The sequence below is a fragment of the Nicotiana sylvestris genome, chromosome 7 (genome assembly GCF_000393655.2).
Source record: "Nicotiana sylvestris chromosome 7, ASM39365v2, whole genome shotgun sequence".
NCBI classification, from domain to species: domain Eukaryota; kingdom Viridiplantae; phylum Streptophyta; class Magnoliopsida; order Solanales; family Solanaceae; genus Nicotiana; species Nicotiana sylvestris.
In genome coordinates, this window is record NC_091063.1 from 125,780,797 (window position 1) to 125,852,885 (window position 72,089).

General features: G+C 35.4%; 3 protein-coding genes, 1 long non-coding RNA gene and 1 other non-coding gene across 7 annotated transcripts; all 5 read right to left on the reverse strand.

Moving 5' to 3' along the window:
- Window positions 1–9,228: 9,228 nt before the first annotated feature.
- Window positions 9,229–17,472, reverse strand: LOC104210935 (uncharacterized). Its single transcript, XM_009759910.2, has 3 exons — window positions 16,926–17,472; window positions 11,069–11,405; window positions 9,229–9,673 (listed from the first exon to the last, which is right to left on the reverse strand). Exons 1-3 carry the CDS (start codon window positions 17,357–17,359, stop codon window positions 9,446–9,448), a joined length of 999 nt encoding a protein of 332 aa, XP_009758212.1. The 5' UTR covers window positions 17,360–17,472; the 3' UTR covers window positions 9,229–9,445.
- Window positions 17,473–20,513: 3,041 nt separating this feature from the next.
- Window positions 20,514–26,861, reverse strand: LOC104210937 (uncharacterized). The gene is made up of 3 exons (XR_707007.2): window positions 26,440–26,861; window positions 21,618–21,685; window positions 20,514–20,757 (listed from the first exon to the last, which is right to left on the reverse strand). It is a non-coding gene; the product is annotated as an uncharacterized lncRNA (long non-coding RNA).
- Window positions 26,862–28,719: 1,858 nt separating this feature from the next.
- LOC104210938 (probable serine/threonine-protein kinase WNK5) lies at window positions 28,720–35,856 on the reverse strand. Of its 2 annotated transcripts, XM_009759911.2 has the most exons (7): window positions 34,990–35,856; window positions 33,152–33,417; window positions 32,436–32,659; window positions 32,174–32,331; window positions 31,720–32,041; window positions 29,786–30,127; window positions 28,720–29,417 (listed from the first exon to the last, which is right to left on the reverse strand). In XM_009759911.2, the coding sequence occupies exons 1-7, from the start codon at window positions 35,065–35,067 to the stop codon at window positions 29,026–29,028; spliced, it is 1,782 nt and encodes a 593-aa protein (XP_009758213.1). In that variant the 5' UTR covers window positions 35,068–35,856; the 3' UTR covers window positions 28,720–29,025. The 2 variants fall into 2 exon arrangements, with proteins under 2 accessions (XP_009758213.1, XP_070008798.1); XM_070152697.1 differs by lacking the exon at window positions 29,786–30,127.
- A 17,262-nt stretch (window positions 35,857–53,118) lies between these two features.
- LOC104215769 (uncharacterized) lies at window positions 53,119–63,812 on the reverse strand. Of its 2 annotated transcripts, XM_009765661.2 has the most exons (9): window positions 63,185–63,811; window positions 58,790–58,975; window positions 57,513–57,605; window positions 56,093–56,275; window positions 55,905–56,007; window positions 55,636–55,821; window positions 54,129–55,159; window positions 53,568–53,971; window positions 53,119–53,493 (listed from the first exon to the last, which is right to left on the reverse strand). In XM_009765661.2, exons 1-9 carry the CDS (start codon window positions 63,455–63,457, stop codon window positions 53,427–53,429), a joined length of 2,526 nt encoding a protein of 841 aa, XP_009763963.1. In that variant the 5' UTR covers window positions 63,458–63,811; the 3' UTR covers window positions 53,119–53,426. The 2 variants fall into 2 exon arrangements, with proteins under 2 accessions (XP_009763963.1, XP_009763966.1); XM_009765664.2 differs by lacking the exon at window positions 53,119–53,493 and having other exon boundaries at window positions 53,816–53,971; window positions 54,257–55,159; window positions 63,185–63,812.
- On the reverse strand, window positions 59,866–59,966 carry LOC138874303 (U6 spliceosomal RNA). The gene has a single exon (XR_011401342.1). It is a non-coding gene; the product is annotated as a U6 spliceosomal RNA (small nuclear RNA).
- Window positions 63,813–72,089: the final 8,277 nt, after the last annotated feature.

The window sequence follows — 72,089 nt, forward strand, 5'->3', positions numbered from 1 at the left end:
ATTATCAAAGTGAGAGAGGGAAAGATGATTTTGAGGGTAGATGACGAGGAAGCAGTTTTTAATGTCTATAGAGCAATCCAACTTCCCCGCCACTACGAGGAGCTCGTTATGATATCTGTTGTTGAGGCCGATGAGGAGATTCATTATTCGAGTTTATATCTAGACGATTCTCTAGAGAAAGCACTTATGTTACTTGATAGCCTGGGGGCTGATGAGGAGGTTGAGGAGATGATGCACATCCTTGATACATCTTGTGCGTACCTGCAAGGGACGCACCCTTTCGAGCCTTTGAATAGACCAGAGGGGCCTCCTCCAAAGCCGTCAATTGAGGAAGCCCTAAAATTGGAACTTAAACCCCTTCCACCTCACCTACAATATGCTTATTTGGGTGACTCTGACACTTTACCTGTTATCGTCTCGTCTGACTTGTCTAAATTGCTGGAAGAAAAGCTGTTGAGAGTGTTACGTGAGCACAAACGAGCACTTGGGTGGACTATGTCTGACATTAAAGGCATTAGTCCAGCCTTCTGCATGCACAAAATCCTCATGAAGGTGTACACAAGCCCAGTGTAGAGCAACAACGCCGACTCAATCCAATTATGAAAGAGGTGGTAAGAAAAGAAGTGATTAAGTGGCTCGACGCAGGTATTGTATTCCATATCTCAGACAGCAAATGGGTAAGCTCCATCCAATGTGTACCCAAGAAAGGGGGGATGACTGTAGTAGTTAATGAGAATAATGATTTAATACCTACAAGAACTGTCACCGGGTGGAGAATTTGCATTGATTATAGAAAATTGAACAATGCCACCCGGAAGGGCCACTTTCCCCTCCCCTTTATTGACCAAATGCTTGATAGATTAGCTGGCCAGGAGTACTACTGCTTCTTAGATGGTTACTCGGGGTATAATCAGATTGCTATATCCCCAGAGGACCAAGAGAAGACCACTTTTACGTGTCCTTGTGGCACGTATGCGTTCAAGCGAATGCCTTTTGGTCTTTGTAATGCACCTGCGACTTTTCAAAGGTGTATGATAGCCATTTTTACTGACATGGTTGAGAGGTTTGTGGAAGTGTTCATGGACGATTTTTCTGTGTTTGGATGTTCTTTTGATAACTGCTTGATGAACCTTGATAAAGTACTTGCTAGGTGTGAAGAGACTAACTTGGTGCTAAACTGGGAAAAGTGCCATTTCATTGTACGTGAAGGTATACTCCTGGGGCACAAGGTGTCCAAAGATGGTTTGCAGGTGGACAAGGCAAAGGTGGAAGCGATTGAAAAATTGCCTCCACCGATATTTGTCAAAGGCATTCGCAATTTCTTGGTCCATGCAGGTTTTTATCGTCGTTTCATTAAAGATTTCTCGAAAATTTCCTCTCCCTTGTGCCGGTTGCTTGAGAAAGATGTCGCTTTCAAATTTGATGATGCCTTTCTGAAGGCATTCGAGGAGCTGAAAGGAAGGTTGGTTACTGCACCAATCATAATTGCTCTGGACTGGGAGCAGCCGTTCGAGTTGATGTGCGATGCTAGCGACTTGGATGTTGGTGTTGTCTTGGGGCAAAGGAGAAATAATATATTCCACTCCATCTACTATGCAAGCAAAACTCTGATTCCAGCTCGGATGAACTACACCGTCACTAAAAAAGTGTTGCTTGCAGTGGTGTGGGCGTTTGACAAGTTCAGGTCATATCTTGTGGGGACCAAAGTCATCGTTTACACAGATCATTCAGCCATCAGGTACTTGTTTGAGAAAAAGGATGCCAAGCCGAGACTGATTCGGTGGGTCCTACTGCTGCAAGAGTTTGATTTAGAGATCCGAGACCGCAAAGGAATAGAGAACCAAGTGGCTAATCACTTGTCCAGGTTAGAAAATCGGAACCATGTGGCTGAAGGGGGTGCAATCAAAGAAACATTCCCTGATGAGCAGTTATTGGCAGTCACCTCAAGCACAGCCCCGTGGTATGCAGATTATGTGAATTTATTGCACGTGGGGTGACACCACCAGAATTGACACCAGATAATAGACGAAGGTTCTTGCATGATGTGAGGCTCTACATGTGGGATGAGCCATTTTTATACAGGCTATTTGCAGATCAGTTGGTGCGGAGATGTGTTCCTGAGGAGGAGACGAGTGTCATACTCCATAGTTGTCATGCCTCGTCATACGGAGGTCATCACGGTAGAGACAGGACCGCCCAAAAAGTGCTACAATCAGGTTTCTATTGGTCGAAATTGTTTAGGGATGCACACGCCTTTGTTAAAATGTGTGACAGGTGCCAAAGAACTGGGACGATCACTAAGAAACACGAGATGCCGCTGCAAAACATCCTGGTAGTGGAGCTTTTCGATGTTTGGAGAATTGACTTCATGGGACCTTTTCCATACTCGAACGGCCATAGATACATCTTGGTGGCAGTTGATTATGTGTCCAAGTGGGTGGAGGCCATTTCTCTTCCCTCTAATGATGCAAAGGTGGTGGTAAGCTTTGTCAAGAAGCATATCTTCACACGTTTTGGAACTCCCAGAGTGTTGATCAGTGATGGAGGTACGCATTTCTGCAACAAACTGTTAAACAATGTCCTTGCAAAGTACGGGGTCAAGAATAAGGTCTCCACTGCCTATCACCCACAGACTAGTGGTCAAGTGGAGGTTTCAAACAGAGAGGTAAAGCAAATTCTTGAGAAAACAGTGAGTGCGAATAGAAAAGATTGGGCCGGAAAGTTAGACAACGCATTGTGGGTGTATCGAATAGCATACAAAACTCCCATAGGTGCTTCTCCTTATAGATTGGTGTATGGGAAGGCATGTCACTTGCCCATCGAACTTGAGCACAAGGCCTATTGGGCAATAAAGAAGCTGAACATGGATGGGAACTTAGCTGGAGAGAATAGGTTGCTGCAACTCGATGAGCTCGAGGAGTTTCGATTACATGCATATGAGAATGCCAAATTGTATAAAGAAAAGACTAATATGTGGCATGACAAGCACATTCAACATCGAGAGTTCGAGCCAGGGCAAGAAGTTCTGTTGTTCAATTCGAGGTTGAAGCTTTTTCCCGGAAAGCTTAAATCTCGTTGGTCAGGCCCTTTTGTTGTGGTAAGCGTGAAGCCTCATGGAGCCGTGGAGTTGAGAGATATGAGTTCTACTGGCACTTTCTTGGTGAACGGTCAACGGATAAAACATTACTAGGGTGGTGACTTTGCACGTCACAAGACCTCATTGGACTTGAAGGATGCTTGAGAACATGTTGAGTCGTGCTGCGACGTTAAATCAGGCGCTGGATGGGAGGCAACCCATTGAAATATTGTAACCGTCGTGCCACGACGTTAAATAAGGAGCGGGTTGGGAGGCAATCCAACGATAGTAGTAGTGTTTGATTTTGAGCTTTAACTTACTAACAAATGCAGGCGACGAAGGGCGGGTGAAAGGACCATCAACCAGGAGCAAAACAGGTGACAATAAATGCAAAAAAAAATGCCTAGGAGCGCGACTTCGCGCCCACTTCGCGCGTATGTTCGCGCACCTGGGCGAATCTTTCTGCCTGGAACTCAACGGAACCGTGCGAAGAAACGCGCGAGCTCCAAAACTTCGCGCGTATGTTCGCGCGCCTGGGCGAATCTTTCTGCCTGGAACTCAACGGAACCATGCGAAGAAACGCGCGAGCTCCAAAACTTCGCGCACAAATTCGCGAACCTTTCTTCCTGGAGCTCAACAGAACCGCGCGAAGAAACGCGCGAGCTCCAAACTTTGCGCATATGTTCACGCGCCTGGGCAGAACATTCTGCCTGGAACTTTTCAGGCGTTTTGTTTTTCTTTTTAGTTCTAGTTTTTCTTTTTATTTTTTTTATTTTTGTAGTTTAATAGGTTATTTGTTTAGACACATTTACCCCCCCCCCCTTCTATTAAACAAAACCCATATCCCCTCTTCCAAAATCTCCCAACTCCTTCAAAAACACCAAATTCCAGCACCCCTTCCCCCATCGCCCTCTCTCACGATTCTCTTCCCAAAAATCACTAGCATTATCCCCCTCTCTCACGATTTTCAACAAGGTATGAGCCATTAACGTAGATGTGTTTTGTGATTTGGTGTTCAAACTTGGTGAAATATGTTGTGGGGTTAGTTTGTTGTAAGTGTGGTGTGGGTAGTACTTGATTTGGGTTATGGATGAGATTTTGTGGGATGCCCTTGTTCCAAGACCCTTAGAAAAGAGTTGTGAGAGCCTAATGCCCACAAGGTGTTTGTGGAAAGGCCTCAATGAGCATGATTATGTAGTTGTCACCAATTTTGCGTGTGAAGTCTGAGTAACCGCATTAAGTCACACTATTTTTGTTGGGCTGAGCTAATGTGTCCACGTTTTGCAGGTATTATGGCACCATCGAAAAAGCATCAAGCCACGGGTCCATCCTCAAGCCGCCAAAGGGCAGCTCCTGCACGTCCCTATGATAGCAACAAATTTGTCTCCCCTGAGGCTCAGACCCGTTTTACAGAGAAGGCTGCCAAGAAGCCATTTCCGGAGAGGGGCATCTACATCAAAAAGGTCAAGGAACGATGCCCCTACATGTACAATGAGTTGATGGAGCGGGGTTTGCAGGCCTTCATTGACGAGCCAGGGGAGGCTAATGTAATGGTTGTACGCGAATTCTATGCTAATCTACCAAGAGCATGTCAACCATGTGGTCACAGTGCGCCGTAAGGCGGTGGATGCCTCCATTGAGGCGATACGCATAGCTTATCAATTGCTCGACCCTCTGCCTGAGAATACTGACTTTTATGAATATGGGCGAAATCCAACCGATGCCAAGTGGGAGTGCTTCTTTGATGAAATTTGCGCACCAAGAAAAATGGTGGAGTGGCTGGAACATGGAGAGAAGTTCCACTCATCCGTCTAAACTCCAGAGGCGAAGAGTTGGTTGTATGTGATTAACAGTCGCCTTATTCCCTCCACAAATACTACGGAGGTGAATGGACCCTGGCTGCATTGATTTGGTGTTTCATCAAGGGTCTTCCCTTCGACATGGCCAAAGTGATCCACGACGAGATGTTTATCCGATGCCCCCAACGCCAGTATGGCTTCTTTTTCCCATCTTTGGTAACTAAGCCTTGTAGGAATGTGCAGGTGCCTGAAAATACTCGTGTGGACGGGCTGGTAAGAAAAAGCCACAAGATCCGACCTGGCACGAACACCACGGGGGCAGCCTTAGCAGCAGCGGTAGGTGGAGAGGATGAGAGTGGTTCTGATGCATCGGAGGAGGAAGAGCAAATGGATGTGGAGGGCGAAGCGCAGTCCCATGCGCCTAGCGCAATAGCTGCAGCACTGTCACGAGCAGCGTCCTCTTCAGGAACTGCCAGAGTGTCCCGGCACACCACATTGGAGCAGGAGGTGGCTGGTCTACGCACCTCCATGAATGATTTGGGCACTCGTGTGGACGCAATAGCTGACCGAAAAGTCAAGTCGGAAAAGAAGTTCATGGGTTGGCTGCGAGCTTTGGGGCGTGCGTGCAACGTGAACCCCGAAACCGTTTTCGATCAAGAGTGAAGCTTCAGGGAAGTCTCTTCACCTCACTGCTCTTTTAAATTTTAAGCAATGGGGACATGTCTTCTTTCTTAAGTGTGGGGTGGGGGATTCCTTCATTGTATGTTGTATGTAGTTGTACAAATTGTCGGGTTGTTTTGTTTGTTTCATGTTGACTTGATAGTTTTTGTTAAGCAGGAGCAGGTTTTTTTTGTTAATTTAGATAAATGGCTCGGCCCGACGACGGATCCCTTTCGACGGGGTTCTTGAGGGACTGAGTCGAGAAAAAAAAATTAACTTTTTTTGTAGGCTCTTCCTGATGACGGATTTTTTAGACGATTTTCTTGAGGGAAGTGAGTCTAGAGAAAACAACAAAAAGATTTTTTATTTTTTCTTAGGTAGTGTAGCAATTCCCCCTTAGTTTTTCTTTAATCCGCGGTTCTTTTCCAAGGGTTTAGCTTGAACCGGGCATAGGTAGTTTTTATTTTTGTTTTCTTTTTGATTTGTATATTAGGGTAATGGGCTACGAGCTATAAAAATTGAAAGAGAACCCATAGCGTTGACGCACCTGAACACAATAGACCCTAGAGTGTAACGCTTAGTCCTAATTGTTGAATCTCACTGAAAGTGCTTTAATTTGTATGTTTGTTACTGAATTGAATGCTCGTAATGGAGCGTCTTGATGAGCTGATCTGAATGAGTCATATGCCATATGTGGTGAGTATTTGTGTAGTCCATGTAGTGTACTTATGTCTAGAACTTGCCCGGTATGTGAGTTGAAGCGAAATTTTAGGTGATGCTCGGTTTAAAAATGATGTTAGGCTTTCTTTGACCTTTTTTGAGCTTAATTGCTTATCACAAATAAAATTTGTCCCTAGTTAACCCTTTTGAGCCTGTAGAATTTTGTTTGGCACCCTCATTACAAGCCTATACCCGTTTGTTCTTAATTGACATTGTTTTGTTCCTTTTACCTCTTAAAGCACTTTAATTGTGAGAGGAGCGCTAAAAGAAGTAAGAAGGAAATAAGTGTGGGGTGGCTTTTGAGTGAAACCAATAAAAGGGTGAAAGGTGCACTTATGTTGTAAACAAATACACCACTAGCAGAAATTGAGTGACAAGAAGAATAAACTTATCAAAAAAAAAAAAAGATGATTACATTGTGTCTTGTTCCAGCTAGTGGGAATGAATTAATAGAGTGCTTTAAAGAAGAAGGGAGTATTTGTGGGATGATACTATGTGTGAATAAGAAGTGGGTTGAAGAATTTGCGTTAAAAATTGCTCATGTGATGTGTTGAAGTGCTTAGGGGTTGAGTCACTATTCCTAAATACATCCTACCCGTCCCTTAGCCCACATTACAACCATGAAAAGTCCTAATTGATTTTGGATCGAGCTAGCCTACATTAGTAAGAGATTTACATTAAGGGCAAGCTTATGGTACCAATTGCATGCATGTGACCTCTTTTGTGAGAGTGAGTGATTTCCTTGATATATGTGAGTATATGAATTGAATGTGGTGGATTGAACTCAGTTTTTGTTGATGTAATTGTGAGGGCATATGATTCGTGACGGAAAAACAAGTCTTGACTTCTGTGTAGAGTACTTTGAGGAAGTGTGAATATTGCATGGCACTTGAGAGTCGACTTTGAGGCTAGAATTGTTCACTGCTAGGCGTAATACATGTACATTATTCAAGGTGTAATGCGTTAAGGGAAATGGTTGAGTGAAGGATTCTCTAGAGAGTATAGTTGATTGCTCGAGGACTAGCAATGAATTAAGTGTGGGGTGTTGATAATAGGCGAAATCTAGGTGATTTAGCTATTGTTTATGCTTCCGCTTGATTATATTCCAATGACATATTATGGTTAATTGATTAAAAATAGGCTTTAATTGTGATATGTATACATTGCAGGATGAGGAGCCTATATGATGCTTTCAAGAGGATATTGGAATGATTTATGAGCAAGAACAACCCCTCGGAGTCGAGTGCACGCAAGGACGAGATGAAAAAATGGACGAAATCAATCTCCAGGTGCGCGAAGTCGCACAGTAGTTCGCGCATAAGAAAGGCCGAGGCAGAATCATGCGCGAAGAAATGCACGAAGTTATGCGCGAGCTCGTGCGTGTCCGGTCCAGAAAAATATTATTTAGGGGTAAAATTGGAAATCTGGAGGGAAACCCACTTAACCTATATAAAGTCAAGCTCGCCCAAGGTTAAAGTATCAAGTTTTTCATAGATTAGTGGAAGAAATAGAGAGGCAAGAGGCAAGGAGGAGTTTTGACCATCAAGTTCTTCTTTTCTTCTCTTGTTTTTTACTGTTTTGTGATGAAATTGAACTTATTTATGATGAACACTAGTATGAGTGGCTAAAACCCATTGTTCTAGGGTCATGGGTGAAACATGAATGTTGTTGTTTGAAGTTTAATTCTACAAAGTTGGTTTATCATATTTGGTTATTTATTTAATTCTGCGTTTAATTATTTTGCTGAGTAGCTAACAATGAAATACTATCTACGAATCTTTAGTTGAATTCGAAAGTGGGAATTTTAGATTGCATATAGAATTAAATAGAGCAAGTTCTTGAACCCGGGCCTTGGGGAACAGATTTGCAATTGGGATAGACATATACCCAATTGCCTTGCTTGGTTGAAATACAGGAATTGTAAATGGGTTCTTGTTAATTTTAATACCATAGACATATAGGCATTGAGTTGACTTGAATAGGCGAGTAAGAACTCGACAGATTCTTATGAGTAATATCAACCCTGTCAATCAATAACCCAGATAAATTGATTAGTCATTTTGAGCCAAGAACACAACACGATTGTTGACTATGCCCGTGACCCTGGAATATCTTCTCCTACTGTTTGTTACTCGTAATTGCTATTCGTTTGGGTACTTGCGTTAGTTAGATTAATTCTTTATAGTTTAAGTAATAAAACAATTATCTCTCTTTAGTGAACAATCTCTTGGGTAGATAAAGAAATTGGGTTTGAATCAGTCAACAGTTAATCATAAGTCTTCGTGGGAACGATACTCTACTCACTACTCTATTACTTGACGATCACATGCACTTGCGTGAGTGCTTTGGTCGCAACATGGTACAAATGCATTAATTACAAAGATATGGAGATGGTACATCTAGTAAATGCCTTGATTCGTTTTTTGGACTAGTCCACTAAACTTTGTCAGCCATATTTATGCGCCTTGGGAACTTCCCACTTTCTCTCCGTAACCGTCAGCATGTATTGCCCCGAGGCCGAGCGTCGATGGCCCTCGAGGGATGGAACTTGATCGTGGTCTCGAGTCTTCGAGACATGCTTACGAGGTATCGTAACGACGAAAAATTGGACCCTCCGATTTTATCGTATACGAAATCATTCTATTTTAAAAAGATCTAGGACCAGGCTATACCTCCCTCAAAGTCACAAAGTCTCACCGTTCTTAATCGAAAAACTATTGATATTTCCTGAATGACAGATTCAATTGTATCGATTTTGAGCTCCAGAAACTAATCTTTCATTTTCACCGTCAAGAAACTTTAATAACTATGGCATATTAGGAATAGAGAGTTAAGATAGTTAGACCTATACCTTGAAAAGCTCCCGGCATTTAAGCTTATGGTTCCATTCTTAGTGTTGTTGGACATACGCATCCCTCTCCTCCATGAGGAACGATATATGCTCAAAACTAAGCGTAAATAATGAATCAAAACTAGAAGCAAAATAACCACACGCCACAACATTTAGCACTTAATGTCTTACAAATCCCAGTTTTAAGGTACATCATTTCCTTTACAAAACCAAACACTATATACATGACATAACAGCAAAATATTAAGGAATAATATTAACCAGCCGGAAGAAGAAAGAAAAAATGAAACGTAATTTTTTAAGGTACATCATTTGCTTTACTTAATATTTTTAAATTATTTAATTATTTGTGTACATAAACAGAAACATTCTGTATACTAAGATTAATATAACTAAAATTAAAACCTGATCAGATAGGGTAATTCTCTTTTCTGTTTTATAGACGTCATCATTCAAATTAGTGAATGACCACTTGAGCTCCAAGGATAATAATGCTTGATCTATGTGAAGATTTGGTTTCAATGCTACTTCTCCATCCGCTGACCTGAATTTCCCATCACTCCATTCCTATTACAAGGAAATATTTTAGTTTAATCGTATCACCATTTCCACATAACATTGCATTCTTTCTTTTACAAATTTATTTTCAGAAATTGCTTTTCAATCATTGTTTGATCTTAGTTCATGCTAAGCTTCATTTAACTGAGTAACACCAAACGATGCTTGTACTGACGTTTAAGGTCTTTGCCCTTTAACGTAACAAAGATATTTAATTGCTTTAATCATTTGAATCGTTGTCTATACAATTCTTCATTTATTTTTAGATAATCGTACTTAGCTAACAATACACTAATTAAATAATAATAATAAGTAATATACATATTTTCTAAAACATCTAATATTTTACAACAAATTCAGTTTGCCAAGTGACTATAATTGAGACTGAATTTGGTAGTAAATTTCTAAATTTTCTTTAAGAAAAAGGTTCTGTAAAAATAATTCATTATGCTTGATGATTAAGGGCAAAAATCAATCATTCAAAATTAGGAGTGTTCAAACCGAACCGGAAAACCGCACCAAACCGAAAAATCAAACCAAACCGATTAAAAAACCCGACTAGACTTGGTTTGATATTGAGTAAAATAATCCGAACCAAACCGACATATAAATATATAAATTTTAATTATATTTTTAAGACTTACAGTGAATTTTCTTTAGAAAATGTAGAAATATTTGGGTATCCTCTCATGTATTGACCTTGAAAGCGTAAATTAACGAAACATTATTGTTAGACGACTAAGAAAATAACTATCATGTGTTACTAAAAAAATTCTCCCCTTAGAATATTTTAATAGATCATATGTTTGTCAATTTTTTCCATATTTATTAAACATATATTCATTTATTAAAGCTTTATCTATAATTTTAACAAAGTAAGATTGAAATAATATTCATGTAACAAAAAAACCCGAAAAACCCGACAAAACCGAACCAATCCAAACCGATATATTTGGTTTGGTTTGGTTTTGATAAAAACCGAACCAACCCGTTCCATGTACACCCCTACTCAAAATTAAACCACAATGTCACTGAGTTTGAATTTTAGTGTGCTCCTAATTAGTTAATATTAAAGAAGAATTAACCTGAATAGTCGCTCACCCAACCAATTAAATTAAAAATAGCCAGTATAATATAAGTATATATATATACTTATATATACACTTATATATATATATATATATATGTATATGTATATGTGTGTGTGTAAAATTGATTATAATTAATGCATAATCTATGTATACCAGTCAAAAAAAGTAAATAATGAATTTGTCCTACTATCTGTGTAAAGATCCTGAATTGCAATCAAGCGAGAGCTGCGATATTCCTAATTTAATGGCATCAAGAGTGTATTAATGTTTGTCTATAAATATATATTGTTATACGAGGAAATATTATAAATACCTCAAGTTGATGTCCAAGAGTGACAATGATTGTGTGTGGGCTGGTCTTAAACGGCAATCGACCACGTTTTGAATGCACAGAGAATTCAAGTGGTTCTAGTGGGAGATAAAGGTTCAAAGCATACTTAAATGAATCTTCAAGTGTTGCATTGTGGGGCGGAAGCCATGTTTGGTCCATGCTACTCGATTGGTTCTTTGTGCATCTGTATATGTACATCTTTACTTCTTCTGCTTCAATTTTCTTCCAAGATTCATCACTAGTGTTACTCATTCTGATTATTTCATCCACTTCTTTTGCTATTCCTTTTAGTTTCTTCAATACCTCTTCCAACTGTTGCCTGCACCAAAATTAAATATATCATTATCAATCTTCTTCATTTTTTAAATCAAATAAAGAAAAAGAAAAACAGAATATAAAATTGTTAAGTATAACAAGAATAAAAAATACTTTTTTTAAAACTTTACTTCTTTTTAGTTATTCATCCGGAATTCAAAACTTATTAGCTGATTAATACGGATTCATGTCGGGTAAGCTATGTATGAGGATAAGTTGTTATGTATTACAAGAAGTTCTTCATTCTTAGGGCTCGAACTCGAGACCAGGGGTTAAGAGTGAAAGGATTCCAATTAAAATTGTAAATTTTATCAGGGGGTTCTTTGGGAAATATCCGGGCGGCAGAAACTTAAGTTTTCCCCCTACCCATTTCTTTTTTAATATCCAGTCAAAGACAACCAAATAAAGTCAAACAAAGCTACTAAACCAAGCTAAGCCAAGCCAAGTCAAATCAAGTCAAGCCAAGTCAATTCAATCCAAATCAAGGTAAGCTAAGCTAAATGGGTAAAAAAAGTTGGGATGGGTGTGGGTAGGTAGGGGTAATTAATTTTAATTGGGTAGGTATATATTACAAATAATTTTCAAATGTATAGAAAAGGGTAATTATTTTAAGCTCAATTGGTATTTTGCATAATTTGCCCTTTTATCAGTTAGGCTACGGCCCAAAAAAAGTTCCATAGTTTGGAGGGAGAAATTCAAGAATAGCCAGATTCACTACGAGGACTGCTTATTCAGTTCAAACTAATTACCCCTTTTTATCCATATTCAAAAGAGTTAACAAAAATACATATCCCACTAAAATTATTTACTCTCTCTCACCCATCTCTTCCTAAAAGATATTTGCACCAAAATTCTTCACGTTTATTCGCTAGCTGAAAACTTCTAAGCTTCTCATCCTTCAACAAGATATCTGCATTTGAATCCATGTGGGTGTTTGTGGAGAAGATCGCGGAGCTATGGTTGTTTAATTAAGGGAATAGTGATACATTTTTAGGGTTTGTTGAGTGTATAGTTATTTCAGTTTGATTTTGACTAGAGTATGTTTAAAATATTGATCGGAGGTTGTGGCTAAATTTTGAGCCAATTTGGTGGAGATTTTAGAGTAAATTTTTGAATTTTAGATTAAAATTGAGTTAACTAACAACGAAAATAAACTTTTACTACATACCAAATATTATATACTATTATGGTATATAATAATTAATTTAATAATATATAATTAATTAAAATAATATATTATTATAATGTACAGTATAATGTAACCGTATACTATTGAACAAAAAATACAAGATACCATTTTGATATACTATATGCCATTTTGGTATACAATATGTAATTCAACAACATGCACTTTACTACGTACAATAGTATATTGTTGCATTATACAATACAGTATAATATAACATTATACTATTATAGTATACAATATAATGTAACAGTATACTGTATTAAGCACTAATATGCGACTTTATTATACTGGTATACCATTTTATTATAATGATATATAATTTTAGATCATATCTAGAAATATTTCTAGTAATACACATTTAAAAAAAAAAGAGGAAAAAAATATACTATATAGGTTAATTTTTTGATAACTAATATGGAAAAAATGAAACATATGAAAAAAGAAGAAAAAAATACTCTATCAATTATATAAAAGTAAAAAAATAAAAAGTAAATGAAATGTTACAATATTAGTTATTTTTTATTGTATAAAAAAGGAGAAAAAATTAAAGAAAATGAGCAAAAAAAGTGCTTAAAACAGATTATGGAGATAAAAATATGAATGAAATTAGAAAATCAAACATGGGATCCACCACTGCACTTTGCACTGAAAAAATAATACTAACTAAAAAATACAAAGCAAAAGAAGAATCAATAAAGGTGGCTGATCTTTAAAGGGCATGCTATGGTCTATGAAATGGGTAGAGCCATAAATAATTTAGGTTGAGTAGGTATTTGTGAATTTATTTCTTATTGTTTTTTTTTTCTAATTTCCTATTGTAATAGATCAAATAGTATTTTATTGGGCACAACGTTTACGTGATATTTTACCGAAGCACTCCATAAAAGAATTGGAAATTGGAATCACATGTTCGTTCCTTTTATTTCGTTGCAATATAAAAGGGACTTTTCATATAGAAGCTCCTACTTGACCACAAGGTTACAAGTACTGTAGCGTAACATAACCCCTTTTCGTTTAAGAAAACAAAATAAAGATTTTGTTTTACGACATAATGACGAAATATAAGTCAAGGCTCGATGGAAAATAAAAACTATAAACTGTCGTTCCTAGCTGGGAAGAAAATGACCTATACTAGTACTAGCAGGGGAAAACATATCAATAGTTAAAAGGAAGTTCTACCTTGAAATAGTGACTTTAATGAAGTCTGACTGACAACTAAGAGTTTGAAATTGAACTTACTCCTAAGTGGGGAAGAATCGGAATAAGCAAAGTCACCTTAAGGTGATGGTTCATGAAAAAAGAAGATTATTATAGTTACCAGAAACAAGACGGATGATGTATCTATCATTAGTAACCTTCATGAAGAGGTGGGTACTACCATGGAGTGCTTATATGGAATTTACAAGCTCATAATTGGTATGTGTTTGTCCTAATTTTCTTACCATGTTTGTTTTACCTATCTTTTAAAGGAAGGACAACATATTTAACATAATTATTTTTTCCTTTCACGAAAAAGGAAAATATAATTCTTTCATATTTGGCTAGTTTTTTTTCTTGGAGGAAAATGTTTTAGACTTCTATAAATTGAAGATCCTTCCTTCTCGTTCAGGAGCACCCACAATATATAAGGCGTTAAGTGATGTTGTCAATCAAATTTAAGGTCTTTGAATCCAGTTTTCAATAGTTCAAATTATTTATCGTTTGGACATTCCTACAATAAGTTATGACTTTTTTACCAAATGTGAAAGAGAGTCCCAGACATGCGATGACCATGCACGCACAACCATTGCATGGGACATCCAGTGTTGTTTAAAGAGCAGTTTTGGAGCCATTATCTTTAAAGTGGCTAGGTTTGGGACTTCCAAGAGGCGATTTTGAGCTCCAAATCAAGTCTACTATCCAAGGTATGTTCTAAATGATGGTTTGAGTTGATTTTACTCAACGTACATGAATTTTATCATCATCTTAGCATACAAATGTATTTCAGCATCAAATCTTCAAGAATTAAAAAATCATTAAAGTTGTGATTTTTTAAGAGGTCTACAAGAAATAATTTTAATTCTCCAAACTCATTTACTATGAATAGTTAGAAGTATTTGTAGCATTTATTAGAAGTTGTAATGGTTAAAAAGTTGAACTTTAAAAACCTACTTCATGGTGTGAATGAGGGAAACCTACTTCATGTTGTAAAAACCTACTTAAGAAAATGAGGGAGAAGGTGAATAGTATTCTTGAAAATAAAATTAATAGATGCAATTAACCTATTAAATTATTTGTTAGTTAAATTAAAAGTGAAAAACTAAGTATTTACCTGAATTAAATATTTTTAAAATGTTGATTAAAGAAAACAATGAATAGTATCTTGCTGGTATTGGGTAATTAATGTAGTATCATAAAATCAAATAGGCTACTCAGTGAACCTACTGGACGATTCAAGTTGTAGATGGCTTGTAACGAACTTGTGAACCTTAGTATATATTAATAAATATTTTGTGTTAGGTTTTGATGTATTTGTGATTCTAGTTGTTGATACCGACTAGTCGGTGATGATTGAGAATTTTAATCAAAGTTAGAATATCGAAAGAGAAGGGCTTAAAATTAGTAAAGCAAAAGTGAACTAAGTTGATAAAAACTTTCTCTTCTTGAGAGATTTTCTCTAAAAGAATATTTTTAGTTAATATGTGAGATTGTTTTTATAAATGTGCATCCACATTTGTGGAAACAAGCAGGGAATAATTTCGCCATGTGTTTTAAAATTGCGTTGCATATGAAGTATCATGTGATTTTATTTTAAAAAATCTTATTTTCAAAAACTTATGGGTAAAATGACACTTGAGGCAAGTGATATAACTTTTTTTTAAACTTATATATATTAATAAGAGTATAAATTGTTGAATGCTAAAGATATATATTTATGAAAAAGTATTTCTTTTTGAAACTTGATAAGTGGTATACCACTTGTTATATTTTAAAAGATTGATGTTATATTGCTAAAGCTTTCAACATGAAAAATGTTATTCATTTGATTTTGTCCAATGGTTTAGATTGACTATGGACATCATAATTTGATAAAAGAATAGATCCTTTGATGCTATTAGACTATAAAATATTTTTTATATGTTAAATATTTTGGAAATTGCTAGTGGAGACTATCGATATTGATTCTAATATTGAGCTCGTTACCATAGAATTGCATGTGCCATTGTAGGGATATATTTCATGGCTAAGCCGAGATTTGGGGGGATAAAGTCCCCTATCATGAGGGAAGATTATTATTACTTAAGTTAATAAGGTTAAGTCGACTTGTACAGTATTACAAGAAGCCCCCTGAACAAGTATGGTCAAATACTTATTGCTAGTTTGATCACCTAATAGTTATTTATTATGTCGGTATCGGTATAGTGCTCCCTGTAAAAGGTAAAAGAGAATTTTCTTATGTTTAAACCTAAGAAGCCGAAAATGATTTTGATGACTTAATAAAATTGAAATGATTTTGCATGATCTTTATTAAAATTATGGATTGATATTCATATTTTAAAAGTTATATCATGGTTTATATTTCACTTTTCATTGAAAATGATAAAGATCATGATTGATATAACTGAATATCGTTGTACATTAACTATTGGTTGCATTTTTTTCGTAAAGCCTTATCTTAGGAACTTGAGTTAGAGAGTGTCTATGACACTTATTGAGTACTATGACAGTCTAGTCAGCTCACGTGAGCCCTCTTCAGGGTCCCACCTACTTTATTTATTTCAGGATGAGGTGTAGTACTTGCAATAGGCTTGGTTAGAATATAATGACTCTCTTCTTGAGATATATGTTGAGGCACCCGTTCTATTTCATGATAGCTATATGTTATTCTTATTTTCTTTAGTCTGAAATTGTCCCAAGTGTTTATTTCTATTCTTTGATACAAATGCTATAGTTATGATGGATTGTATTAATTGGATTGTACGTGACATACATAAAAATATTTATTTTATTTTATTTTATTATTATTATAAAGGCTTCATGTATAATTTTGAATTGAAAATGTTTCATTATTTAACATGAAATATATATATATATATATATATATATATATATATATATATGTATATATGATTTTCAAAGAACTTTTGTAGTTGGATTGGTTTTAATGTATATGATTGAGGTGCACCATATGATTTGGTTCACTCGAATCAAATAGTGTGCCGAATGTCGATGATGTGAATTTGAATCATGACAGGTATAATGGTCCAAATTCCATGCATCAGAGATTAAAGACAGGTTTAAATCCAAATAATAAAAGAAAAACACAAGAAAATTAATATATGTTTTAGAGCTTACCGGAAAAATAGAAAATTTTGCTCCCCTATGGCAACCTTGGCCTTTTGTACCATCGTGTTATCAGACCAATCCCAAACGAACTTATCATAATTACCATACTTTCCTCTTGATAATCTAAACAACCATTCATTCTCAGTCAGCATTGTTCTTAACGCTTCACTAGATATGCCGTGACCAATAATCCTCACCACTCCGAATTCAGCAGCAGAGCTCAACAACCTATTCATTGCATCATTTTCCCTCAGCAAAAGTGACGGATAATAGATTTCATCAGGCACCCAACGATGTGTATTTTTCGGGAGAGTCAAGTGAGGAACGTGGATTGATTGATCAATGTACTCTCCCAAGATTGAGTCGACAGCCGAACGTGACCCTCTGCCTGTGGGAATCGGAGAAGGTGGTGGTGCTACGGACGAGGACAAATGTTTTCTCATGATCGTCAATGATGATCGCTGGGAATGAAGTTGGATCGACGATCAACTGTTTGATGAAATGCGAAATAGAGAAAAAGAAAAAGTAATGGATTGAGAAAATTTTAGTTTGATTTGAATGGAACAACTTTAGTTTGGTGCATAATGGGACCTTGGTGGCGGGGTGCACATCTAAAGAGTAGTAGTAAGCACGTCTTCCTTTTTCACATTATAGCGTTAACTGTCAAAGTCACACTCCCTTCACTAATTAGCTATTTTCCCCCTTTGTATCGAATTTATTTAATGTTAATGTTTAGTTAATGTTCAATTGAATCTCCTTCCAGCACAATATACAGATATGCAGATATGAGTAAGTTTTTTATGAGTGTCACTTACCTGCCTTAGTAATGTAAGGGTGGTCTCATAATTAAAGTAAGACATTTTACTTTAAAGTAATAATTTGTAGTGGATCCATATTGTATTGACCAGAAGATAGAATTACAAATCTAAAACAAACTCTCAAAGTAGCAACAACCAAATGAACAACTGAAAAGAGGAAAATGAAAAAGAAAAATGGAGGGAGGTTCGAGAGTGCTTCAACAAGAGTTAAGCCAAAATAAAGAAAAGACTTCTATTCACATACCCCTACACTTCCATGAGCTGATAGTTATAGTAACTATAATTACTCTTGTCGGGCAATTCCTTGAAACATGTACCTCAACCTCGATCCCAATTGTAATCCGATAACCTCTTATTGGGTTGTTTCACATTCTGACCCCTGTGCAACCCTTTCCAGGCCCAAGTACTTCGTTGTGGTTTACCCCGTTTATAACGGGGCATTTGTATTTATACCCGTTTTTTGTGTCACGTTTTAACTTGTACCTGCTTTGCAAAAAAAATTGCAAGCGTACCCGTTTTTTCACATAACTTCAGCATATGGGGCTGAAGTAGCAAAGGCAATCACGCAAAAATTCAGCATTCTAGTAGCCGGGCCTGAAATTCAGCTCTAGAGCTGAAGTTTTTGTTTTGTAACTGGCGAAGTTCAGCTCTAGAGCTGAAGTTTTTGTTTTGTAACTGGCGAGCTTCAGCTCTAGAGCTGAAGTTTTTGTTTGGTAACTGGCGAAGTTTTTTGTTTGTAACTGGCGAAGTTTTTGTTTTTGTAACTGGCGAACTTCAGCTCTAGAGCTGAAGTTTTTGTTTTGTAACTGCGAACTTCAACTCTAGAGCTGAAGTTTTTGTTTGTAACTGGCAAACTTCAGCACTAGAGCTGTTTTTATAACTATCGAACTTCAGCTTTAGAGCTGAAGTTTTTGTTTTGTAACTGTCGAACTTCAGCTCTAGAGCTGAAGTTATTTGGAAGCTAGCTTTAGAATAGGATCTGCTCAAATAAGCTGGGGATCCATCCATCAAACAACTTGCTAGTTTGTTAAAATCTTTGGGGTAAAATCTCAGCACGTGAAAAGTTCTATCTTTCAAGTCATTAATGAAGGAAGAGATCTGTTCCACGTGAAAAGTTGGCTAGAGTTCTTGATACATGTATCTAATCGCTACTGACCTTTTCTCATTCATCTTGCTCTACTGGAAGGCTTCAGATGGAGGAAGGTTTGGGAACCAGTGAACAGCTTCCCGAGGATGAGGGAAGTGGTCTATGTATTAGTTTGTTAAAATCTTAACAATGGTATCTTGATAATTTCCACTCACAAAAGGAACTATGGAAAATAATTTCTTTTTTAATCATATAAAGGTACAAAAGAAAGTTTTAATTTCTATGCGCCAACAGTTTAAAAGAAATTTTACCTAAAAAATAATCTGCATCAACAGCAGCAGAAGAAAGAAGAAGAAAACGAAGGAGGAGAAAGAGGAGGAGAAAGGGGGCTAAAGTTATTTAAAAAATGGGTACAAATTAAAAGTTTTTAAAAAAATGGGTATATGTTAAATGGGGGCAACCAAATAGGGCGCCCCATGCAATTTTTACGTTTGTAACATCATACGTCCACTTTTTTGCCTTATACAATTGGACATCGTTAAGAAACTAAAATGAGATATCTTATTTCAAAACAAGTTGGATTCCCTCGCAAAAATAGGAATAAATAGTCGTCAAGTCATGAATAAAATGTGAGGTCGAAACAGGTGAAATATAAGGGTATTACTTGAATGCTATTGCAAGTATATGCGATGAAATAATCAAAAGAGAACAAAGCGCTATATTTTTTAGAGGATTGAATATTGTTCTTATCATAATGCATGATTACTTAATGGGAATATTCATCGAAAATACTAACTTTGATTCATTATTGTCGAGATAATGGTCTCTACTACTCTCACCCCACACTCCTTTACTTTCAAAATGTCTTATTTTAGTTACGTTAGGATTGTCACATAATTAATGGGATACTATTTTATGTGATACACGTGATAAAAAGTTTCAGTTTGAGAGTTGTCTAGAATCACGCAAACTGTAGTAGGACCTAGCACAAATATTTGAACAAAATGTCCCAAAAGAATTGCAAGACGTGACAAGGCCATGAGTTATGAATTATGATTATTGCAGTATTTGTTGTAATTTCTCGTAGTATCTGCATATGCTAATAAATACAAAGAAATATATAAATCAACAAATTAAAGTGAAAATGCATTCCATTTAATTATAATTAAGTATTGAAAACTATATATACAAAATATATGTCTTATATTTGTTGGCTTGGTGTAAACAGCCGGTGCAGGTAAATTTTTACCTATATACACCATACTAATATTAGAACCCACGCGATGCGTGGTTAATATTAAAGAAAATAATAATAAAATATTATTGTATTTGTTTGAGCTCATTAAATCTAAGTGAATTAACAAAATTTCAACTATTATTCTTTCTCTACGCAATGTATCCAAAAAAAACAAAGTATGAAATTAAAAGAAATCATATCGTCGGTGATTAGCTCTTGTATGATAAAAGAATACAATAATAAATTTTTAGTACTATTTCATTACTAATATGACTTAATTAGCTCATCACTTGGCTAAATATCTATGTCCACTATTTTTCTTTTTCTTTTTCTATTTAATATCTGATCCATGTCACGACGCAAAATCACCACCGGTTGTGATGGGGCCTAAACCACTTGCTAGGCAAGCCAATCATGAAATATTAAAGAAACATGATAACGAATTACAGAAAAGATAAGTCTGAGAGGCAAATAGCCATTGATAATATCAAATCATAATACAACTCCCTAGAACTGGTAATACCGAATCATAAGCTCTACAACACGAATACAAGTCTGAAATACAAATATATTGTCTGAAACAACAACAATCATTAACATAGCAAGAGAGAACTGCAATCAGGGAGCAGCTCTACCTTGGTCTCCAAAGCATAATGAATAGCTCCACTCACAAAATTAGATTGGATCCAACACCTGAATCTGCACAATTAAGTGTGAAGTGTAGTATGAGTACAATAGATCTCATGTACTCCTTAAGTATTATGACTAACCTCGACAAGGTAATAGTGGAAAAAATTACCAATGATACTCACTTACCAACCTACTCAGATCATAAATATACAAGTAGACAATAATGATACCAAAACTAAGCATGAAAATACAAGTATAACCTAATTGATGCACATCTTATAATAGTTCAATAACTCGGCGTATAAAGAAGATATCCATTTATCACCAAAGGATCATTAATATATAGAGAAGATATGCATTAAGAATCAAGTCAATATACACAGGTTAATATATAGAAAAGATATGTATCATGCCCTCACTTTTTTTATCAAACGGTTATGCATAAAGATGCATGTATACCTTTCAAAACTAGCATATAAAGAAGATATGCGATAAAATCATGTATATACCCAAGGTGTTTGCAAATAGAGAAGAGATGCAATAACCAAACACTGATCAGTTTTTCTCATATCGCGTGGACGTCATCAAGAGAGAAACATGAGAGAACGACCCTAGGAGGATAGATTCTTATCACATACTGCACGGACAACTCACGTGCCATTATATAACAACCACATAGGTCACTCATGTGCTATTATAACTCAAACCGCAGAGACCATTCATGTGCTACCAATCCGGTCCAAATCACATAGCAAGGAGCATAGTATTCAATACGAGGGATAACATAGCCTAAGAACTATACAACATGGACAAAAACTCGGTGCATGCACACATGCTCATCTCCTGTATGTGCATCACTCTTAGCATGTAGCAATCATCAACAAGTCAAGCAACTAGTGCCTCAAACCAAGGCTAGGCAAGATACGTACCTCAAACAAGCCAAATCAATACTCCAAAAATATCTTTCATTGCAAATCACCATCCAAATGGCTCAAATCTAGCGAAAAATAACTCAATAACATCAAATAAAGCTACAGGAATCAATTTCAAATAATAAAGCTTGAATCTTCATTCAATATCTAAAAAGTCAACAAAAGTCAATCCGAGCCCACTTGGTCAAAACTCAGGTTATTGGATAGATCCCGATCATAACCCCATGAGTCCAAATATGTGATTAGATTCCAAAATAAAGTCTAAATCCACCTTCAAATCCCCAAATTTTACTCTCCTAAGTTGTAGGCTAAAACCTCAATTTTCCTCTTTCAAATCCATGTTCCAAGTGCACAAATTTATAAGGAATTGATTATCGATGATTGGGTCGCGTGGTTGTGTGTTTTTTTTGTTATCGGTAAGTTGGTGGGTTAGTTATGACTGAGGAAGAGAACATACGGGGTAATTCGAGCAAGGATTTGATGGATATGTGCTACAGTTCACCTTACCGATTCATGTGAAGGTCATGGAAATTTTATACTTCTTGTGAATATGATGCACAACGAAGATGATTCATTCAGTTGCTTCTTTGGAGTATTCGTATGCTAACGTAGCACCAGTTGTTTGTTTTTATATATTCGGGACTTGCTTAGAGGAGACGACTCTCGACAAGGGTTCTAGTGGGTCCAACATTTAAAGTGTGGTGCTTAAGGATTTTCGGGTTCGTTGTATAGCCAAGGATTGATTATTGCAGCAAATTGTGATAGAGACTTTGGAGTATTTCTATGTTACCACCAGGTCTGTGGTGCAGTGTTAGAGAGATGAAAGAAACAGTTTCGGATTCGCAAAAGGTCTGATCAGAACGGGTATACCAGTTGAAAGTACTGTTGAGCGTATATGAGGGTATAAAATGGTTCATGGTATTGAGATAATGTGGACTCGTGATTTGGGGTCACTCGGGATGGGTGTTGATTGAGGTCCATTATGTGTTGGAAAAGTGGTATTGCTTCACAGGCAAGTCAAGAGTAAATCTAAAGAAGTGGGGTCAGTTTAGTAGTGGGTTAGATCAGCGTGGTAAGGAAAATGATCTGTTCTTTCGGTATAATAAGGATATATAGGTGTTTCGTAGCTATACTTGTGGGTTTGGCAGTCTGCGTGACTCGGTTGATTTAGAAGACTCAGTTTAATGGTTTGGTTATGTGCAAACTGGACCCGAAGAGTTATGGTAGTTTAGACCATGACTCGAGGTTTGTATCTTTTGCAGTTAAAGGAAAGTTGGTTAAGTGTCACGATTTTCCTTCTGAAATGAATTAAGTGAAAGGTTTCTTGCCGATGAAGTATTTATTATACTAGTGGCTCATGGTTATGATGGGGTTCTAGAACTCTTGCACAGCAGCATGATTGATGTGGTGAGCGAGGTGGAAATTGGGCAAGGTTGTGGTTTGGTTTTGACAAGGATATCACGAGCTCGAAGGAGCGGGGGAGAGTTCAGGTGTTCAAAGTATGCTGGCACTACTTTAGTGTTGCATGAGAATGGTCTGTATTGTGGAAGAAGCATTGTATATTGATTTGCGGATTCATGGCTAGCACTATAGAAATAGCATGGTCGATGGCCATTGATGTTCAAATTTTGTTACTTGGTGTTGTAGGTTGTGGAAGTATCTCCCATAGGGTGATTATGTAGAGGTGGTGTATCAATCATTTTAGTAGAGATCGAGGCCAGGTACAGAGATCCTGGTACTATCGCAGATTGGAGAGTTTGTCTGAGAGACGCACCATTTCTATAGTTGCGGACTACGAAGTTTGTTCAGGATTTGATGGTTTTTTTTATGTGTCATGAATGGGGTCATTGTGGATCTTGAAAGGATACTTACCTATTTCGGGATGTTTGAAAGCGATTTAGAGGGCCATTTGTAGGTCTAATGAATGTATATTCTACACCATATTAGATATGTTTATTCAGCACAGTATTGTCTACGGATGAGTGTTCGGGCATGGCGGATTTATTCATCTTATCATCTATTTCCTGTTTTACAATTTAAGCTATGTAGGTTGTGAGGTGGCTTGATTATTCACACATGTGTTGTGATCCTGTGTAGTCATGTGGTGTTATGTGATGGCTCTAGAGATACTGATTTATTTATTGCACAGTAGTCGTGCTTAGGTCTTCATAGCGCAAGATGATATATGTCTCCCCAGAGTTATGTTTATGCATGTGTCGTGCTTGTAATTGATGTACGCGTGTCTAGTGAGTATGAGCATTTTGGCTCGATGGGTATCCCCTTGGTAATTGCTATGTGTAGATCGAGTGGCACGTTGCCATGGGTATGATGTTTGGATCGGTTGCACACCGTAATGATATCATGTGTGGATTGGGTTGCACGCCACAACAGTATCATGCGTGGATCAGGTTGCACGCTAAAACAGTGAGATATTAGGTACGTTTCTTTATAACTATTTTGTGTGTTTTGTTTCTCATCTATGAGATAGGTTCATAGCACTTATTTGGTCGTTTTATTCATTACGCGAGCAGGATAGCTCTAAATTCAGGTTCGCTTTTCCTTATTGGTCATATTCGAGTTGGGGCTTGTTGGCACATTAATGACGTCATACAAGAGTTTAGACGATTTTCGGTGTGACTTATTACCCGAGTAGCTTGTACTTGGGGAGACGAGTTTGTTAGACCTGGAGTCAGCGCAAACGAATTTTTATAATATATATTTAGAGGGAGAATGCCACTAATCAGTTTAGAATGCCGCAATGGATCTTGTCGAACGGAAGAATCCCATGATTTATTGATTTGACAGGTGGTTAACCACAAACTAGGTCCCACCCCAAATACCCTTAGTCACTCACACATACTCTTCCCCAAAGGTTTAGATACCAATGAGGTATTCACTCAATATCTGACATGAGAGCAGCAGCAGGCATAAAATTTCAAGTATACAAAGTTCAAAGGCTGCATAGAATAGAATCGAAATGCAACGACATGAACACTTTAGGAATTATAACATTAACCTTAAAATCAGAACCCAACAGGTAAAAGTCAATTACTGTAGGTACCAACAATGTCTAGGGATGTTTAGCATTCATTCATAACATATATATTAGAACATTTAAGGGGATCATCATCAGATGTAGAATAGGGAGAGTTCATGGAAACCATCAGTAAACTAGTCCAAGTTAGAAATGAGGAGTTAGGTGATCCAAAAGGTATGGAAGACATGCGTGTTAACTTTATTAGTTCTACTGGCAAGTTCAAATTTTCAAGAATCTTTAACTATATTTATAACACTCCAACATTCAACTCAAATGATCCCCAGAACAATCAGAAGCATACATGCTCAAAATTAAGGCCTCATTATACTAGATATTTGTATTAACAGTCTTGATCAAATTCCTTAGAGGTAGCAGCAATCAACAGAGGTATCTACATAGGCAGGAAAGTGAGTTTTGAGCTATCTCTAATTTAATAACATGGTTTTTAGCCTATTAGGTTCTCATCCAATATCCAGCTCTGTTTTTATTGGCAAAGATATCAACCAAGTGTAAGACAATGGGTAGGGGTGTTCATTCTAACAGGACAAGTAAGCATTAGGATTTGTTTAGGTCTATAAGCGACAATAGTAGACTTTCATTTCAGACCCCACACTTTTAAGTTGTTAAGGCTGGCATCGTTTGACTTCTATTCTCTAAGGCAATCTCAAGTGAAGAGTGCAATAACATAGGCAAGAGTCTTTCCTAAATGAGAGTAAACAGGAAGTTCATGAGAACAACTGGGCAAACAAAAGCATGGAAGGTCAATAGACTTCACTCAACTTATACACAAGGAAGTTTCCATAGGATTACATAATTACAGGAAATATCATATGAGCAGACAACATAATACTAAACTGATGAATTCATTACAGGAGTTTAGATCATGTAAGCTTTAAAATATGTACAACACAGGCATGGTTTTAGCAGCAGATCACTCAGTCCAAACAGACAGGTTAAATGTGAATGACATGAATAACATGATGGAGATCATTTTTAGACACACTAGCATATGATATACCATTACTAACCAAGGACTAATATAGCACAGTTGTAACAAACCAAAACCCTCGACGGGACATCAAAGAAGTGTCTAAGAGCACAACTTGATCAAGCTAACTAAACATGGTATTACAGTTAACAAGCACACAAAGGAATCATCAGAAGATCCCTAAACAATGACAAAGGCTCAAAAGAATTATATCATTCACTAATAACAACTATTTATCTAGTTAAGTCATAAGGTTCATTAACCTAAATTAACCAGCCATACTAATATAAATTATCAGGAAAAGATTAACTTAAACAATAAGGATAACATATAAGAGCAGAACCTAATAATCAATCATAAACTTCTAACATATATCATGAACGAAAGATAATCAACAGAAGCAGACATGGTAAGCATAGAAAAAAAAGATAATCGAAAAAAGGGAGGGTCAGTGTACACTGACCTTCTACCGGGTAGCAAACCAAACTAGAGTGATTCAATATCCGTTTAAGGATCCAATACTCAAGACCAATAAGGCAATCGAACTTAGGACCAGAAAAGAAAACAGTAAAGAGTGAGGAAAGCTCAAATTTTGCCTTTTCTTTCTTTTTGTATTTCCGATGGTATTAGATTATCTCCTGGTGAGGGCATTGAATGACCCTTTTTATAGTGGCATTCAATGCCTTAGAGTTTCACAGATTCAAAATGATAGTGAAGAGTGACGAAGAGTAGATGATGTGAGCAACATTGAGTGAAATCAGAGAAGACAGAGGTAAGAGCAGTGATAGTTTTACCTGAGATGGGGAAACTGTCCGTTGAAAGCAAAATCCACCAGATAAAAGCCCCAATGATGATAACACTAAAGAATAATGATGATAACACTAAAGAATAATGATAACAAAGAATAATGATGATAACACTAAAGAAATGGCCATGCATGCCATAGATTTAACAGCGCATAAGAGAAATCTTGAGATTTAATGTTGCATCATTGAATCTAGGGTTTCAGATTTAGGAACTTGAATTTCAAGTGATGAAACGGGAAGGGAGTTGGAGAGAATCACGGCTTGGGGAGGCAGAAGGGATGATTTTATGGTTGATTCACGACCTTGCACGAATTTGTGCAAGGTTTGTGATTGATTTGGTTATGTGAGTTGAGAGAACAGAGAGAGGAAGGGGAAAGGGGATGGCCGAGTCGGGGAAGGAAATGATTGGGGTTTTGGGTAGGTTAGTCCATCTCTACTTAAACGCGTGGGAGTGATATGAGCCGTTGGATCTTTAGATCAACGGCCCTGATAATTCAGGGATTAAACACTTTAAACGATAATATATGAGGATTGTTGGATCTATAGATTTTGACGGCTGAGATTAAATCCGGGGATGTGTTTAAAATTAAAGAAAATACGAGGTAAAACGTGGGTCGTTGATCAAATATATAGACGGCTCGGATTAAGTGTGTTTATTTTGTGAGTGTGGTGAAGGGGTGATGTGGCACAATTTAATTGGATCGTAAAGGAGGTCATGGATCTCCAAGGTGAAAAGAGAGGGGTTGGACCTGGGTCAGATTTTGGATTGGGCTTGGGTATTTGGGCCATTTCTGATTTAAGAAATGGCCATTTCTCCTTTGATTATGAAATTACAAGTGTAGCCGATTTAGCCTTTAAACCTTTTTAGATTTAATTTAAATAAACTTAAATAATTTCAATAAAATGTAATAGAAAATATTTGGCCTTCCCTCTCGCGTAGAGTGAGCTGGGCGTGGCTGATTTGGCCTTCACGATCGCGAAGGGCAACTAGCCAGTGTATAAGAATTGAAATCGGGACTTGACTTATTTTTATTTCATTTCTCTCATTGGAGTTGATTTTGGGGCGAATTTGAAGGGGCTTTTTTATCATCCGTCCCAAGGTAAGTGATTCATACCCATTGTGAGTTAAATACATAGATTATATATGGATTTTAATATAAAAATTGGTCGAAATTGCTGAATATTGGAAGAAGACCTAGAAATGATAATTTTAGATTTTTACCACGAAATTGGCATGAAATTGGAAATAAATTATATATTTGAGTTAGTGGTGCTATTGGTAATATTTATCTTCGATAATTTTTGGAATCCAGACGCACGGGCTCGGGGTATGATTTTGTTGACTTTTCTTGTGGAGTTGGAAATTATTTTTAATTGTTAAATTATGAGTCTTTGAGCATATTTTGATTGGTTTGCACATTTTTTTGACTAGTTTCGGATTGTTTGGCATTGGTTTGAGGTGTTAGAGAGGCGTTGGAGTCGGTTATCGGATTTCGGAGCGAGGTAAGTCTGCTTTCTAACCCTGTGAGGGGAAATTTACCCTGTAGGTGCTATATTTGTTATGTGCTACGTGTTATGGGAGCTACGCTCATATGAGGTGACGAGTGCCCGTGCGTTTGCTAGAATTTCTGATTATGTTCATGTAAACTTAGACGCATACCATATTTTAATTATACTATTTGAGTTATTCTTGCATGATTAAATATTTTAAATTGTAACTTAGCCTGGGACTAGATTTGAGTAAGGCATTGGACTTGCTATTTTAGACACTTGACGAGCTAATTTATTAGTAGTGGAAATTATACTTTCTTTTATGAATTTCTCCCGATTGGACGAATTTGTTCAAAAGTCTCTCAAATTTCATAACTCACACGTATATTCGTGAGTGGGGCCAATGACCCGTCAAGTTTCAGTATTCCTATGGGCCCGGGCTGAATGCCTCAGCAGTACCATTATGGTATCGGGTCGTTCGCCTCGATAGTATTATGATATGCATCTATGGATCGGACCGTACGACCTCGGTAGTGTATACTATTATTATGGGATCAGACCATACGCTATGACAGGAAATCGTGCCATTACTATTATGGGATCGGTCATCCGCCTCGGCAGAATCGTGAGAAATATTTGATAAGGAGTTAACATACTTATGAGTCTTCCTGACTTGATATGTGACCTTTTATCTGGTGATGACCATTATGTATTCCATTTCAGGAAGTATCCGATATTTGAGGACTTCGTGTTTACTCTTCAGTTGAGGCATTGAGCTAAACCAAAATGAAAAAGTTGAATATTGTCACAAGTTTACAACAAATATTTATGGCAGAGAACTGCAGTTCACATAAACATAAACTTGAAAGTTTTGAGATTCAATAATATCTTACAATCAGACGATGAGTAAAAATATTTCATCATTGTCTTCAAGTCCCAAAGGACTTGACGGAAGAGAGATCACATTCTGTTCGTTTTATTTGGGCTAAGCCAGTCTAAAGGTACTTTTAACATGGTGTGAGATCTTTGTTTACACATTCAACATTAACCATCGGGATAACCTTTGACGAGCATATATGAAGGTCACCAACCTAAGCCATGGCTTTTCTTGAAGGCTGGATCGTGATAGCCAATATTCTCAACAGCACCAACAGTGTTGAACAAGCGCCTCTTATTTATCTCTTCTACAAGAGAACGATGCATCAATTGACTACGGATATCAACTAGCGATTTTACCTTAGTCAATTTTGGATGTTGATTCATTAGCGCGCTCTGATTTTTGGACATGTTTGTTTCAGGACAGAACCTCGTAGTACATTTGTTTGTCTTCTGATCAGTACAGTACTGAGATTCTGCTTTCTTGTAGTTCAAATCAGCATCATCTTCTTGAAGGGAACAGAAGTTTAAGTTGTTGTAGGATCCATAGGAGTTCATCGAGCATTGAGAACTTGAATCATCATACGGTTTCAACTCATCTGCAACACGGGACATTGAGAAGTTGCAGATAGATATCAAATTAATTTCACGTAGGATTACTGAATCTTATCACATATGACAGTAGAGTCACAAAGTTATTTTTTGTGACATTAAAGTAATTGAATTTTACTTTCTATACCAGTAAACTCAATAAACTTTTACCTATTATGACGGTAAAGTTGCAGAACTATATATCTTTTGTCACATTAAAGTAACTAAACTTTACATTATAATGGTAAACTCACCCTACTTTATCCCCTATAATGACAAACATACTGATTTTATCGCCATAATGGTTAAAAGTTCAATTATTTTTATGTGACGCGTAAATTACTTCACAATCATGAAAAAAGAAACCGATACAAACCTTGAAGCCAATCATGGTCCAATTTTTCTTGATGATATGAAGGGAGTAGACCAGGGAGAGAAAGTTGAGAAGAAGAATGGGAGGAAATGTAATAGAAAAGATTGCGATGGTTTTCGTCATCATCTTCTACGTAGTTGAAGCTATGCTGCTGTTCATAATTCTGAACAGAGTTCTGTGAATTCTTCCATGTTGGAATTAAAGCAGAAATTTCCTGGTCAATCATATCAGCAATTTGAAGAGGATCCCAATCTGTTATGTCTAACTCCTTCACCATTTCCACTGCCACTTCCATTGCAGTGTCATTAGATATGTCGAATGGGAAGAATATGTTCCTTGCTTTGCCTAAAAATGGACAAGTCCAATGAGTAACATTTTAATTGCTAGGGCATCTTAAATAAAACTAGACAATTACTAGATAAGCAGGCACATAACATAATTTATAGGTGGCAAAATCAACCCATTTTTTAGCAACTCGTCCGAGTTTAAACGGTTGGATTATATCCCCTTTGTTGGCTTGATCCAATGGGTTGAACCCGAAATGACCCATTAAATTATTGGGTCAAAAGGGACAGAATAGTGTAACACAACAGGTCAAGATGCACACAAACCTAAAGAGTTTTTGGCTAAAATCATCCTTCATGGTACATCCTTGTGTAATAATAGTGAATAAAAAACATCTCTTAACTAATAAAAAAGGGGCAAGAATCATCCTTCTACAACCAAAACTTGTGCCAAGCACATGACTTCCCCCAAGATCTCCCTATACTCCTGATTCTATCCCTCCCGAAGCTATCCCGCTCTTTCATATTAGGCTTCAAAAGCTATACGATTGAAGATAAGTTCATAAAATAACTAGAGCAACAAGATAAGTTATTTTCTTGAACTAGAATTGAAGCTAGGGCTATTCTCCATTACTTATCTTCCCACGCCTCACAAACAAGGTAAAAGCAACAATAGCCATTAAAAAAGTTTTGGCTTTTTTCGCCCGGAGTAGTATTTTGCTATTTCTCAAACTAAATATCTTCCTCATTCTTAAAAGCACCAGATCTTGTGGGTTGAAGCATAAGAAACAATAGATAAATGCTGACTCGAAGTTTAAGAGGTCAATCATCCACACCCATCAATGGTATTATTGATATTATAGATTCTTTAAGCATTTGATAATATCATATACAATAGCTTTCAGATTAACTTATACTATATTACTGAATTTACAAAATTCTAGAAAGTCTTTTGTTTAATATAGAAGTTGAATATTTTAATATTTATTACATTGAAAAAAAATAAGTTTTAGAAGCCTAAGCTTTGGTGAAGGATGAAGACGAGATGATCAGGAAGGATAAAATAGTGAGATTTTGTGGGGGGCTAGGGGTTGAAGTCACGTGCTTGACACATGTTTTGGTTGTAGCTGTTAGTTTCTTAATGAAAATTAACGGAAGGATGATTCTTGCCTTTTTTGGATAGCTAAGGGATGTTTTTTGTTCACTATTATTAGAGAAGGACGTACTCTAGTTTTGAGCCATAATTGAGGGATGATTTTAGCTAGAATCAAATTTGAAGATTGGAAATTATATAAAATTTGAAGAACTTAATTAAGCTGATAATTTTTAAAAAAATACATTAGCTTTCACTTTTCTTTTTCAAAAAAGCAAGAATAAATAAGTAAATTGGAGGTCTAATAAAATTGGAGGTCACATCATGTTGAGCCGGTTGGGTCATGACATGTTATTTGACCGATTTTGACCCAAATAAATTTTGGACTAGCTGGTTCATGATCCTTATTGAATTGACTATCCAAATTTAAGCTAACTCGTTCATTTGCCACCTCTTTAACATATATATAGACTATAAAGAGATTAAGATCCTGACTCTTGCATGCAAGTTTTTGAACTACAATTCTTTATTTCTGAAAAATAAATGGTGAAGCAATTTACCATTCTTTTGAGAAATTTGTACTTTGAGAAAGATGGTATCATCCGCAGGATTCATTGTTCCTGTTATTATCATGTCTGTGCCACCTAGTACTGAATCATCAGACTGACAAGGTACTTCATTTTGTTCCCCATTTGGTGTAAACTTTTGATGAAATGGCAAGTTTATGACAGGAGATAATTGTTCATCCTCATCAACAGCAAGGAATGGATCCCTCAATAGCTCAGAAGCAGATGGCCTTTCAGAAGCAGTATTCAAGCATCTTCCAACAAATATTTGGGCTTCAGCATCACTAATCTTGTAAAATGCTTTTGGTAGCTTTCCCTGTCGACACAAATATGTTACGCTATCAGTATGATTTAACATGTTACATAAGGTTACGTATTTCATAAGTAATTTAATTGTGTAAATATTTATCATGAAAATAAGATATGGAATACGCGTTCATGATCTTACCGAGGTGACTTTCTTGTATATTTGAGCTGGATTTGAACATTCACTATACGGATACTCAGAAGTGAGCATTTCTAATACACACATGCCAAAAGAGTATACATCTACAAGTTCATCATAATCCTCTTCGTATAATTCTGGTGCCATAAATTCAGGAGTACCTAAAGATAACAGAACATTCAGTATAATTTTAGTCATCAGTGACGGAGCCAGAAATATATGAAAGATATTTAAGAACTGCAAAAATAGTAGGTGAGGTCATTGCCTATGACACTATGAGCATGGTGCGATCCACAAAGTATGGTCGCTAAGCCTAAATCACCAATTTTGACTTGGCCAAGATGTCCGTTGACAAAGATGTTATCGCACTTCAGATCTCGATGTATAACTGGAGGATTGTGACCGTGCAGATAAGCAAGACCTTTGAGGATTTGTCGTGCCCAATTCTTGATTGCACGTATATTTACTCTCTTATACTTGTGTCTATACCTACATCAAGAAAAAATACAGTCAATCTAAATAACTTTATCAATTTTTTAAAATTACCACTACTATATCGAGTTTATGTTCTGTCTAATAAAATGTAAAAAAATTTATATTATCAGGTTAAGTTGACCTACTACAATTGATAACTCTCACATCAAGCATGAATTCAAGTTATATATACAGAGAAAAAGAAATGCTACACTATCATTTTAATTTACTTGTTATTGCAGGTTATTGCTTTATTTCCTAACTTATCATGGCAGCATATAATGAACAGCTACCTATTATTATAGGTCATCAACCTAACCTGATAATACAAAGATTCATTTCACTGTGATCGGTACACTAAATATAAAGTCATAGAGCATAATATGTTGGTAACTATGTAGGAAAATAGAATAATATATAATATGTTATAACAACCGCACAGATAAATTGCAGTATCGGTATATATAATTTAAAAAAAAATCAAGATATGGGATGCGGATGTATTACTCTCTAAGAGTGCCAGAGGTAAACATTTCAGTGATGAAGTTGAAGGTTCTGCCTTCAACATTGATCCAAGATGCATGGAATTTCATGATGGATTCATGATCAAGTTCCTTGAGGAGATGGACTTCTGAGTAGAGCCTTTGTAATTCTTCAGGTGATCTAAACACATCATTGAGTTTCACTTGGTTCCAAGCTACCTCTATTCCTAGTAATTCATCAAATGCCTTATACACTATCTTTGTTGCTCCTTTTCCAAGGATTTCTTCGAACTGCAAAGGAAGATATTAATCATAATTACAATTAGTAGCTTACAAATACAACAACAACAACAACAACAACAACAACAACAACAACAAACTGAGTAGTTTCACACAAGTAAGGTCTGGGGAAGGTAAGATGTACGCAGCCTTACCCCTACCCCTGGAAGGATAGAGGGGTTGTATCCAATAGACACTCGGTTAGAGAACGACGGAAAAGAAAAGATAATTTCAACAAGTAGGAATAACAGCAAGATGAAATAAGATTGAATTCAAGAATATGCAGTAAAACTCTAGGTAGTGTTAGCTATTTATGGATAAAAGATATCATACTAATAAATCATATTCTTCTTGCTTAACTACAGCTACTATTATTAGAGTGTTTCAATCTCAAATAAATTGTGATCGGTTATGTGAATCCTTATTGTTCAACGTGTTACTTCTTTTAAGTCTGTCATAGTCAAATACTAATGTTTAAAAATTAGTTTGTCTAGTACTAGAAGTATTTGTTTTCTTCTATTGGCTTATAAATATCTGCAAGATTACGAGACTCCTAGCAAATATTGAACCTAATTAAAGTAAGCATATTAAATTTAATCTCAATTAAATGATATCACCTATATATAGATTTTTTTTCTTCCTTGCATTTACACATTGTCTTTATATTCACAATTTCAAACTATAATTAAGTATTTAATTCAATCTGAACTTTGAACGCAGAATACGTACCAATATATGAGTATATAGACATTTTGTCTACTGTGTGATCATGTGACGGATAGTCGAAACACCATTAATTTAGTGTGTATTTAGACTAATAACACTGTTTCTTGATATTTCCCCTTTATATCCATCATAAGCATCATCATCAAAATATATTATCAATCATGACTTCCTAGCTTAATTAGGATTTCTTTTAAATGTGATAAGATTCTAAAAGTAATCTGCCAAAATCCTTATACCACACAAGTTTTGGTGGTTCATCGCCAACCAAAAACGAAATTTAAAAAAAAAAGGATTATATTATCAAGAATTAACAAATAAAAATATTTCTTCTAAAAGTCAACTTGCTTCACAACATGCTTCTTTAGAAATGATGAGGTCCGCCATTTGGAGGTTTTCAACTAACATTTGCCGGCCTATAGCATGCTATTTCTTACGAATCAATTTGCGCACACTTGAATTGTTTCAGCAATACTTGCAATTTTTTATTAGCATAAACATTAAATAGTTTTACCTACTATAACAAGGATAAGAAGAAATCATCTACTATTTTTTGTTAGAAAGAATCTTGATCTAACGATAGAAGTATATGAAATTTGGTTTCAATTTAGTTTTGTATGATAATTTGAAAGAGTTGCGAAGTTGTAAATCAAAAAACGTCCAATTAAAAAAGTTTAGACTCGACAAATTCAATTCAAATCAAAAAGAAGAAAAGAGGAAATGTATTCATTGGTAGAGTAATTCCCAGAGAGACGATGATTCACTCTATCGTATCGATTAAGCACAAAGCATTAATCACCATTAAGAATAAGGATATGAAGCCTTAAAAAAATAAAGAGAAAAAGGATATGAAAAACTTACACGTCCATAGCGTTTAGATGAATCCATTTCCACATATTCCAACTCCGAGTTTAATTTAAACATCCGAACTTTATGCATGGTGAATGAATCAAAAGAAAAGTTTCTTCTTTTTCTTTTGAAGATTGTGTATATATATCACTAACTATATTATTTTCACTAAACTTTATTAGAATGAGAAGTAGTTGTTTATCTTGATGAAAGAAGTGAAATTAATGAAACGGGTGTGAGAGAAAGAACTTCTTGGCAGAATTCAGTCCACCGGAGGATAGAATAACACTTTTTAGTGACTAAGAGCGGGAAAAGAAAGAAAGGGAGAGAGAAATGCTAGGAAATCCGAAGTTTTCCTTCATGATTTTCGTAAGAGAAAACACCAAACAATAGCCAAAAAAGCCTTGAGTAATCAATCCTTAACATAATCCAAGCCATCCCTACTACTTCAAGTGAGAACTTGTAATCCCAACAAATCATCATTTGTCTTTAATTTCCAGAAAAACAAAAGGAATACGAATCTTCCTTTTTTGCTATCGACTTAATTGATAAGTCAATAACACACACTATTAGAGGTGGAGATGCTATCAACAAAATTAGGGAATATCTGATCTGTCAACAACGTAACTTTTCAAGTTTAATTTAGACAAGTAATTAATGGGATTCTAAACTTGAAAAATCTGTGGCATCTGTGCCCATGTTTTGGAATTGACATTTTTTGTGGTGAATGAGAATTTACATAGGAGGATCTAAACAAGTTGGCGTCGGCTAATGGGAAAGAAAAGAAAATTTTATGTAGGTGTAAATAGTAGGGTTGATAATGTTGAAGAGATTTTAGAAGGACAAGAAGACTTTTGGTGCTAACAAAAGGGTGAGACGTTTCTGGTAGCTAGTGATGGTACATGATATCTGACCTTTTAGAGGTGACTTTATAATAAAATTTAATTTGCTGACTTTTTCTCTCTACCATTACTTGAGCTTTTTTATTTTCATTTTAAGTCCAATTTTGACGTGTGTCTTGTTTTTGGTTATTATGTTCTAAGAAGTTTTATTTTGGAATTATTTGGTACCATTATTTGAGTTTTTTTTTTTCTTTAAATCCAATTTGGACGTGTGTCTTTTTTTTGTTTGTGTGTGTTTGTGGTTATTATGCTCTAATAAGCTTTATTTTAGATTAATTCCAAGTCAAACACAAAAGTTAGAAAAATTGGTCGTATTTGTGTTTATTATAACTCCTCTCCCTCCCAATTGATGCCACATTTAACAAGGGAAAGTTATTAATGGAAGAGTTGAAATGTTATTATTATTCAATTGAAGTTCATCTAAAAGTAGAGATTAAGTTATCTCATTAAAGAATTTGAACATTTTTTGAATAAAAGTGGAACAAACTAATTGAGCCCCTTTGCCTTTTGAGATTTGGATTTTACTCCTTTTTTACCTTTACGATATTACTAGTATTAGTACCCGCGCGATGCACGGATAAATCATTTCAAATTGCAATGTATGTTGTTTGAATCATGTACAAATAACCTTAAAATATATATATCTCAGATAAAAATTATATAACATGAGAATTTAATTATGAAGCATGATATGAAATTATTTATCAAATCTCGTAGTAGACAACCAATCTGTTTAACATATATTTGTAGCAACCTAACCCCTTGATTTTAGTACTTGCATTTCGTTCCGTTGTCGATATTAAAGAATACTAAACATGTCATATTGCGATCTGTCTTGTTCGAACACATTAGATCATATTATTTTAATAAAATGCTTACAATCACTTTATTTTTATCAGGAAGCCAAATATGTCTTATTCATCACATCATTTTTACGTAAATTCTTTTTTTGTTCTTTTCTTATAGTTATTGTATTATTTAATATTTCATATTATTATACCATCATATAAGTTTTTGTTAGCTTATAATTAAATTAATGTCTTGCTTATTATCCTTTTAATAGTATGTGATAAAAATAAATGTTGTATTCTCTAAATTTGATATATTTTTATGCTTTTATCCTCTTATTCATAATATTTTAATAATTTAAATTTGTCAGTAATATTTTTAAATATAATTAATTATTTTATTTTATCTATATTAAAATTAATTTAAAGTATAAGTATCCTCACACTACCTCTATTTTCTTTTTAATATACATTCTCTTTCCTACTATAAATGTTAATTAGTTTTATATTAATATTTTACCTATAACCAAAATAATGTCATATTTTATTTTAAATTGTAACTTTTAATTAGTCAAAAATATTAATACATAAGTTATTTGATTATCATGTTCCAAATGTATTGAGTTCTCTTATAATTAATTTTGTATTAGATGCAGTTAAATTTTCTTTCTTTTTTAGATATAAGATAAAATTTAATTTTAAGTTTAATTTTCACTATTAAGATTACCAATATTAGAAATTTATTTTGTATTTTTAAAAATTTATTTAATCATAGAAAAAAAAAATCTTATTTTTATGAACACATTATTTCTAAATATTGTAATGATATTTTTACTATCATTTTAATTCTTTACGTAATATATTTTTTTAAAAAAAATTCATCTCAAACTCAGATAATTCTTATCATTTTATTTTCTAAACTGGACCACATTTTCAAAAAATTATGCTATGCATTCAAACTCAAACTAACTACACTCGATTCAGATATTAATCATAATTCTAAAATATTAATACATAAGTGATTTGATTATCATGTTCCAAATGTATTGAGTTCTCTTATAATTAATTTTGTATTAGATGCAGTTAAATTTTTGTTCTTTTTTAGCTATAAGATAAAATTTAATTTTTAATTTTCATTATTAAGATTACCAATATTAGAAATTTATTTTGTATTTTTAAAAATTTATTTAATCATAGAAAAATATTCTTAATTTTTTGATCACATTATTTCTAAATATTGTAATAATATTTTTACTATCATTTTAATTCTTTACGTAATATTTTTTTTAAAAAAATCTCATCTCAAACTCAAATAATTCTTATCATTTTATTTTCTAAACTGGACCGCATTTTCAAATAATTATGCTATGCATTCAAACTCAAGCTAACTGCACTCAATTCAGATATAATCACAGAAAAATATTTTCTTAATTGTTTGAACATATTATATCTAAATGTTGTAGTAATATTTTCACTGTCATTTTACTTCTTTACATAATTTTTTTCCTTTTTCAGTTTGAAGATACAAATTTAATTTTTGTAAAATTACCTATATTAGAAATTTATTGTATAATTTAAAATTTTATTTTTTATTATTATTTTATTTTTCATAAATAAGACTTCAATTTTGTTTTATTATTCATATTTTGAGCATTCGCATCGTAGTTTTAAGAACTTTCTAATCTTAAATTCAAATAGTCTTTTCTTTTCATTTCTAATAGTAAATTTCTAATAAGTTAACATAATTTTCTGATTTTTTTAATCTAATATATAGTCTTATTATGTTTTATGTGGCTTTTCATTAACTCGTAACTTTATTTAATATCATTCTCAACTAATTTTCTTTAATAATATAAGATAAATATATAATTTTTTAATTATAAAATAAATAATTATTTTGTTTCAAAAATATTACTCGAAAATTTTAATTTATTTAAAATTTAATAATATTTTAAGTATTGTATATTTAATTTATTTTATTTTCTAAACTTATGATTTATAAATGTCCTTACATTATCTCTAATTTATTTTTATTGTTCAATCTTTTTAGTTTTTTATTTTACTATTAGACTTAAGTTATGTGGACTTATATTATGACTTTTCTTATCATAATATAAAAAACTTTCTCATCTCAAATTTAAATAAGTTTTACATTTTTCCTATGATAAAAAATCTTAGTTTTTTTTTCTATTAATTCTTTATTATTGATTTTATATTATTCAATACCTAATATTATTACATTGTCATGTGAATTTTTATTAGCCTGTTTGAATTTAATATCTATTTTTACCACACTCATTCTAATATAATATAGATAAAAATTAAAATACTTTCTCATCTCAAATTCAAATAATTTTTATCATTATATTTTCTTAATTGGACCATATTTTCAAAATATTATGGTATGCTTTCAAACTTAAACTAACTAAACTCAATTCAAATAGTAATCATAGAAAAGTATTTTTTTAATTGTTTGAACACATTATATCTAAACGTTGTACTAATATTTACGTATAAAATATTCATTTGCACGATTTATCAATATTAATATGAATTTATTTTTCTTGTTATTAAAGTATCTTTTGCTGATTATTTAATTTTTCTCTTACCTTATAATTAATTTGTATACTTTATGTAAGATCTTATTTTGCTGCTTGAATTTATTTAGTTTTTAAACTCAATAAATCTTTAATATCTTAAGTAATTTTTAGTTTTATTTTATATTTTAACTTACTCCAAAGTATAAATAGTCATAGGTTATCTCAATTTACGTCTTTATATATATTTTTTTGTATTATAGTTTTTAATTAATTTTTCACTTCCATATTTCTAGCTAACATAGAAGAAAATCTATGAGTGGATCAATATATAGATATAAATATAGATAAAGATATAGATATAGATATTGATACAAATATACATATAAATTTAAATATATATATATATATATATATTAGATTTGTCTAGATCTATTTAGATTATGCATAAGATTAATTAAACTACCTCCATTAATTATGTTTCTATATATAATTTCTAATTATTAATGTTGTCCTAAAATTGCCAAGTGGCTTCATTTTAGCTTTCCACTTGGCTTAAGCACAATGCATGCTACTCTCTTTTTAATATAATATAGATTACTATATTTTGTACGTTTTGAATATAGCATGTCCTATTATTTTGGTTTATTAAATCCATAATTTGACACCTAAGATTTTGTTACGAGTTGATACTTCAGCATGAATGTAATCATGACACAAAAAAGCTTTCTCTCTCTAAGCTCTCGGCGCACGTTATGTTAACGTACGCCGTCTGAGAAGCAGCCATGGCGAGAAAGCGAGGACGACCTAAACGAGAGCCACTCGTGACGGTCGGCAAAGCCATCAGTGCAACAGTAATTGCAGATACCTTAGCTAAAGGATCCACTCAGCAAGTAACAACACCAATCGGACACCAATTCCAGCCTAATTCTCAGAAATTAGGATCACCTAGTAACACTAAGGGACCGACGAAAATAATAGATCTCAGTGCAGTGCAGATGAATGTGTCTTCGTCTTCATGTGAAGGCACCCCAGCAAGTACAGTTATGGAGATTACGAAGGAAAAGGAGAAAGCAACAACAATTGAGCTGAATGTCAATAGAACAGTAACAGCTGAGCAAAATGATGAGCTAAAACCACATGCAACAACACCAAAGAAGGAGAAAACATGGGCAAATCTGTTCGCTGGCAACAGATCTTCAGAAAATGGTATGGTATTATCATATATCCTACCGAAAATTATTGATGGTAACATCGTGGTAAAAGCAGATAAGGAAGAAATTGAGGAACAAAATCAAAAAACGGGAGTGTGCCCTAATTATTTATGTAATTGGGGATACACCAAGGTACAAATTCATGGAAAAATATATAGTTCATGCCTAGAGTAGAGTGAGTATACCAGATCTATATTTGCATGATGAAGGATACTACATAGCAAAATTCGATACAATAGGGGATTTGAAAGACACACTCTATGAAGGACCTTATACTATTAATGGTAGGCTAATGATATTGAAACAATGGACTCCAGATTTCGACATTAAGGCAAAGTTCCTGATGGAGATTCCTTTGTGGATCACCATTCCTAATTTGCCGATGAGTTATTGGGGTAACAAGACATTGAGCAAACTAGCAAGTGCTATTGGGAAGCCACTCTTTGCTGATGAATGTACCACTAAGTAGACACGTATCTCATATGCTAGGATCTTGGTGGAAGCTAATGTGACAAAAAAGCTTAAAACAGAATTGACATTGCAAGAAGCATCAGGGAAAAAGATTCAGCTGCAGGTGGAGTATGAATGGAAACCCCAATATTGTATAAACTGCATGAAGATAGGACATGACTGTACATTGGAGAAGAAAGTGAACAAAGAAGATCAGTACAGAGGAAGACAGAAGCAAGGGAAAACTACCACAAAGTAGCAAGTTAAAGGACAAGGACAACAACAACAAACAGAGCTAAATGAGGGAGCAAGCAAAACAATGAGGCAGGATAATGATAATGCAGTTACAATCACTGAAAGTGCTGGACATCCACAAGTAACAAAGGATAAAGGAAAAGCAAAAGAAATGCAATATGTTGACCAGGGAGAGGAGTGGCCAGCTCTGGCTAACAATAGCAGACTGACACTGGGAACTACAGTAATAACTACAAAAAATGTCTTTCAAATATTGCAACATGAAGAGGAAAGAATGGAGGAAACTAGGCCACCTGATTTAGGAGGTGGAATAATCATTCACCAATGACTTGGCTAATCTGGAACATTAGGGGACTGAATAAGAGATATAAAAATAAATAAATAAAGAAGTACATAAAAGATAAACACATCAAGTTGGTTGGGTTAGTTGAAACAAAGGTGAAAGAAGACAAAGCAGGGAAGGTGATTAGTAGAATAGTCCCTGGTTGGAATAGGATGACAAATTATGAGTATGCTGTGAATGGAAGGGTATGGATTATATGGGATGAGCAAGTATATACAGTACAGTCATTAGACAAACAAGATCAATTCATTCATTGCCTAGTAACTGGGAAGCAGAATGGGATGTATTGCTATCTCACAGTGGTGTATGGTCATAATGATGCAGATCAAAGAAGAAATCTATGAGAGCACATTAAAAGATTAGCACAGAATACTACAGGACCTTGGTTAATAGGGGGAGACTTCAATGCTATTCTCAATGTCCAAGATATAATCTCTAAAGTGCCTGTGAAAAGTGCTGATATAAAGGACCTTGCTGAGCTATGCCATGACATTGGTATTGCAGAGTTACCATGGATAGGGGATTATTTCACATGGATCCACAAGCAGCAGGGTGATGATAGGGTGTGGAGTCGTATAGATAGGATGTTTGGGAATGATGTATGTATGATGAACTACAGTCATCTGAGCACTGAGTATAGGGAGCCTTATATTTCAGATCATAGTCCCATGTCCATCAACATAAGGCAACCTAGGAAGCTTACCAAGAGCCCATTTAGATTCTTCAATGTATGGGCAAGCCATCCTGATTTTGAAATGATAGTAAGGGAAGAATGGAGCAGCAACAAAGTAACATGGAAGATGGAGAGTATTTGGGCCAAGCTTAGAAGGATGAAAAGGCAATTTAGAAAGCTCAATGAAGCTGAGTTCAAAGGAATAGATGAGAAGATAGATCAAGCAAGACAAAACATTCATCACATACAAAGCCAGATGCAAAATAGCTATAGTGACCTGCTGCAAGCTCAGGAGAAAGAATGGTTGCAAAAGCTGGAAACATGGTCAATGGTGGAAGAGAAGATACTACAACAAAAGGCAAGAGCAAACTAGATCAAGTTGGGTGATGCCAATAATAAGTTCTTTTCTGCAGTATTAAAGGAGAGGCAACAGAGAAACAAATTGTGGAACTACAAACATTGTCAGGAAGTACCATAACAGAACATACAGCTATAAAGGAGGAGATTATATCCTTCTACAAAAGCTTAATGGGAAATAATGCACATATACTTCCACCTGTAGACAAGATGGTAATGAGGGAAGGGCCAACTTTAACACAACAACAACAACAAAGCCTGATTGATGAAGTTACTAGACAAGATATAGATGAAGCTCTGAAGGGAATATGAAGTGATCAAGCACAAGACATAGATGGGTATAATGCAGAATTCTTCAAGAAAGCATGTCCAATGATCAAAGAAGAGGTGTATGCTGCAGTGAAAGAATTTTTCAACACAGGGGTGATGTTTCTAGCAATCAACTGCACTACTATCACTTTGCTGCCAAATGTTCCTAATCTAGTGACAATTAAGGATTTCAGGCATATTCTTTGCTGCACTGTGTTATACAAGCTTATATCTAAAGTCATAGCTGGTAGATTACAGAAGATCATGCCATACATCATATCTGAAGCCCAAGCAGGATTTATCCCAGGGAGAAAAATAATAGACAACATCATTCTTGCTCATGAGCTAGTTAAGGCCTATAACAGGAAACATATCTCCCCTAGATGTATGATGAAGGTTGACATGATGAAAGCATATGACTCAGTTGAATGGGTGTATTTGGAACAATTGTTAGAATATCTATGCTTCCCCACAAAATTCAATAACTGGGTGAGAGCTTGTGTGTTATCAGTGAGTTATTAAATCATGATAAATGGGGAACTGACAAAACCTTTTGAAGCTGCTAAAGGACTCAAACAGGGTGATCCCATATCACCATTTCTATTTGCAATTGTAATGGAATACCTAAGCAGGCTGCTCAAAGGGTTGAAACATGCTAAAGAATACAGGTTTCACCCTAGATGTGGTAAGCTAGATATAACTCACCTCAACTTTGCAGATGACCTACTGATGTTTGTTATGGGTGATAGTAAGTCAGTCTCCACTCTACATACTTGTTTTATGCAATTCTCTGCTGCATTTGGACTGTTAGCTAATCCCAATAAGAGTGCAATCTATTTTGGAGAAGTTGCTCAGGATACTAGACAGGAAATTTTATAGAATACTGGATACTCACTTGGGGAGTTACCTTTCAAATATTTGGGCATCCCATTGGACACAAAGAAGCTATCAGCTACGCAATGGCAACCACTGATTGATAGAATATTAGCAAGGATTTTCTCTTGTATAACTCGAAAATTATCTTATGTTGGAAGGGTATAGTTAGTCCAAACAGTGATATTTGGTATCCAATCTTAATGGTCCCAAATATTTATTCTACTAGCTAAAGTGATGAAACTAATAAAGTCATATTGTAGAAGCTATATATGGTCTGGCTCTAATACAATTACAAAGAGACCTTTGATAGCATGAGATAGAATGTGTTTGCCTAAATCTGTTGGAGGGTACAATCTGCTGAATATCAGAGTTTGGAATAGAGCTGCTATCACTAATATATATTGGGATCTGGCATAGAAGAAAGACAAAATGTGGATAAAATGGATCCACACATACTACATAAAAGGGCAAAGCATAGTGGAGATGAATATACCCCAACAAGCAAGTTGGATGGCGAGAAAGATCATGGAGGCAAGAGAGGTAATACAACAAATGCCTACAGTACAATACAGGCAAAGTAGTACCAAGCAAATATACTTAGGCATTCTGGGAAGCTACAACAAGGTGGCATGAAGAACCTTAATGTTCCACAATGAAGCTAGGCCCAAGGCAATATTCACTATGTGGATGCAATGTCATGGGAGACTGCTGACAACAGATAGGCTTGCAAACTGGGGAATTCAAGTAAGTCCAAGATGTTGTTTATGCAATGGAGCAGATGAATCATATTTACATCTGTTTGGTGAATGCAGTTTCACTAAAACAGTATGGGAAAGGCTTATGCAATGGATACGAATTCATATGAATCCAATGCAATCTTATACACAGATGATGGCATGGGTAGTAACACAAACTAAGGGAAAATCGTGTAAGGCCAAAATAATGAAAATGGTATATACAGAACACATCTATGGGATATGGAGGGAGAGAAACAAGAGAATATTTGAAGAGACAACGAGGACTGCAGATCAAATAGCAAGAGAAGTGGCATGTGTTTGCAATATTAGAGTTCAAGAAGGAATGAGGGCACAAATGCAGCAGCTTATATTTTGAAAACAATATAGTAACTAACCAGCTTCTTGTATAGTGTTCTTATGTACTGCTCATAGTATATGATAGAGTTAGAATATATGTAAAGATTAAGTGAGTCGAGGATGACTCTACTGTTTTGTAATGATTTCATTGGTGATTAATGAAAAATATAATTACCAAAAAAAAGCATGAACGTAATCTATTTTCTTATTAAATATATTATGAGATATTTATTCATACTTCCCCCATTCAGTTCTAGCTATTTTTGTAACTGTTGAATAGGATAGAGAACTCTCTTGAGAAGAAATATTTTCGAATTACGTATAATCATACAATTGTATATATATGTGAGCACGTAAGTTTTGCCCTACGTGAATTACTCCCACAAATTCAAAACAAAACAATCTCTTTCATTGTTTGCAATTTTGTGGACTTTTCTGTTATTGTTTGCATATTGTCTGTGCATGTTTGCTTTATTTAATTAATGAAAAATACAAAAAATATGTGCATTTGCATTTAGGATTTAATTTAACATTTTAGGATTAATTAATTAATTGAGTTGTTTTATAAAAAGGAAAATCACAAAAATAGTTAACTTGCACTTTTTAGTTTTAAATTTTGATTTTTGAGTAGTTTTCTTTCAGTTAGTTTTCCTTTATTAATTATGGCAATTACTATTTGGGTTTAATTATTATTTTTGATAGGTTAATTAGGTTTTAGGATTTAATCTAGATGTTAATCTAATTTTGGAAAAAAGAAGAAAAAAAACAGAATTTTTGGGAAAAATTGAAAAGAATTGAAATAAAAGAAGAAGAGAGCTAAAATTTTGGGCCAAATCCAATAAAGACCCTAGGTCCAATCTTTTATTCCCCTATACCCGCCTGTCCCAGCCCAATACCCGTCCCCTGACCCCGTCCGTTCCCCCAACTAAATCAAACGACCCCGTTTTGTTATGCCATTTGATCTGGGCCGTCGAGGATCTTTGATCCAACGGCTCAGAAGTAGGGAGGGCTTAATATATATATGTCTGAATCGTCTCCCCCCTCTCAATCGTCTCTTTCACAGCACCCCATCTCAGAGACCCTAGAACCCTAGCCGCCCCTCTTCTCCACCACCCCAAACCCGACGACATCTCTTCCAACCACTACCAAATTAACACCCTGAAACCCCCACGCCTCCCTCATGTTAAATCCCTTATCAGTTTCCCTCGAACACCCTTGAAACCTCTCGAATCTGGATTTGAAGACGAACCCTAGAAATTCAAAAGAATCCTAAATCGAGTTTCGTTGTGTTTTCTGGTCTAAATTAATTTTATTCGTGTGTTCTTGTTAAGAACAAATGATTAACTTCAAAGTCGACTAGAACTCGGAAGGCTTGAAGACCCGTTCTGGCGCTCTGATTACCTGGAAGTTTTAAGGTACTTCCCTCTCCTTTTAAGTCAGTTTTCTTTTTACATATGTCGTCCTATGTTCTGATTCTTTTCTGGCCGTTATCTGTTTTCTTATTTTAGCTTCTTAAGGTTTGTTTTGATATGCATGTTAGTTTAAACCTCTTAGGTCATCTAGTCTGATTAATTAGGTTAGTTTCTATTTGTTAACTTCTTTAATCCCAGTCCGTTAATTGAATTTTTTAAAGTTATTCAAATTACTTCTGGTTTTTGTTTTCTTCAGTAAATTTGGCTTTGATTTGGGCCTGGGGTCATGCCTTTAGATTTCAAAATCTTGGTCTGGGTTGGGTTTTGAGTGAATTCAGCCCAGGGTCAATTTGACTCATACCCGTTTGGGCTACTTAGGTAAATAACCAGGGGTTCAGTGGTAATTTAGGGTAATTGGGTAGAAGAATCTTTTGTTAACTAACTAGGAAGCTTCCTAGAAGATAGGGTGGGGCTGTTTTGATAATTTGATGAATGCATTAAGGGTAGTTAAGCAAAAAGGAAAATTAGCTAGGGATTTCTGAGTTAAAAAACAAAATTGGAAAGGGACTAAGGGGTAAAAACTAATTCCTAAAGGCTGCCCTACTTCCTTGCCTATAAAGGCATGCTTTCTTGCATTTCAAGGGAGAGCTCAAGAGATAAAAAATACATAATTTCTGAAATGGCTGGGAAAAACATAAAAAATTTACGGTCCCATTGAGGAATTTTGTGATCCTTGGGGCTCTCACTTCTGAAATAATCTCTGAACAATCAAAAGCTAAAATGATTTGATTTTGGTTGGGTTTCAAGAGTTTGGTTCAAGTTTTGGTTGTTTTTTTATTACTGGGCATCATTTGATACTTCTGCTGGTTCAAACTTGGTTCAAAGATGGTTTTCTTTGGTTATTTTTGGGCTAACTCCATTGCTGTTGTTGTTCTGCTGTTGAACCATCAATTTTTATTTTGTTTTGAAATCCAGGTACCCCTTGGAACCATATACAACATGCGCAATGCAAACTTGTATTTGAGTGTGAAATACCATAGATACAAGTTGTATTTTGGGCCTACTTTTCTATTTCATTCATTTCTGTAATGTCCTAGATATAATCTTATATTCTACCTAGTAGAGCAGCCCTTCCCCCCTCTCTTATATTGTTAATGTCTTGCAAAATCCGTGTGTGTGCTCGTTAGTTTAATTCTGGGAATGTACAAGCATGGAGATGGTTTAAATTGAGTTGAAGTTCAATCATATAGCTTGCAGATTATTGAATTTTTTGTTTTGACATATGAGCCATGAAATTGCTATAGTAGAAGTTCAGGCTCATGCTAAGCATGTTTGTTTCATATCCGTCAAGGATCAATGTCGTTTTGGGGCTGGTTTGAATTTGTTTGATTAACATGGTTATGCAAGAAAGCAGAATTGTCTAATGGGGTTCAACATGATTATAGGATGATTACATAGTTCCGAGTTTTTTCATAAATGTTATCTATTCTGTCCTTTTGAAACAATTAAGTTCAGAAACTAAATGGATATCATGGTCATTTTTGAATCAGATTTAGCCTATTTTTATTTTGTTTGGGATCGATTTGGAGCCATCTAGTCCTTTGCTTGTGTGCTGATTATGTGGCTATAGGGATTCGATCTTGAGTCCCTGTTTGTCGTTGTACCCTGTTGCAAAATTGGGCATTCTTTTGGGCCCAGCTCAAGTCATTTAGAAATCAGGGAATTGGTAGCCCTTACAACATGGTATTGGGCTCTATTTGAGCCCAGATTTAAGATGGGAACTAGACCCACATCAACACCGCAAATAATTCTGATGTTCTGCATGCACAGAGACTCGATCCTTCGCCTATTTTCCCTGTGTTCACGATCTGGGCCTCTGTTGGGCCAATTGCTCATGTGGAATCATCATAAGCAGGTCTGCCCTTTTTAATGGGTCCTGGCACGGATTTAGGCCCCCTTCAACATCAATAGTATTTAGTTCGAGTTCATTATCAACCCATTGGTTACTAACTCAGTTTGAACATTTAATTGAAAGTAGAAAAAATAGGAATTCTCTTAGCCTTGTTAAGTAATCAATTAAGCCCATTAATTAGATTGAAGGTGAGCCATATTAGACAACGCCAATAGTTTATGGCCCTCCGAGTTTGATTTTAGTTCTTCTTTTTAATTCGGAATTGAGGTGCGTCATGCCAAACAAAGATGACAATTGCATGGCCCTCGTTTTAATTATTTTTGATTTAATCCTTAGAATCTGAGGCGTACCACCTAGTGGAATTTTCATGGCCCTGGCAAAGTTGCAAACGCGTAGTTGCTTCAGGCGCGTTGTTTAAATAATTTACCTTCCTAAACTCGGGTGCGCATTTATGTGACCCAAATCCAAATCTCAACGTTAGATAAAATGTGTTGCGAACTGTGGGTGCATTTATGTGACGTGGTTTGGAATATATTTTAAATGACATTGCAAATTTTCTTAAAAATGGTTAAAAGCGGTTATAGAGTTAAAATTGCACATAGGCTCAAAATGTTTTAAATAAGATAATTGAGCCAATTATAATAGTTGAGCGACCGTGCTAGAACCACGGAACTCGGGAATGCCTAATACCTTCTTCCGGGTTAACAGAATTCCTTACCCGGATTTCTGTGTTCGCGGATGTAAAACAGAGTCAATCTTTCCTCAATTCGGGATTTGAACCGGTGACTTGGGACACCATAAATTATCCCAAGTGGCGACTCTAATTTTAAATAAATAAATTCCGTTTCGATTGTCACTTTAAGCTGGAAAAAACTCCCTTATACACCCCTATTTTCGGGAGCGTAGGTAAAAAGGAGGTGTGACAATATGATTGATATTTCTAACTTTCATGATTGTATTTATACAAGATGCAATGTAAAAGGAAAACTCGATTTATAGTCGAACTTTTGAGGCTATAAAACCAAAAAGTATGTGAAGAAAATGAAGCATTGGAGTACTACCACAAAAATTTAAATGAGAGAATGAGGGATAGTATTTTCAGTTTTATGTGATACTATTAGGTGAATATCTTTTGTTGACCATTTAAGATTGTGGTGGGTTGAATATGATCCTTTTATACTAATTAGAGATTTTGAATTCGAGTCTAGAAATGAAAAAAGATTAGTGGGGAATGCTAGTTCGAATTAGTCGAGACTCTAATAAGAATACCAAATAAGAACCAAAATAGAATCTGTTCTTGGAAAGGACATAAAAATAGCACAGGCTAGTCAGTTTTCGGACTGATCATTCAAAAATAGCCAACGTTTGCAAAGTCATTGAAAAATAGTCACTATTTTGCTGCAACACGCAAAGTTCCAGCATAATATACTCGAGAGCGGTGCACTCGTGTATGAACTTGCAGCATATTATGCTGGAACTCCAATACACGGAAAGTTCCAGTATAATATACTGGAGATTGGAACACCGGTACTCCAATCTCAAATATATTTTGCTGGACCGGTATATTATTCTGGAACTCCAGTATAATATACTGGAGTTTCAACATAAGTATACTGGAATTCCAGTATATTATACTGGAGTATTTTTCTGGATTTTAAACAGTGTTTTCGTTCAAATTTATCTTTACATGAAAAGTGACTAAATTTCGATTACTTTTGAAACATTGGCTATTTTTGATAACCACTTATAAATCCGGCTATTTTTGAATTTCTCCCGGAAATTGATCATGTTTAATTATCTTTGTTATTCCTTTCATTAAGCACCAAAAGTTCCTTCCATTGCAAGAATAATTTGGCCTCCATACATATTTTTAACCTTTAAAATGTCGACGACTATCTCATTTTCCTTGTTGCTTATCATCTTTTTTTAATCTAAGGCGTTTGCTATTCCCATCCAATTAGTGACCAATATATATGTTATTTCCCAACCAAATAGGTTAAGAGAATTTAACTGAAATTACTCATAAAAGTGTGGTCCAAAATTAATGGCAGAATAAATAATTCGGGATAGAAAGTAGTAACCTACACTTAGCTACTTATATACTCCCTCCATTCACTTTTACTTGGCATGTATACTAAAAATAGATTTTCATTTTTATTTGTCACTTTACGTATATCAAGAGAAGACAAAAAATAATTTCCTGTTATACCCACAATATTTATTACTCATTTCAAATCATTTTCTCAAATCCAATAAAATATGCATCAATTAATATAGATATCATGGTAAATTATGCACTTCATTTATTATTTCTTAAGGGGTGTGAAAAGTCAAAACGTGCCAAGTAAAAATGAATGGAGGGAGTATTTGTTATAGGATAATGAAATACCAAATGCATGTAAGTTGCCGGTTTAAAATCATACTCCTATTTATTAAACAGTGGTTCTACATATCTTAATCATTCTTTTATGTTGAATACTATAACACAGATTACGTTCTTCAAATCGTAAGCATATATAATTTTTAATCCAATATTATTTCTTTTGTTTTGTATTTATCAGAATTCAGAATTATTAATAGTCAACTGTGCTTCTGCTAGCTAGACATCATCACATTGTTAAACTTATTAGTAGTTTGACGCTAAACTATTGTGCCATCAAAAAAATTTCTTAAATTCATTTATAATTAAAAGCGAGAAAAGAAAAATAAAAGGTTTAAGCGAAAACATAAGTACAAGATATATAACAAATATCAAAGTTGCAAATAGTCATTTAAAATAAAAACAAATATACATAAAGAAGTGGACTACAAATTATTTCATAACCTTTATGATTATATTCGTTATGCATTCTCTTTATTAGATGCATTAGGAATACTTTAAGTTAAAAGATACTAAAGAGATAATAATTTGAGGGAAAAAAATCCAGCTGGGAATATTTTGTGGAGCTTTGAGTTTTTTCAACTCATGACACTGACCTGCCAGAAATAGTAAAATCAAAGAGAAAGCGAAAACCTGGAAAAAATAGTTAAAAGAAGCCACTGTGATGATTGCTTACCCTTAAAACGGATAACAATTGAATTTATATGCCGTTTTAAGAATATGTGAGTTAATTTGACACAAATAATCATAAATGTTAGATAAATGAGGTAAATATAGAATGAATAACTAAACTAATTATGATGTTACGGTCGGGCTCGGATTTGGGCTGAACAGTAATTTTGTCCTCGATTGAACCCTTGGTTCGAAGCCAAATGTGTATGAAGAACAACAATAAAATAAGAACTTTGTGTATGAAGAACAACAATAAAATAAGAACTTTTCAATAGCTAGAAAGCAGAGAAATGAATTTGTATTGCCCCGGTATGCGTATTATAATGTGTCCTATCAAAGAAAAAATTCCCCCCGGAGAGTTTCACCCCTAGTACAAGTCTAAAAAAGGTAAAAATTCTCCTTCTTCGTTAATTATTGATTTGTAACCGCCATCGAGCGAGATACGCACAGTGATATCCGGTTGGTTCCGAATATCGCGACCCTCTATCTGTCGCCTACAATCGTTTATGCGCTTCCCGAAGTCTCATAACTCATATCAGGTTCGGGGTACGTCGTTTTATCAAGTCCGATGGCGAGCACTATAAGAAGTTCCCAGTTTCGACTTTGATCCCATATATTCGTACCTTTGCTTCGTTTGACCCACTGGGAAATCAGGGTGTGCGTTAGCCCCGATTTTACCCGTATAGAATGAGAGTGATAAAAAATTCTTAACTTAGCATTCAAATGCTATAAGATTCGATGTTCAATAACAAATTAAGATGGATTAGATATATGAATCTTCACTATGTTACTTTACCATGATCACAAAGAAAAAAAGTATACAAAAATGATGGCCCCATTTTTAAAACTTACTTCGAAGGTATCAAAACTTGGTTCTTTAACATCAGTGTTCTATGAAACAAAAGTGTTTGACAGAATTGTGTTCTGGATGAAAAACAACCATTACTAATAAATATAATCTAAATACAAATCATATGATGTTCTTTCGAAAATATTTTTTAAAAGAATTTCCATAGCCCACCTAAAAAGATGTCACTGTTCACCAACAGAAGAAGGACGACCAGTGACCTTGTCAATACCAAGACTGACTTAATTAATGGTAGGAACGGCAATTAATTTGCAACCTTTTATTTTTCTACTTTCCAGAGTCCCACCACATCTTTCTATTGTCTTTCCCATTTAAGTCCTTTTTCTTAATCTTAACGTAAATGGCATCATTATCCTCCATACCCAGCCTTCTGATATCAATAGACAAATTTTAAGGTGCTTACAAGTTTATTTTAGCCGACTTTTGCTGTCTTAAGCTCATTTGAATAAATGGAGCGATATGATCAGTAAGAATTTTTATAATCGACCCCAACTTATTGAGGTGTATTTGTTCTGTCTTAGGCTAAATAGCTACTTCTTGGACATTCAGCTTGCCAAATTAGATCAAGTTTGATAACGCAATTTTTAACGTTATGAATGATTTTTCAGTTGGAATTCCATAACTTTCTTTGGTTTTTAAAGGGCATTATATTGTTGGAAACTGTTTGCAGTTTACCAATCATAGTGAGTTTAGAAAATGAACCTTAATTGAGAAAAAGAATTTCCTCCAAAATACACCCTTACAATAAAATTAAAATCTTCTTTAACTTTAATTGAGTTACAGAGTTTGTCTATTCGATGTAAAGAAAGTAAGTAGGGAATTTCCATTTGGACAATATCTAGTTTAACTGGAATAAATATATATATCCGCAAGTTCAAAGTAGAAGAGAGTATTTGAAAATTTTAAGTTGTGTTCAAACGAATTTCACTTGGAAAAAGAAAGTTGAAGATTTACTACTATAACTTGAAATACTCCTCAAACGAGCATTTCAGTATTTGCAAATACTAATAGCTACTGAACTTGAGTATGCTATCCCCCAAATATCATGATATTTGATACAGAGCAGAAGCAATGTTGTAAAACCAGAATATGTAAGGCATGTTCACAATCCTACAACTCCATACATTCCCTATCTTTTGTTACAAGTGATTAACTTAACCACAAGTCATGATCTTATAGTAACTAGGCTACAACTTATAATCAACAGCACAGCCTCTTTAAAAAAATTCTATGATTTTAACATCCTATACATAATGTGTAAGTGGGCAGCTGTGGGGAATAATAATGTACAAACACCTCAAATGAAATAACACATTGCAAATAGTAATGGTACATGAACTGAGGAGGAAGACGACGAGGCTGAAACCGATCCTCTTTGGTGATAAAATAGCAGGAGCATTCCACAATTCAGAAAGACAAAGGAGGGAAATCATCTTCATCTTTTAGATGGTATGATGATGACTTGAGAGCAAGCCTGAATTTGTAAAAGCAAGCTTAGAAGGTTTGTGATTGAATACTGTACGACTTACTATTCAAAGGTGCTCGTACCTATCAAGATCCTTACTAAAAACAGAATTTGACCTCTGCATCCCTGGTATCGGAGATACTGGGCTGGTCTGTCGAGTAGGTGGAGAGACAGGTTTTTCTTGCCTTGTTCTTTCGGAGATGCTCGTTCCCAGAGGCACCAGGCCAACAGAACCAAACTCAACCACTCCCTCCGACTGTACAACCAGAGCAGTCATGCTACTACGGTGTCCTCTCCCACGAGGGGAAAATAAAGGGTGGACATCGCTTTGATCAGCAGAAGATTCAGGCTGTGGCTGCTCATGGAAGCTTCTCTCAAGTGTGTGCATCTCCGTGAAAGTCGCCCGGCCATTAGTTCGGGGAGATCTCAATCCTGCTTGATGTCTACCCTTCACCATTGACGGCCTATAACCTTGTGGAGGACGATTCTGCAAATGTTAAGCCACAAAGAACTTATCAAACAGGGAAGATTATTTTTGCTCACAATAGAAAGAGTTGCATGCATGGGTCTGACCCACATGTGCAATGACTATTGCACTTGATCTGCACCGCTTTCAATAAACAACAAGTATAACATGAGTATACCAAGTTTGGGAAGTAAGTCCCAGTTCCCCGTGGCTTTGGCATCTCTTCCAAGGCATAAGGCATGCCATGTACTAACATTGGGTTTATGGTATAGAAGGCTTGACTTGGGATAACACCATTTGTACTACCATGAGAAAAACCATTCCTTTTCATATATGACGGTTGCTGAGCAGCTTCCCATGAATACTTGATGTGAAATGGAGACGGTGGTGCTGGAGGTACAGGCAGATTCGAGGCATATTCATAACACCAGCGGCCATACTGCAAATAGTTGAAGTAATTGTCATAGTCCCCACTTAGATCAGACAAAGCTTTCGAAGGAATCCCAGCACCATTTGTTGAGGCCAAATCCCAGTTCAAATCTTCAGAGCAACCATATGCTTTTGGTGTAGAAGAGACAGCTTCTTTAACATCCAATACAGTCTGCTTCAAGCCATCGACAGTAAAGTCCCTTCCCTCATCAGACGTAGGCAGCGATGACCCAGATGAAACTCTCTTCTCATTTTTCATCTCCCCATTGCACACAAGGGAGTTGGTGAAATAAAGATGAGGTGCATGATAAGGCATGGCCTTAGTTGTTGATTGGCACTTTTTGCTACTTGAATCAGTAAGTTGAGGAATATGAGTAGATATTGAAAGGCCATTCTCCATGGAGCTGGCAAGATCTGCTGCATCCCCAGAAAGACGGTAACCCAAAGGGCTCCCCTTTTCATGGCTATCTGTAATGCTTTTATGATGTCCATCTTCTCTGCAACAAGATTCATCAGGATTGAGCCTAAAAATTCCGCTATCACTGGCAGAATTCAAATCAGAATTTATTCGTGATGGTTCAAAATCTGGAGCAGGAGATGCAGGACAGAAGCCATTGATCATATCTTGAACATCAGGCCTCTCTCCGCTACCATGCCGATCCATAGTATTAGGAAAAAACTTATAAAGTTCCTCCGCAATTTTATCCTCAGACTGGATAAGTATACTGCCCAGCTTCCTAGCCCCATAACTGAAAGCACTTCGTATTCGGAAGAAATTCCCTGCACAACACCCAGACATCCATCATATAACACATCACTGTTGGATAAGGAAAACAACGTCTTGGACGACTACTGGTCTAATGTCCAAAATCAATTCTACAACCAAACCCGTCTTTCTTCTGAAGCTAGTTGTTTGGAATGAGATAATCTGGAAATGCTAGGAATTATCTGATTATGTTTTTTTTTTATACTCATCTCAAAAAGAATTAATCTGAACCCACTGGGTCTAATCTGGTTTTACTTTGATGCAAATCCATTCTATGGTCTGCAAAAAGTTCGATTGACCTTTTTTTGGTAAGATGCAAATTGTTCGATTGAATTGAGCCTAACCCTCCCCCTGTATCTAAGAAATACCGCATGTCGGATAGTATTAATACTTATTCCATATCTGATACCAGCATATAATCCATTGATTACCATGAGGATTATACTGCAGTAACAAAGAGGATAGAGAATATGTTCAAGAGACCTTTTACCTTGACTAACACTGCGACCAAGATTGTTATTTTCCTTTAGAGGATCAATTATGTTAAGATGCTTTCGCAGAAATGTCCGGGAATTCGAATCACCGCCTTTAGAAGGCACCGAAAACATGTCGAGACAATATCTAACAAAATCATTGCTGAGCAGTAAATCACCACCATCTGTTTCAGGCATCTCAACTGCATGAGGAAAGAAAATCATTGGAACCAAACAAAAAGTCATGGGATCAGTACATACTGCAATGCCGGAACATGTTGCTTACCAACAGATTCTGGTAAAGAGGATATGCGAACAGGCCCAGTTAGACTAACACAACAGTTTTCCCAATCGAACTTGCTAAAGTAGTCCAAAAATTTATAAAGAACCTAAAATTCACCATATCAGTCATTAGGCTCACCAATATATCAAATAGAAATAGGAAATATCAGCAGTTATGCCAGGAGAACTCACTGCTAAGGGGCCATCTAGTGTTGAGTGAAAAAAATGGAAGATGTATAGAACCAAAGTTTCTAAGGCATAAGTAGAAATCAAGCCATGATGAGCACCAAGAATCCGGCTTTCATAATAACACCAAGTTTTTATCAAGATAATGCTGCGCTTAAATAGATGATCCTTTCCAATGAGGCGATCAACCTGTAAAAGTAAGCAGAACCCACATCAGTGAAATGTACGTTTGCTTTCACAAACAAAAGGATCAAAGGCAATATAGAAACCAAAGTTGATTCAGAGTAATCTCATTTTCCTCCTTCCCACCCCAACCCCAACCCCTGATGCCTTCCCAGGGGATGACAAAAGAAACAAGAAAAGCTTAGGGCAATGGGAACATCAACATCTTCTCAGTTCCAATAGTCGTGATTTCATCAATTTATAATCTCTTTAAACCGTGAAATAGTTTGTATTTCCAACCGAGGTCTACTTAAAGTACTTTCACCAAAATTTTCTCATCGTTCAGAGAAAAGATCAGAAGAGCACATTCGCACATTGTCAATACTAAAACGTCTTCTATCACCTTATCATAAAAAGAAAGTCTTATCAATCAATATTCATAAGTATCCCACTCTCACATATGATTTTAACACTTCCAAAATGGATAAAGAATCTGCATTTGCAACACCATTCCCCTTCTTTCTCTTATGAATATTGGTTACCTTGCCTTCTTTTTATTCTAAAACACAAGAATACACCTACAAATCTTCTGTCCCAACATCACGATTGTTGAAAATTCGTCTTGGTTTGGAATTTGGATGCAAGAATTCTGCTCCGTATTCTCGGAGACAAAACAAAGGAAGTTTGCCTGACGAAAAGCAAATATTGCAATAATATTCTCAGCATTATCTCATCCTATGTCCTGAATCACAACTTGTATTGATGATATATCATCCTATTGCATTCACCAAGTTTATCTTTACTTTCTAGAGGGAGGTGCGGACCTTTCAAGAATAAGGCAAACAATAAGTAGAAAGAAAAGAAGTACAATTTCAACTTTGACAATTTTTTTGATGTACAATTTTCAGCCTTGCAAAATTGAAGTGCTTTAGATTCAAAGGCTAAAATATTTTACTTGAGTTGGGCAAGCAGGGAAGATAGAAGAAGATTCCAGTACAAGTTAGTTTAGTGCATCAAGGTCCATAACCAGCTACATAGGAAGGAATGATATAATTATAATAACAGATCAAATCAACCAATTAATTCAGCCCCATGTTCTTCAGCAACCATTGAGCCCAGATTTTTCAAGGTTGCATCAACTATCTTTTAGTACTTGAACATTTAGCAGAATAACACAATCAACTAAACATGGAGTGGATGTTTCAACAGTTCAACGACCACTTCCTAAAATAGAGAAGAGGATTAAGTCTCAGAATATCCCTACCTGCTCAAGAAAGCAGAGAGTACAAAGACCGCCTATTTGGTTGAAGGAAATATCAACAACTATGTTCTGCACAATGCATTTTACAAGTTTAACCTGCCATATGAGAATAAAACATCAGGAAGACAAGAAGTAGCTTAGTATTCAATAAATAAATAAAAGATAAGAATTTGCAAGGAACAGGAGAATGAAGTTGGTGATGCATGAGTAACATACAGAGAATAATGCAGGAGATGATACTAGACTGCAATTTCACAATACAGCTTGGGCCTTAATATGTTCCCTTCTTAAAATAATTTGCAAGCCCTCTGAAACAGTGGCGGATGCTGTGATAAGTTGAAGGGTAGAGAAATGGAGGCCAAGAAAAGGAGATACGAGATGCAGCTCTTTCTAGACGATTTAGCTAAAAAGGATCAGCCACAACTTTAGGAGTGGAGAGACCAGTATAGAAAGTCAATGTTGTTCTTTTATTTCATTTGCACGTTTGGTTTAAAGATTCCTTTTTGCATCGATAGGTGGTCGTACTTTGAAAACTTCAGAGGAGTTTCTGTGTAAAGTTGATATAGTCTAGGTGTGCTCTTTAATAAAAAGATCTTGATTTATCCCCATCCCCAATAAGGCAAAAAAAGAACTTGCAATGACAAATAGGTCTTCCTCAAATATTGTTGCCAGAAGCATAATTAGTAAGCCCAGATCACAAAGGCAACAGAGGTATTTGGGCTGTTATGAAAAAGCTACCAAAGGATCGAAAAGGAAAGGAAAGGCAAAGAGCTATAAACCTAATGCAAGAATAAAAAATACAGCTAACATAGATCTGCTATATCATGGTAAATGAACGTGGAAATAAAAAATGCGGATGGTGATGATTCGGATACTTCAGTAGATCAATTATCAATACAAACTAAAGCTCGTTTAACCTAACTCATCCACAACTGACATCCACAGGCAACCTGGATCTTCTAGCTTCTTCAATAAGAACATAATAGAAATAAAATCAATTTTCTCATGCAACCAGAGAAACGAATAGAAATAAAATCAATTTTCTCATGCAACCAGAGAAACATTTTAGACAAAGGTCCACTTAAAATATATTGTTGCATGCAGCACAAGTAAAAGGTTTACTTATTTCTCATAAGAGAAGGCCTTTCAAAAATTCAACATTTAAGTACCAATATCAACCTTATCTTTCTTTGTAAGGGGGAAACACCTCAAAAATAAAACAATTTTGACAGAAACTGCTTATAACATATTGAAAGGTACAATTGAAATAAATTTAGCACCTCAGCGCGAATCATCTGCACGTCTTTTACGACGAATTCTGCAGCTTTATTTTGATCTTCTGCTTCAAGTACAGATACCATATCATTAGCCAAGGCATCCTCAAAATTTGTGCCACCAAATGCGGTCAAATCAATATCTCCATCAGGAAGATAGGTCTTTAATGGGACAGAACCATAAGGGAAAACCTGTAATAAGTTCCAAGAAAATATTCATTTAAGAGTTGGATCAATGCACCAAAACTAACATGTGTCTGCAAAAATAGAACTATGAAAACATTATGATTGCAAATTTCCCCATTTAGAAAGCTAGTGGCCGGAGCCCCCCCCCCCCCCCCCCGGCTAATTTCAAGTGACAAAGGTTAAAGGACTTGTGACTTAGGTCACAGGTTCAAGCCATGTACCATGTGAACTAAGCCTAATATTTAAGTGGAAAAGGGTAGAAGGGAAGTGGTTGGTCCTAAGGTTGGCTCTATACGGCTCTCTCGGTCATCAAACAAAAAAAAAGTCGCCAGAGAAGTACCAACAAAAATGCGCATAAAGAATCTTTTCATTTAGTAAAAAAAAACTCCAAAACAAATACTCCCTCCGTTTCAACTTATGCGAACCTAATTCCTTTTTAGTCCATGCCAAAAAGAATGACCCCTTTCCATATTTGGAATAAATTTGACTTTATGCGATGATTTATAGCCACACAAAATATATGTGCCTCATTTTACACCACAAGTTCAAAAGTTCACTTTTTCTTAAACTCTGTGCCTAGTCAAATAGGTTCACATAAATTGAAACAGAGGGAGTACAAATGGTTTATATAAGATGTGTCAAAAGAGATTCTTTCACCAATTTCCCTAACCCTAGCTGCCTCTTCCCTCCACCGAAGTTATCCCCCTTAAACCTGAACTGGTAATATACTTCAAAAAGACAACTCAAATTAGAAATGACACTATTTCACCAGTACCTATAGTTAAGCATGCTCCCATCTGCCATCAAAACCATTAGATAAATAAACCTACATTAGTAATATACTTGAAATGGAAGCAATCACCTAACACGGTTAAAATTTTCACACTGCCTAGCTATCTTCTTTGGACCATTTCTTGATTTGTGCATGTCATGCTTGTTCAGTGGCATGCTAATCTTCTCTGTATGTTCCAATTTTAGTGGATGTTCCCGAAGGGACATGTCTAGCTATCTTCTTTTTGTTGACAAGTGGTCTCTTGTCATATAGGGTTTAGTCCGGAGTCATTCTAGTCTAACTATACTTTCTTGATTATAGTAGTGCATTCGAAAATAAGTTTTGCTATGGATACACAATTGGGACACTTGAACCATCAATCTAAAACCACAAATGCACCAGGGCCACTACGATTCGCAGAAGCACTAGCAAATTAAAACTGCAACCTTATCAGATGATTTAGTAGCGATTCTGGAATGCTAAATATAGCAATTCAAATCACTATCCCCCTGTTTACCATTTACTAGATCTTTTGACTTTAAATCCAACTAAATTTAAGAAAATGCCATGCGAATCATCTTTTCTTATTCCTTCTCAAAAAACAAATCATCTATTCTTACTAATTTTGCCATGTTATACCTTAAATATTTCATCCAAATTAGAAAAGAAAAAAGTTATCTAAATTACGCCCCGAAGGCTTTGGTTCAATGATAAGAGCGCAGCGCGTGATGTGTGGGCTAGGCTTTTGTCACAAGTTCGACCTCTACCACGGATCAAAGTCTGATATTTAAGGGGAGAATGGTAGAGTATCTACCAAGTGTCAAACGGTATGCCTGTTGGACCTCGAGAATTTCTCTATGATTAAAAAAGAAAAGGTGAAGCTACTCCTAAAAAACTGTGTTTGACAAATTGTCATTATCGTTCCATAAACCGAAGCAATATATGTATTAGGTAATATCGGCATATAACTCTTCTCCCTTTTCTTCTGTTCTAAACCCTACACCCACCCTACCCCTTCGTGAGCGCCTTTTCTTGTTAATACTCTGACTTTACACCACCATTATTCTGCTCATTTGTTTAATAAAATATAGTAACGGCATCGACAACCAATGAGTAAGCTTATATGTAAACAAAACAAGTACTAAACCTGGTCATGAATACACCCAGTCAATAAATATACCACTTACTGGATGAGTTGCATTGATCAAAATTCTCACTTAAATAAACTGGACTTCAATCTCAAATGGTTAGAATTTCATTCTTCATACTGCCTAGCTATCTTCTTTTTGTTGACAAGTGTTGTATCTTGTCATCTAAGTTTTAGTCTGGAGACTTTTTAGTCTAATTGTACTTTCTTGATTATAGTATTGCATTTGAAAGGAGGTTTTACGATTGATAAACAATTTGGACACCTGAACCATCAATCTAGCACCATGCATGCACCAGCATAACCACGATTCAAAGATGTGCCGAAAAATTTAAGCCGCAACCTCATTGATTTAGTAGCGATTTTGAAATGCTAAATTTAGCAATCTAATATTTTACCATTTACTAGCATCAAACTTATTAACTTAGCTATTCTATACCATAAATATTCCATCTAAATTAAGAAAAAAATGTGATCTAAATAATGACTCCAAGGCTTTGGTTGAACGATAAGAGCGCAACTTTGACATGCCTAATCAGTAACATATTTACTTTTCATATCAGCCAAGGTAGCTAACTTCATTTTGTTGACAAGTGGTGTATCTTGTCATCTAGGGTTTAGTCCAGAGGCTTTCTAGTCAAATTATACTTTCTTGATTATAGTAGTGCATTTGAACGGAAGTTCTGCCATGGATAAACATTTTGGATACTAGTACCATCGATCTACCACCATCCACCGTAACCACAGTTCACAGATGCACTAGAAAATTAAAATTGCAACTTCATGAGATGATTTAGTAGCGACATTTAGAAATCAAAATCATTGTCCTCTTATTTTTACCATTTCCTAGCATCTTTTGACTTTAAATCCTACTTAACTAAAGCAAAATGTGATGCTAATCATCTTTATTTATTAACTTTACTATTTTATACCTTAAATATTCCATCTAAATTAAGAAGAAAAAAGGTGATCTAAATAATGCCCCCAAGGCTTAGGTTAAACAATAAGATGCAACGCGTGATATGTGGGCAGGCGTTCGTCACGAGTTCAAACCCTATCACGGACCAAATGTTTGGTATTTCAATGGAGAAGTATAGAGGGATCTAACAAGTTCCAATGTGTCAGTTGGCCTTCGCGAATTTCTCGGTTATCCAAGAAAAACAATAGAAGCCTACTCCTAAAAAAGTTGCATTTTAGGACAAATTGCGACCCCGTTCCCATTTCATATATCGAAGCAATCTACATATTAAGGTCATATTGGCAATCAAACAACTTTTTTTCTTTGATTGATAAGGATCAAACAAACAACTAATTTTAACACTCTAAACATAATATGAACCTTGCACCTCTACCCAGATACACAAGACTTCCCAATGTTAAGAACATTCGAGTGAGATTTCTTACGGCTAACATAAATTTCAAGTTAGAAAACTTACTACTACAGAAATTGCAATAACAATAAATTGTATAAGTCAAAGTAGCATTAATGACTCTGACTTACAAACCCATGCTTATCTAACGGACCATGCACCAGCCTGCCTAAGCACAGTGTTATTAAAAGCAGAAGAGGAAGGTGACAAGGTCCATGGGGTTTAAAGCAAAAAATGAAGTGCATGCTCTTTTGAAGTGAAGCCCATAACTCACGACATTAAAGAGTTACCAAACATAAATGAGTTTAGTACTATAATGATCAAATTGAATAACTAATTTAGTATCCAATATATCCAACTTCTCAAAGTTGAGATTCAAAGAACTGTCCGCTTCTTGTTGGGATCACTTTGAGCTGATCTGTCTGAAGCACACATTTCTATGACATGCATGGTTTCACCTATGAAGCGACAACCCATCGCTTTCCATCGCTAGCTTTCTGCCTCGGCATCTAAGCAGTAGGCCCAAGTTTATCACTTTGTACTTGCCAAGGCATACCTCCCCCAATGAACACATGAACACGACATCCATACAAATTATAGACCTACATCGTAAATCATGAAAATTCACTAGCAGTAATAAATTGCTATCCAGTCAATAACCATGAGCACACAATGCAGAGAAAGACAAACATCATAAACGCAACTAGTTCAAAGACGAGCATAGGTGGTTCTAGCATATAAGCAGCGGGTGCATGTGCACCCACTATATTTACATGTGAATTTAGACTAGACAATCAAATGAACCAATAACATTAAGCTCCAAGTGGCACATCCCAAACATAACAATTAAACAAAGAACAAAAACATTTATACATAAGAGGTTTAAGTCAAAAGCTAAAATATGCATGTTAATGAAAACTCAGTACCTCACACCCAAGACAACCTCCGATCAACCTCTGAACATAATCAATAACAGCTCGTCTCCGGTCTTCGGACACAGCAGTGGGCTGGACTACCCGAATAATGTTCTGGGTCGCTTTCTCTGCCTTGGCCCACCTCTCAGGCCCAATATCAGATACACTTGGGTTTGACAATACCGCTGAAGAAGATAACAAGAAGAACGTCGACGGCGACGGTGCTGGTATCTCCTCCTCCTCTGTTACTGAAACGCCGTCGTTTGGTTCCCTAAACTCGCCCATGAAAATCCTAAAAATACAATCTTTTTATATTATATTATAACATCCAAATCATGAATTTGCTAATTTTGATCAGAAACAACGGAGAAAATGGATTCAATCAAACAAGAATTGGAAGTCCCAGAAAAAGAAATAAAGTGAAGAATGGAAAGATTCTATCTTTTTCTCTCTCTCTCTCTATATGCAAAAGGGGGAATTTTAAAGGAAAGGGAAAAGATCCAAGATAAAACACAAACCAATATGAAAGTTGAAACTTTCAAGAAAAGCTAAAAAATAAATGAAGAGTTTTTGGGGAGACTGGTTTTTCAAATCCTGGTGATTTTAGGGTAGATTTCTTTGTTTATTTTGGTCTCAGAACCTGGGGTTTTTAATTTATTTATTTCTTTATTACGTTTCAAACAAAAGCAAAAAAAAACATGCTTTGAAAAGAAATCGCTAATTTTGTCGTCTTTGAGCTTGAGTTATATAGTACATTATGTATAAATATTATTAGATCACTCAAAGGACGTATACATGTAAATATTGGATTTATAATCTTACAAATAAAATAAAATAAAAAAATAATTGAGATGATATAAAATTCCTTACACTTAAATTGTAATATGTTATGTTGAACTCTCTTTTTTTGTTTGGGGATGGGGGTAATTTTCTTTTTCTTTTTTCTGGGTGGGGGGGGGGGGGTATTTGAGATTCAGGTAAGGATGTAATGTGTGAGTAAATTTGTTTGTTACCTTCTCTACTCCCTGGTAAAAATAATTGATTACTAGCACCATAAATTTTACTACTTATATTACTCCTTCAAACCCTAATTGGAAAACAGATCCCTCTCTCACCTACTCTCTCTTGATGGCTTTTATAGTAACATAAAAAAAGAAAATGAAGGTAATTGAACCCTTTTTTTCTTTTTGTTTTATTTCCCTTATTTGGAAGGTAAAAAATAAATGATGAATGTTTCATATGGTCTCAAAGGTCAGCAATGTGGAAAATGGTCCCATTGGCGTGTTTGTACTTTGTAAGAACTAAGAAGTTATTTTCTGATTTCTGCCTTTGACTATAATTTGAGGAAGTGCTTTGCTATTGGCGATTGGATCTTTTGGTATATGGGCCAGGCCAGGCCCAACAGCAAAAAACTCGTAAGTACAAATAGCACGGGCTAGCCAGTTTCCGGACTAGTTATTTAAAAATAGCCAACGTTTGCCAAGTCATTGAAAATAGCCACTATTTTGCTGCAACAAAGAGCGGTCCAGCATAATATACTGGAGTTCGGTGTATCTGTGTATGAACTTCCAGCATATTATACTGGACCGGTATACTTTACTGGAACTCCGATATATTATGCTGGAGTTCTAGTAAACTTATGCTGGAACTCCATTATATTATGCTGGAGTTCCAATATACTTAGGCTGAAACTCCAGTATAATATGCTGGAGTTTCAGTATACTTATGCTGGAACTCTAGTATAATATACTGGAGTATTTTCCGGATTTTGAACAGTGTTTTCGTTCAGATTTATCTTTACATAAAAAGTGGCTAAATTTCTATTATTTTTGAAAGTGTGACTATTTTTTAATGACCACTTGTAAATCTGGCTATTTTTGAATTTCTCCCCAGGAGAGAGCCACATATGCCCAACAGTATCAAATATCCAAGGGATTTTTACCTTCATATACTACATATGAAACTTTATTATCCTCCCTAATCAAGTTTTAACTTAATTACTTGGTATATACAATTTATTAATTATATACAAATTAGTATTAATGGGTATCCCTTTATATTAAGAATTAAATAGGGAATCAGATATTTTCCATCCCTCTTCTCCCCCCCCCTCTCATTCTCTCTCTATCTCTCTTTTTCTCTCTCTTCCTCTTTCTTTCCCAATTTTTCTTCCTTCGTTTTTCTATGCTTTTTACCCTCTCTCTTTTTCAAGGAATTCATTAATGAATTTCAATTGTTTTAATATAGAGTTTTAATTTAGCAATTTTCTTTCATGTTGCACAATTGTGTTCGAATTGAAATTATCAATCAATAAATTTTGAAGGTGTTTGACTCTCTACCATTGATAACCATTAAAAAGTTTCGAAGCTTTGAATTTGAATTTGAATTTTCAAAAACTATAATTTGTTTGGATCGGGTATTGTTGCAAACAATTAGGAATACTCTTTGGAGCTTATATCTCAAATTTGAGGGTATTTGGTGAAGATTAGACTACTATTATTGACAACTAATTGAACACATGGCATACAATAGTTACGAAATTTGTATCAAAGTTGTATGCAAATTGTATTTAAATTATATCCTGTTGTAGTTGTATATTTTTTTTATTTGAATATAATAAGAAAGTTGAAAAATAGTTGTATAATGTATGAATCATTGTATGAAATTTGTATTTAAGTTATCAATACTATTTTTTTTACATAAAGTTATTGATATGTATCAAAAATGTATTAAGAGGGGAAGTTTTGATTAGAATTTCATAGAGGAAGAAGAACACATCACATACAAAATATATACAAATGAGATACGAAATACATACAAAAGACATTGTATAAAATTTGTATGAAAATTATATTTAAGTTGCATGATGTATTTAACTGGGTAAAAATAATGTATGCAAGTTGTAAATAAGTATATACTATATAATTAGTTGTATGAAATTTAGTATGTATGTCGTTGTAGATATATCAATTTGTATTAAATTTGTGCGAAATTTATTTTTAAATTTGTATATTATTATATCATATATTGTTCGAGATGCCTAATTTTAATTCAAAGCTTTCAATTTTTTGATGGCTATTAATGATGGAAAATAAAATACTCTCAAATTTGATTGATTGACAAACAATTTGAACAATAGTAGTGCAACAGAAAGAAAATTTCTTTTAATAGTCATGTCTAACTATGCAAAGAAATGAACTGAATAGATCAATTGGTGTCCAAGTTATTTTGGGCTTAGAAGAGTTATATACACAAGGACAAGGTCTTTATATTTTAAGTCGAGGACTTTCATCTGTTACCCCCTAAAACCACGAACTGCTCATTTCGTTCCTCAAGCCATGTATATATTGTGCTGTTGTGCCATCTTCCACCGTCTCCATTTCTACAATTTCAGTCACAAATTTTATTGAGAGGGAGAGGGTGAGAGAGAGTGATGAAGAAAGAAGGAAAAATTGATGAGAGTGGCGGCATTGAACAGGGAAAAAGGAGATGAGAGAACAAAGGAAAATAGTGTAAATGAATCCCTAATTTAAGGCACTAATATTGGATTGTATATAATTTGTAAGTAACTCTTGTTTAAGATGGGTAATATACAAAATTAGGACAATTTTGGTAAATAAATTTCAAATATTATATAGGAAAGAAAAAATTCCAAATCTACTAGGCCCAACGTATTTGAGGAGAAATTCACCAGAAATTAGCACAGCGTGAGCCCTAAAGGGGATGATCTTGGCGAAATGTAATATTTTTTATGGAATTAGCAAAATGTCCTTTTTTTAATGTGAGCACGTGATTTTTGCTTCACACGACAATCGCTCCAAAAAGAAATAAAAAAATATATAATTGGCCCCGCTGTACAATTTCGGATTTCTGTGCGGCACCTTGTGGATTTATTTGTGATTTTGGCCCATTCTTATTTATTTACTTTATTAAAATAAAATTCAAAAAATATATATGTGTCCTGCGTAATTCAAACCGTAATTCGGTCGTTAAATAGAAAATCGTGAATAGGCATTTTCGTCCGTGATTTTATTTGGTTTGACTTTACCGGTTTTGAAATATTTTAGTATGTGTGCAAATAATTGTATTTGAGTGTGTATTTAATTTTAATTTGATTTTTTGGCTTAGCTTTGTTTTAAAATAAATAAGAAAAGAAGAAAAAAATAATAATAAAAAAAAAATATAAAAAAAAATAAAGAAAAGACCCCTTCCGGACTTGGGCCAATTTTAACAAAATTGGCCCAAACAAACAGCCCAAGACCCAGGCCTGCCCAGCCCAGGTCACCTGATGCCCAGGACGTCCAAACGACGTCGTTTGAGTCGTGCCTGATCTGGGCCGTTGATCTCAGAGTGATCGACGGCCAAGATCAATCCCCATAACCCATCAACAAACCCGACCCGTTTACACCCGGACCAAACCCAAACCCTCAACATTTGAAACGACACCGTTTCACTTAAGACCATCAGATCCAAACCGTAGATCTAGATTGATCTAACGGTTGAGATCGACCCACCCACTAACTATATAAGCCCAAATCCTTACCCTACCCCCCCTATCCAATACCCCGGCCTCGTCGTCTTCACCCAAACCCATCCCCTTCAAACCCTAGCCGCCCCTGCACACTTTCACCAGAAACCCGGCGGCCTGAACGCCGGTGACCTTCCCCTTAACACCCTAGAACCCCCTTGCCATCCTGAACATGGATCTGCTAACCATGTAGTTCGAATCATCCCCTAGGTCCTCGAATCTTCATTTGAAGATTCGAGTTAAAACTCGGCTTACACCAACCAACCCCAGCTTCACACCAGACACTCCCCAGACCCCCCTCGTGACCAAACCATACTTGGTTTGGTCCGAATCTAACCAGGGAAACATGAATCCCGGATCTGAGTTTTGGAACTTTGTAGTTCCTCGTCACTAGTTCATACCCGTTCGAGCCAAAGAAATTAAGGTCCAAGGGACCTTAATCGAAGTGTTTCTCATCTGAGAAACACTTCGATTAAAGTCCGTTCAGCCTTAAGAAAGTCTGTCCAAGTCCGAGTCAAGGTTTCCGATTTTTCAAGATTCGAGGTGAGTCTGCCTTCTTCCCTTATTTGTTTGGTCCATGTGAGGGATTAAATGTCTGTTCATGTTTTGTGTCAATTTGTGTTTTTGAATTTTTACCAACTTCCGTTTGTCCACCTTGTTTGAACCACTATGTTTGTTTGAACCCCTCATATTCTGATAAGACATATGTATTGGGTTGTATTCCAAATGTGTACTGATTGTTTGACTCCTCGAGGGTATTTCTGTTTAGTCAGTATAATTCAAACCATGTGTCCCATACTTTAAATGTCTGATTTTTGGCTTCAATTGTGTATGTTAATGCTAATATAGTCGAGTCGACATGTGTCGTCAATTAGTTTCAACTGTCTTGAACAAAGTAAACCAATTTGCTTCTGATGAACATTTGCTTTGAGCCAATTAAGAACCAGTTTTTGCTTACTTATAGCTTGTTTGAATTGATCAGTAATGTAAGAAGGATTGTTTTGTTTAAAGTTCTGAAATGGAAGGCATGTGCACTGGTGCACAGCATGTGCATTGGTGCACCTCATGTGCCTTGTGCACAGCCTGTTTTTCTGCATTAAGAAGCTTTTAAGTTTAAACAATCTGACAGTATATGCTGTCAGATATATTTTAATGCCCATACTTGCTTTTAGATAATAAAATGAAAAGTTAAAGCCTGCCAAGGGAATGTCATGGGATTAATACTTAAATAGCTAAGTGGAACTGAAAAAGGGAGCACATGGGAGGGGTTATTTGATTAATCCAACAGGCTGATAAAGGTTTGAGTTGGAGGCTTATAAAGGGGGGGGGATAGAAGACCATCTACAGAGAGAGAGGGAGATAGAGAGAATCAGAACTGAGAAAGAAAAATACACACACTGTGAGGAGTTTTGAAAGAGAGAGCTGATAGAGATACACAGAAAAAGCATAGATAGAGGAGAGTGGAAGTTCTGGAGGATATACACACAGGGATATAGGGAGGGACAGAATTAGGAGATAGAAATAGACAGAATTAGAGGGAGAGGAGATCAGAAAATAAAGGAAAGGGGAACACACTGTGAGGAGTGTTGAAAGAGAAAGCTTGAAAGACATACAAAGAGATACAGAAATTATACAATCTACAATCAGAAATTGTTTCTTCCTATTTGTTATTTGGGTTTTCAGTTGTTTAACTCGCTGAAATCAATTCTGATTGTTTGAAGTTCCAGCTGTGTCTATTTAGTCAAGTGTTTTCCATTGGTTCACTATTGGTTTGGTCTGCTTGGAGTTCTTGATTCTATTCCACTGGGTTGTGCTCTCGTTTGGCTATTTCTTTCTATTGGCCATAGTTGCATTTCTGCACTTGAGCCTTTTCTGCTGTTCGTTTTGTTTTGCTGCTGCCCTGTCCTGCTGCTATTGCTAGTCCTGTTTCTTTTGCTGCTGATTTCAACATCTTCTTCTTTTTCTCCTTTGCACATTCAGCATTTTCAGGTACACATTTCAAGCCCATATTGATGTAATTGAAACAGTTTGAAAGCATGAAATGAAAAAGGTTGAAGAAGTTCAAAATCATTTGTTGTAATATTCATGGCATATTAAGGGGCCTGTGTAGTTGTTAGTTCCCAGTTCAATAGTACGAAAATGTATGTTAACTAATACACTTCTGAGCTTGGTCCTTCATGTTTTAGTTTGTAGCTATTTGTTAATACAAGGTATGGATACTCCAAACTTATACTATGTTGACTTGTTTTATTTTAGTCTTTGCTGGGTCTCGTTAGGCAGTACATAATATCATATTCAAATCCCATTAGTAACAACGCCTAGTAGTTAATTCCTTCATTTCAGCCCCAATAAGTCTAGTAAAATTCAATTCAAGAAACGTTTGGACACAAGTATAATATTGGGTCAATCTCGAATGTAATTTCTTTGTCCAATTAAAGTATGTTTCATAAGTTATGGCATTCCTCCGCTTTGTAAATAATCAATCAGAAATTGATAAGAATCCGGATTAGACAAAAGCATATAGTTAATTTAGCATTTTCCTTCTCTTTTAGTTTTTAGGGACAAATGTATTAAAATGTAGCCACTTTAGGATATCCTTTTCTAAAATAGAGATGAGCCTCGCCAAATAAAGATGCAAAATTGCGGGGCTCTCAATAAATAACCATGATAATTATTTAGAATTCAAGACAGGTCATTTAATAAATTTCATGGCCTTCTGCAAAGATAATAACGCGTTAGACTCTGAAGGCGCGGCTTAATTAAATCATATTCTTAAATTCGGGTGCACATTGATGTGACCCAAATCCGAATCTCAACGAAGTCCGAATGTGTCGACGATCACGGGTGCATTGATTGCGACGTGGTTCGAGATGCATTTCCACGACGTTGCAATTCCATAAAAATAAATGATAATAATAAAAGCGGTTTTAAACTTAATAAAAGCACGTAAGTCACAACATGTAGTTAAATCAGATATTTAGCCATTATAACAATTTAAGCGACCGTGCTAGAACCACGGGATTCGAGGGTGCCTAACACCTTCCCTCGGGTCAACAGAATTCCTTACTTAGAATTTCTGGTTCGCAGACTTCATTTGGAAAAGTCGAAAATTTCCTCGATTTGGGATTCAAGATAAAACCGGTGACTTGGGACACCAAAAGCCAAACCTTTCCCAAGTGGCGACTCTGAATTAAATAAATAATCCCATTTCGAATATTGTCACTTAAATTGGAAAAACTCCACCCGCGCATCTTACCCCTCGGGGCGGGGCGCGCAAAAAGGAGGTGTGACAGCTCTGGCGACTCTGCTGGGGACTGGACCCAGAACCACTGTTTCAGGGTTCAAGAATTCGAGCTTAGAATAATTGTTATATTTGGCTTTATTATCTGATCTTTATTACATGTTTTTGCATAATGTGCTAAATGCTGTCTTTTACCGCTTTGATATTATCTGAACTGTATATAAACTGTGCCGAAACCCTTCTCTTCTTACCTCCGGGGAGAAGCTCGCTGGTCGAGACTCCCTATTCTGTTAATGTCAATACCTAAAATAAGAAAGAGGACGGACAAGTTACAAAGCCGGACGATCTCGCGGGTCCCCGGTACGTAGCCCCTCCTCGACTCGAGTTGGTCCGCTCGGGTACACAGTCTAGAACAAATACCAAGGTTTAAACCTAGTATAACGAAACTTCATGCCGGATCCCTAGTAGGAACGTTTATTTGCATCATGTTGCATTTGACTTAGGGGGCTCAACACAGGGGTTGGGTCCGTCTAGGACAGGCAACCTGAATTGAAAAGACCACCCTGCTGCATCCTATTTGTTTTGTGCATTTATTTGCTTCGGTTCCGCATGCTGACCGGTTTCTAAAAAAGAGGAAAATAGCAACGTGGGGAGATAATTACTTATTTTGGAAAAATAAAACCAATGTTCAAGTATTGTCAAAACCTCACCGGAATTGTTCTAAAGAAAAAAGAAAAAAGAATAAAAACAAAATTTGTCTTCTTAGTTTGAATTATTAAAAAAAAAAGGGGTATATATAAAAAAAAAATTCTTTCACTTTCAAAATCAAAAAAAGAAATGGTATTTATTTTAAAAGTAAAAAAAATGGAAAACTCATAATTCAAAAAAAAAATTTCTTTCTTTTGTAATACCCTTTTTATAAATTCAGACTGATAGTCCAAATATTGCAAAAATTATTTTTTCTTTAGTCTTTATCTTTCTTCAAAAATAATAAAAAATACTTATTTCTGATTTTTAGGTTTATTTAATTTTCTCTATTCACGGTATGCCCGAACTACGCCGGTTTGATTCTCACCGGATGTGAGATACGTAGGCAACCCTCGTCGGGTTCAACCCCATTTTTTTCTAAATAGCCAAAAATCAGTAAA

Coding starts and splice junctions, on each gene's coding strand:
- LOC104210935 (XM_009759910.2), bottom strand. CDS start 17,359: ATGAGAAAACATTTGTCCTCGTCCGTAGCACCACCACCTTCTCCGATT. Junction 11,406..16,925: donor CAAAATTTTCTATTTTTCCG/GTAAGCTCTAAA, acceptor ATTTTGGTGCAG/GCAACAGTTGGAAGAGGTAT. Junction 9,674..11,068: donor CTCTTGGACATCAACTTGAG/GTATTTATAATA, acceptor TCCTTGTAATAG/GAATGGAGTGATGGGAAATT.
- LOC104210938 (XM_009759911.2), bottom strand. CDS start 35,067: ATGCATAAAGTTCGGATGTTTAAATTAAACTCGGAGTTGGAATATGTG. Junction 30,128..31,719: donor ACAAATTTCTCAAAAGAATG/GTAAATTGCTTC, acceptor GTCCATTTTTAG/GCAAAGCAAGGAACATATTC. Junction 29,418..29,785: donor GGACCATGATTGGCTTCAAG/GTTTGTATCGGT, acceptor CCCGTGTTGCAG/ATGAGTTGAAACCGTATGAT.
- LOC104215769 (XM_009765661.2), bottom strand. CDS start 63,457: ATGGGCGAGTTTAGGGAACCAAACGACGGCGTTTCAGTAACAGAGGAG. Junction 53,972..54,128: donor GGACTTACTTCCCAAACTTG/GTATACTCATGT, acceptor TAACATTTGCAG/AATCGTCCTCCACAAGGTTA. Junction 53,494..53,567: donor TTTAGTAAGGATCTTGATAG/GTACGAGCACCT, acceptor TTACAAATTCAG/GCTTGCTCTCAAGTCATCAT.